We start from the raw sequence: 72,089 nt of genomic DNA on the forward strand, positions 1-72,089 counted from the left end.
TTAAAACATGCATGAAAACAAAGCCCAAGCAAATTGTAAAGGTATAAAGTGCACAGGGCCTTAAACTGTTTAAGTTTCAACTCCATGACCTTCTTAGAAAATAACTGTTACGACAGCGCAATACGACATTCCTAACTTTTGAGAGGTGCCCATTATCCTGCCACCCAGCAGACAACGGCACTTCTTTTCGGGTTGATTACGTTTCAATCAGGGAGGCTTAATTTAGGTATGAAATAAATGCAGCGCATCTCTGTCTCACCCAATGCGTGTCTGATAACTACTTGTACTTTGCGTTCGGCTTTCTAATAACTCTTTCTTAACCTAACGCCTAATCCTATCTGACGACGTGAGCCCAGATTTTGTGTCTCGAATATTTACGCGATGCTTCCAAGCAGATGCACAATTCACTTTGGACATTATAATTACTATTTTGGGAATGGCTGCCAAGATCATCTGGTCCTGAGATTCGCTTTTAGTGTTCACAAAACTTTTAACTATACTTCCAGTGATTCCTGATACCAGAACTATCGCCATTGCCGTCAGACCTGGAATAGAATTCACCCTTAATCTCACTGTGGTCACAGCATGCTCTGCCTCTCATCAGTGTTACTGGGAACTCGCTAATGTTTTCAGAATAACAGGCTCTCTATCAATGTTTTAGACCCCGAGACCATGAAAAGATAGCTCAACTCGATCCAACATTTCTAAACATTGATATTCCGGAAGTCCCGAGATTCCGGGGTTGCTGGAGTTGTGCTTAACCTGATTCCATTCTGAACATGCAAGTGTTCCATTGGAGTATTGTTAAGAACAAAGAACAATACAGCACAGGAACAGGCCCTTCGGCCCTCCAAGCCCGCGCCGCTCCCCGGTCCAGGATTGAATCCTGAATCCAGGATCCCCGCCCAATTTTCCAGCCTATCTACATACTTATATCCTATCCACCGAGCTGTCCCTCACAGCTACGATGCTTTGTTCATCACAACCTATTAACTCACCCCCACCCCCCCCCCCCCCCCATTCCAGACCATGTGATCTCCAGGGAGAGGCGAAAACCCAGAGTGAAAACCCCAGGGCCAATATGGGGAAAACAAATCTGGGAAATTCCTCTCCGACCCCCTGAGGCGATCGAAACGAGTCCAGGAGATCTCACTGGCCCTGATCGGAAAATGCTTCCCAACCCTATTCATTTCCACTTCCACGAACACCATCTGAATTCCCTGCCCCCGAGACAGGTTCCCAACTATCCGCAGTCTCGCTCTGTACTGGCACCAGCAAGATGATCATAGAATGAAGCCTTGAAACGAGAAACAAAGAACAATTAGCCCGCGCCGCTCCCTGGTCCAAACTAGACCACTCTTTTGTATCCCTCCATTCCCACTCCGTTCATATAGCTGTCTAGATAAGTCTTAAACGTTCCCAGTGTGTCCGCCTCCACCACCTTGCCCGTTCTTCCAAAACTTGTCAGAAATGCCACAGAGACTTTCCATGTTTAATAAAACTGATGTGGCGCCGTTTCTCCCAAATAATCCACAATACACGTCTGCGCTTTGTTTTTATATGCTGGTACTTTGTTCCACAAACCAACGCGAGTAATACTTCCAGCAATTCTAGTTATAGGTGTTTTGCTTTTTTATGGGCTGTTACGATCTTCGAGTGAGCAATTTAAGTGTCAATCATGGCACAGTTGACAGCAGTTCCGCCAGTGATTCAGAAGGTTTTTAGTTCCAGTCGCACTCCAAATATCAAGGCTGACACCACAGTGCACTTCTGAAGGAACGATTCACAGTTGTATCTGTCGCCTTTCGGACGCAACTTCATACTGCGGCCCCGCCTGCTGGAAGGCGCTCGGAAAGAATTCCCAAACATGATCTGATTCACCTCCCCTGCCCTAGGGAACGCAGCTGGCGGGAATGCCCGGAATGAAGTGACAAGTCGATCAAAAATGAAAGCAGGTAAGCATTTGGGCCTGCAGTTTACGCACCTCGTGGAAAGCATGACAAACGCTGCTCTCATCATTACGCAGCGGGCGAGGTACAACGTCCAGAGCACCACCCTCAGCAAGATCCGATTACTTGAGGAGAGTCGGTTCAAGGAAATTGGCGGTGGTGACGTAATTTGTCTATGGAAATGAAGAACTGTACGCAGCCGGGATCGACTTTTTGAATCTAACCTACCTTGGTTTCTTTATCTGAGTAAGGATGTCCTTGCCATAGCAGGAATGCATCTAAGGTTTACCAGGCTGATCCCTAGGATGGCAGGTCTTCATATGAGGAGAGATTAAGTTGGATAGGATTATATTGACTGAGATAAGAAGTGAGAGAAGGGAAGTTTCACAGGGAAGGGAAGGGAAGAGAAGTGAGAGACGTTTCTCAGGGAAACTTATACAATTCTAACAGGGTTAGGCAGGGTAGATTGAGAAGGAATGTTCCAAATGGTGGCGGAGTCCAGAACGAGGGGCCATAGTTTTAGGATGATGGTAAATCTTTTAGAACTGAGGTGAGAAGGAATTTCTTCACCCAGAGAGTAGCGAATGTGCGGAATTCACGAGCACAGAAGGTAGGCGAGGCCAAAACGTTCTCTGATTTCAAAAACAAATTTCAGACAGCTCTGGGGACGAAAGGAATCAAGGGATATGGGGGAAGGTGGGATCAGGATACTGAATTCTGAAGAAGTGATTTAATTATTCATTTATTCATTTAAGGATATTCCTTGTATATTTCGCGGGCTTTTTTCAGGGTTTTGAATTGAGGAAGTGAGGTCAGCTGAAGGGGATTCTGGGAGGTTGAGTCTTAGTATAAAAGGCAGTTACCTGGGGGTTCGACCTCTTTGTTTGACTGGAGTGAGACTGGGGGAGAGAGTCTTAGCAGGAGTGCTGAGAGTAAGCAAAGAAGTGATTTAATTATTCATTTATTCATTTAAGGGTATTCCTTGTATATTTCGCGGGCTTTTTTCAGGGTTTGAATTGAGGAAGTGAGGTCAGCTGAAGGGGATTCTGGGAGGTTGAGTCTTAGTATAAAAGGCAGTTACCTGGGGTGTTCGCCTGCAGCATAAAAAGCCGGCTGCACTATACAGCGGGCAGCGTCGGGAGCGGGCAGTGGAGTGAGTGGGAAGCAGAGTGTGAACTATAAGGGCTTTGGCTCACAGGGCTTAGGCTGAAAGGGCGAGGCAAGGCTAGTTATTTTTTATCCAACCCTATAAAGGACAAGGGCAGGTATGAGTGATCGGCCAGTTCAGTGCTTCCGATGTGGGATGTGGGAGTTCCTGCAAACACCTAGCTTCCCAGAGGTTCACATATGTGCCAGGTGCGTGGAACTGCAGCTCTTGAGGGACCGTGTCATGGAACTGGAGCTGCAGATCGCTGACCTTAGTCTAGTCAGGCAAAATGGGAGAACAATTGACAGGAGTTATAGGCAACTAGTTATACCGGGGCAAAGGGCGGAAGACACGTGGGTCACAGTTAGGAGGAGTAAAGGGCAGAAGGGTAAAGTACCAGGGAGTACTCCAGTGGTGGTCTCTCAAAATAGGAAGGGCTTGGTGACAGGTGTGAGAGGAGAGGGGAGTGAACAGTTAGAAGAGGGGTCACCTGTGGTTGTCCCACTCCAAAACAGGTATATTGTTTTGGATAGTGTGGAGGAGTGTGCCTCTCCAGTGGGAAGACACAGTGACCAGGTCACTGGCACACAGTCAGGCTCTGTGGCCCGGCAAGGGAAGAGAGGGGTTAGGAGAGCGATAGTGGTGGGGGATGCATCAGTTAGAGGCACAGACAGGCGATTCTGTGGGTGCGAACGGGACTCCAGGATGGTAGTCTGCCTACCTGGTGCTGGGGTCACGGATGTCTCCGAGCGGATAGGAGGCATATTAAAAGGGGAAGATAAAGAAACGGAGGTCATTATACACATTGGTGGAAATGACGTAGATAGGAAGAGTAGGGGGATCCTAAGAGAGCAATTCAGGGAGTTGGAAAATAGGTTAAAAAGTAGGGTCACTAGGGTGGCCATCTCTGGGCTGCTCCCAATGCCTCGTGCCAGTGAGGCTAAGAATAGGGAGTTGGTACAAATGAATGCCTGGCTAAAGGACTGGTCCAGGAGGGAGGGCTTCATTTTCCTAGATCAATGGGAAGTTTTCAGGAGTGGATGGCACCTGTACAAGAGGGAGGGGTCACAACTAAGTTGGAAGGGTACAAATATCCTGGCTGGGAGCTTTGCTAGTGCAGTTCAGGGGGGTTTAAACTAGCATGGCAGGGGGGTGGGGATCAAAATATTAGTTCTATAAGTGTGGAGGCTGGGGACGAGCTTGGGGCTGGGACAAGGCTGGCAAAGAAGAAGAGCACTCTGGGGGAGGACGACCTCACTGGGCCTGGAGGTCTGGAGTGCTTATACTTCAATGCAAGGAGCGTAGCAGGCTTCATTCTATGATCATCTTGCTGGTGCCAGTACAGAGCGAGACTGCGGATAGTTGGGAACCTGTCTCGGGGGCAGGGAATTCAGATGGTGTTCGTAAAGCAGAAGTGGAAATGAATAGGGTTGGGAAGCATTTTCTGATCAGGGCCAGTGTGATCTCCTGGACTCGTTTCGATTGCCACAGGGGGTCGGAGAGGAATTTCCCAGATTTTTTTCCCCCATATTGGCCCTGGGGTTTTCACTTTGGGTTTTCGCCTCTCCCTGGAGATCACATGGTCTGGAATGGGGGGGTGGGGGTGAGTTAATAGGTTGTGATGAAGAAAGCATCGTAGCTGTGAGGGACAGCTCGGTGGATAGGATATTAGGATGTAGATAGGCTGGAAAATTGGGCGGGGATCCTGGATTCAGGATTCAATCCTGGACCGGGGAGCGGCGCGGGCTTGGAGGGCCGAAGGGCCTGTTCCTGTGCTGTATTGTTCTTAAAAAAAAATTCGATGATCAGCCATGATCAAAATGAATGATGGGGTAGGCTCGAATGGCCTACTCCTGCTTCGAGTTTCTATGTTTCTATCTTATCAGTAAATTGACTGACCTTTCCAAGGGTGTCAATGGTTGTCTGTTAGCCCTTAAACCTCCCTGCATGGCAACAAGCAAGTAACTTCCACAGGTGTTTCCACCTCTCGCATAACCAACACTGACGAAGCCCCCAATATATTCTACTTCTTGCTTATTGCTGTTCCAAAATAAGATAAGTTTATCATCCTTCCTTGGTAAGCTTCAGCGGTTGCGCAGACCTACGGGCAGGGAACGTTTAATTGGTGAAGACGGTCAGTTGCAACATAAACTGTTTCTTCTCGCTGAAGATATCTGCTGAATGTGCGTTCTGAATCATCAAGTTTCCCGCCTCTCTGATCGCAAAGAGCCGTCTTGTTTGCACCCGTGCTCCATGCATTAACATCTACTCCTCTATGTCATTAATAGGCAGAGGGACAGATAGGACGTGCTTACAACGAATGACTACCGTTTCCCCGCTAGATGCCCCCAGAGCACATGGGTCCAGAAGCGTCTCAAGCTTCAAGGCTCAACCAGGCAATCATGAAGGAATCTATTACTGAAAAACTCAAGAGTTGCCTATGTATAGCGAAAATAAACTGCATCAAAGTTGACTAGCTAACCTTGAGATATATGGTGCACTCCACTGTTCCAGTGGCCATTGGCCCTACAGCGTAGAGATCACCATTGGTTTCACCAAAAACTAGGAGTTCCGGAAACAAGCAGAAGAGAAGCATCATGCAGTAGAGGTCCTACTTCAATGACAAGTCATCACTATCCAGGCACATTGCCGACACGTCCACCTACAGGACTCTCCATTGCAAGTTCGAAGAAATTTAAGAAAGTTGGCCGAATCAGAAAACAGGTGAACTTCCGTCACATTCCAAACACAAAGGCTGGAATATATTCTACGATGCTCTGAAGTCTGTCTGTCAACTCCCACTCTACGAGTACGTTCCCATTTATCAGTGTCATGATGTTAATATTGGTCACAGGGAATAACCGCACACATTCTAAAATGACGGGCAGAGAGATTTAGATACATCTTTCATGAACTTCCACCCCTTAACGAGAATAATGAACATGCTACTACTGGTGTCCATCAAATGTTCTGCTGAGGACGCGGACTTTCCCCACACCCCCGTCCAACAAAAGTTCCCCGCCGCACCGCCGCCACCACCCCCCCCCCCCCGCCACCACCGCCCTCTCCCCCCCCGCCGCCCCCCCCCCCCCCCCCCCCCACACACACACACACCCCCGTCACCTTTCGCCATGCAGTTAGAAATGATGCTGCTGACTAGCAGCCAAGCTCCGGGAGTTGATTACCTCTCAGCTGTGGTGCACAAGGCCAGGGGTAATTGGCTGGTCAAAACGCTCAATGAACTATTTCAGCCCAAATGCCAGTAAGGAATCATTCCACAAAAACAGAAATATGTTTCCATTATCGACAAATACAAACTGAAAGAAGCTCTGCAATCTTGTGGCAATGAAAGGTGAATCTCACTTCTCTGCATCATCAGAAAAGTATTCAGCAGACTCCTATCGAACTTTTAGTACGTCATCTTGATCAGAATGTGCAGCCAGAGAGATAATGTGGTTTCTGAAAAGGCTGATGGAGCTATGATACCGTGTCTGCAGATAGACCGCTCAAGGATGAATGTTAGGAAAATAACACGGACTTCGACACCACTTTTGTTAACCTGACCATTTCCTTCAACACATTCCGTCATGAGGGCATTTGAAAGGTACTGGAGAAGTTAGACTGCACTGGGAAATTCATCACAATGGTTCAGCAGTTTCACCACGGCATGCTCACGGATGTATTGGATGATGCTGAGTCATCTGATTCATTCCGTGTCACTAACGGAATAAAACAGGACTGCGTGCATGTTTTTGTTAATCCACAGGGCTCAGCAATGCCTTCAAAGATATCCATCCGATCATTGAAATCAGATATCATATGGGCGGGAAGCTGTCTGAACTGAGACGGCTCCAAAGACTACGGTCTCCAAGACCGTATTTGACGATTTCATGTTTGTCGATGACAGTGCACGAACTGTCGGATCCGATCTTGACATCCATCGTAGCATGCGCGTGTGTTCCACTGCATGTGCCAACGTTGGCCTTATGATCAGCACAAAGAAAACCGAAGCAACGTACCAGCTTGTTCCAGCGAAGCCCTATCTCAAGTTCGGTGGCCCATAGTGGTTCGCTTATGTTGACTGCCCTCTCTCTCGCTGTCCCCTCTCCCTTCTTTCTCGATCATTACATCCACAAAACGCCAGCAAGAATTGTAAAAGCACCTCTGTAACCATTAAAACACCACGAAGACGAACAGTCTGCCTACCAGACTGAAATTCTATGGAGCAATGATCCTCTCTATGCAGGCCACGGCGCTGGAAATTGTACCTCCGCCATGCCGAAAAGTTCGACGGCACGGTAGCACTGTGGTTAGCACTGCTGCTTCACAGCTCCAGGGTCCCGGGTTCGATTCCTGGCTCGGGTCACTGTCTGTGTGGAGTTTGCACATTCTCCTCGTGTCTGCGTGGGTTTCCCCCGGTTGCTCCGGTTTCCTCCCACAGTCCAAAGATGTGCGGGTTAGGTTGATTGCCCAGGTTAAAAATTGCCCCTTAGAGTCCTGGGATGCGTAGATTAGAGGGATTAACGGGTAAATATGTGGGGGTGGGGCCTGCGTGGGATTGTGGTCGGTGCAGACTCGATGGGCCGAATGGCCTCCTTCTGCGCTGTAGGGTTTCTATGATTGATTCTATGATTTGCTGTGGCTTTAACTTGAGTTATCCTTGGAAGCTTCTGAAGATTGGATGGTCGTACAAAATACAGACAGTGATGGGTTGACCCGAGCTTGTATGTCAAACATCCGCACAATAAAGAGAGGTCACAACTGAATTGAGTTGGTCTGATTGACAGAATGCCTGGCACTCGTTCACCAAAGTTAATCTTCTATGGAGATCTTGAGTAAAGGGACTCCCACAGTCAAAGGAACAGCTACGAGGACATTCTGAAGACTTTGCTTTGGCGTGTTAATATCGACCCTGATTCATAGGTGAAGTTCATCGAGGTTTGCGGCATCTGGTGCAATGGAACAAAAACAAATGGGCGTGGGATCGTTCAATTTTGAGAATCATTTACATTGGTTTAGTTATTGGCATTCGTGAAATAATCACTGTGTGCCAACCCAATGTGGTTTTATGCTGAATTATGGGACAGGAAGTCACCATATGACTTGGTCGTACCATCACACTCAAAATTAACAAGAGAAAAAGAATGTATGCCCTTAAGCTTGGCATGCAAGATGGCAAGGTTGACCAGTTAATGGTATGGAACCATCCACCTCCTTCACAATTAAAATTCTCAACTCCATTCCATTAATTCAAAGTACTATTATGCAAAGAAACACAACATTTAGCTTTGTGCTTTAAATTGAGACAGTTTAAAATGTGATATTTAAAGGAAGTCAATTTCAAATTCAAGACGTAACCAGCTTTGATTTTGCAAGTTTAGGATCAAGTTCTGTAATTCGCTTTTGTAACTCTACAGTTCTTTTAAATTTCAACATATATTTTCAAATCACTTTCGAGCATTGATTCTACATGTATTCTGTATAGCCTTTGCGTATTTTCTGTAGCTTTAAGTTTGGCAAAACTATTCTGCAATTTTACTTGACTTATACCAAGAACAGCAACAACAAAAACACACTATAACCAAGCAGTTGCCCAAACAAAACCACGTTGATGAGTGTCTGTTTTAATGAAGTTCTACATCCACTGGACATCTGGACAAATGAGTGCATTTTCCCAGGCATCTCATTCTGTCTTATCTCAAATAAAAGTAGAACTATTCTGACTCACATTCTTCGCGTGTGTGTGTGTGTGTGTGTGCTCCCACGTGCTTTATGTACTATGTCAGTTCTATGCAAATTGCTTTATTACTTTTAAGGTTATAAGCAAATTTATCAATCAATGTTTTGTTGCAAAAATAAATTAACTCATCCCAAAAAACCAAAGTAATATCGACCTTCTAATCACCTATGCAAAACAGAAAGTCGCTGATAGGAATCTGATTTGAACGCAAATAAATGAAATCTGAGACTATGAGCTCAAGATATCAATCGCGGGGGCATGACAATATATTTCCCCCATTCTGAACAACTAGGGAATGAAGATAGCGTGAAATATGATATTATCTTAACAAGAAGTAAGTAAATTAACAAACTAACTTTAGTGACTGGACTGGTCCCAGAAGTAACTGACATCTTCGAAGGCCATTCAGGGGACAGTAGTAAATATGAGCAGATATTTCCTTTCATAAGAGGACCAAAACTGTTCACAGTATTCCCGTTGTCGTCTGCCTGGTGCTTTGTATAGTTTTAGCAAGTCTTCCCTATTTCATGCACAATTCCATTTGAAATAAAGAGTAACAATCCATTTGCCTTCCCTATTACTTCCTGAACATTCAGGCTCGCTTTTTGTGATTTTTGCCCGAGGACACCCAAATCCCTCTGGGTTGCAGCTTCCTGCAGTCTTTCTCCATTTAAACAATATTCGGCTCCTTTATTCTTCCTATTGACGTGCATAAATTAACATCCTCCTACATTGCATTCCAAGTTTTTGCCCACTCACTTAAGCTATCTGTATCCTCTGTAGACTATTTGTGTCATCCTCATCACTTGCCTTTCCACCTATTTTGTGTTATTAGCAAATTTGGTAATAGTACAATTACTTTGCTTATCCACGTCACTGATATATATTGTAAATAATTGTGGCCCCAGCACTGATCCCTGTGACACTCCACCAGTTATAGGTTGCCATCCTGAAAATTTCCCTCTTATTCCAAATCACTATCTTCCTGTAGGTAGCCAATCCTCTATCCATGCTCATACACTTCCCCCGACACAATGGACTCCTATCATATGAAGTAGCCTTTTGTGTAGTATCTTATCGAATGCTTTTTGTAAATTCAAGTATACTACATCTCATGGTTCCTCTTTATTAATCCTGCTCATTATCACCTCAAAGAATTGTAATTAATTTTGCAGCAATATTTTCCCCTCATGAAGTCATAACTGACTCTGCTTTGTTATGTCATGCATCCCTAAACCCTCTGCTAAAACATATTTTATAATAGGCTCTAACATTGTCCCAATAACAAATATTAAGCTAACTATCTTATACTCACCTGATTTTCTCCCCCTTCCTTTTTGAATGGTGTTACATTGGCAGTTTTTCGATCCTCAGGGAATTTTCCAGAACGGAAGGATCTTGGAAACTTACAACCAATGCACTTACTGTCTCTGTCGCTACTTCCTTTAATATCCGAGGATGCAACCAATCAGGTCCAGAGACTTATCGGCCTTGAGCCGCATTAGTTTACCGAGTACTTTGTTCTCGAGTGCACCTTATTGTATTAATTCCTTCACCTCCTCCCCCACCCCAGCTCCCACCGTTTTTGCCCTTGATTATTTAGTATTTCTGAAGTGTTATTAATGTTTTCCATCGTGAAGACAGACTCAAAGTATTTATTTAACTCCTCCACCATTTTCTGGTTTCCCATTTTTACTCCCCCATGTTCAACTAAGGGGTTTATGGTCCCGTCAACCTCTCCTGTCCTTTTCATAATTTTAAAGAAACTCTTACTGTTGTTTTTACATTACCCTCTCGTTTAATTCATGGTTTATCTTCTCCCTCTTCATTATTTTGGTAATCTTTTGCTGAATTTTAAATCATTCGCAATCCTCTGGTTTATCATTAATCTGTGCCACATAGTGTGTTCAGTTCATTTAGTGTTATAAAATCTGTATATGTATTTAATAACCATGGTTGAATTATCCCCTTCCTAGAAATCATCATCCACACAAGGATATTTATTTGTCTGAGGATCACACTTTGGTCTGATCAGCCATCTCAGAGTTGAAAGAAGCCATCGTTGTTCCCTCGGGCCTGCCTTAGGGAACAAGAGGTATTTGCAAGAGAGCATTCTGGAACAGATTGCCTATGCCTGCGGCAGAACCTCACCCTGTGCCTTAGATGTTAGACATGATGATCTTACCTCGAAGGACGAGCAACACCACTTTCCTATCAATTCAAATTGCCCAAAACTATACCAATTATATGTTTCGTGGTACTCGGGTGTCAACAAACGATATAATGCACAAATGATCTGGAAACATTTCCATCGTCTGGATTGAAACGAATAGAGAACTGATTGCAGCGTTATTCTTATTTGTGGGGTTGCAATGCAGTTCATTTTTAAAGGAATGTGAACATGATAATGTGGCTATACGAACTTGTATACTTCCCTACGTTGAACAATCATAAACTTTTTCAAGAAGACAGAGTTGCAATATTAATTCTTCGGCCGTGACATATTTTAAAATGTTCATCGTGGAACCACGGAATTGTTATGGTACGAAAAGAGGCCATTTGGCCCATCGTATCTGCGTCAGCTCTGCAAATGACCATCATGCTTGAGTGCAATTCACCTGCATTTCCCCCCTCGCTCTGCATTTTTTTCTATTCAAATAATCACCTAATGCTCTTTCGAATGCCTCGGTTGAATCGACATCCACCTCACTTCCAGGCAGCGCATTCCAGACCAGAAGCATTCATTGTCTGTAGAGATATTTTCTCACATCACATTTGGTTCTTTTGAAAATTACTTTAAAACTGTGCTCTCTCGTTACTGGTCCTTTTACGAACGGAAACAGTTTGGCTCTATTTACACTGCACAGCCCTCTCATGATTTTGAACATCTCTATCAAATTTCCTCTGAGCCGCATTCTCTCCAAGGAGAACAATCGTAACCGCTCACATCTGTCCTCATAACTGAAGTTTCTCATCCCTTCATCCAATCTTGCAAACCTCTTCTGCACTCTCCAATGCGTTCACACTGTTCCCATAACGTGGCACCCAGAACTGTATATAATTTTCCAGCTGAGGTCCAATTAGTGTCAGTTTAACGTCCTTGCGTATGTACTCCAAGCACGTATTAATTGAGTTCAGAATACTATATGCTTTAGTAACCGTTCTCTCCACCTTTCCTTACGATCTATTCACATATGCACCCAGGTCGCTCTGCTCTTGCATCCCTTTAAGAATTTTACCCATTGTTTCATATTGTCTCTCCATGCTCGTCCAACAAAAATGCATCACCTCACATTTCTCCATATTTAATGTTATCTGCCACCTATCTTCCCATTCCAGCAACTTATCTGAAATTCTCCACTACTCTTTGATTTGATTTGATTTATTATTGTCACATCTATTAGCAGACGGTGAATAGTATTGTTTCTTGCGCGCTGTACAGACAGAGAATACCGTTTATCGAGAAGGAAGCGAAAGAGTGCAAAATGTCGTGTTACAGTCGTAGCTAGGGTGTAGAGAAAGATCAACTTAATGCAAGGTAGGTCCATTCAAAAGTCCGATGGCAGCAGGGAAGAAGCTGTTTTTGAGTCGGTTGGTACGTGACCTCAGACTTTTATATATTTTTCCCGACGGAAGAAGGTGGAAGAGAGAATGTCCAGAGTGCGTGGGGTCCTTAATTATGCTGGCTGCTTTACGGAGGCAGCGGGAAGCGTAGACAGGGTGTACTCATCACAGTTTACGATAATTATGGTTTTGTGTCATCCGCAAACTTTGAAATTGCCCCGTGCACACCAAGATCTGGATAATTAATATTTCTCAGAAAATGCAAGGGTCTCAATACCGATCCCTGGGGAACACCACTACAAATCTTTCTTCAGTCCAAAAAATATCTATCAACAATTATATTTTGCTTCCTATTATACAACCAATTTTGTACAGCCGCTATAACTTTCCCTTTTATTTCATGAGCTATAACTTTTCCCACAAGTATGTTGTATGGCACTGCATCACAAACCCGCCTTTACCACCCTCCGAGGCAGTGCATTCCAGGCCGTCACCACCCTCTGGGTAAAAAAGGGCTTTCCTCACATCCCCCCTAAATCTCCTGCCCCTCAACCTGAACGTATGTCCTCTTGTGACTGTCCCTTCAACTAACAGGAGCAGCTGCTCCCTACCCATTCTGTCCATGCCCTTCATTATCCTGTACACCTCAATCATGTCGCCCCTCAGTCATCTCTGCTCCAACGAAAACAATCCAAGCCTATCCAACCTCCCTTCATAACTTAAATGTTCCATTTCAGGCAGCATCCTGGTGAATCTCCTCTGCACCCTCTCGAGTGCAATCACAATCTTCCTATAATGTGGTGACAGAACTGCACACAATACTCCAGCTGTGGTCTCACCAAAATTCTATACAACTCCAACATTACTTTCCTGCTTTTGCAATCTATGCCTCGATTGATAAAGGCAAGTGTACCGTATGCATTTTTCACCACCACCTGCCCTTCCGACTCCAGAGATCTGTGGATAAAGACGCCAAGGTCCCTTCGTTCCACAGAACTTCCTAGCGTCGATCATTCATTGAATGCTTCCTTATCAAATTACTCTTTCGAACGTGTATCCCCTCACACTATTCAGGGTTAAATTCCATCTGCCACTGAGCTGCCTATTTGATAATTCCATTGTGGTGATATAAACAGGGCCAAGTTTTAAGGCTGATAAAATTGGATATCCTAAATTAAAGAATTGGCCATATTCAAATCAAACGCAGTCAAACCTCAGGCAGGCCAATTATACAAACACACAAACGTGTCTGGGCCTGACCCATCAACCACCCATCAAAGGTCGTTATACTCTACTTGAGACTTAGCAGGAGATCGTGGCACCTCATTGAAATGCATCGGCCTATTGTTAGAAGTGCAGATCGAACCAGACTTTCTGTCACCAAGAGTTCCTGTAGATACCTTATATGATAACAAGTGGAGATGGACATCTGGGGGGGCGGACCCTGGTGTCCTGTCAGGCAGACATCAAGAAACCCACTGGGTTTTGGAACCCTATCCTGGGACCTCATTGGCCGGAAGCCAGAGAAGTTTCTGGAAAGGCAAGCAGGCTGGGGGATAAAGGGACACATTTTCAGACACACTGCAGCGAAGACTCGACAGGGGAGACGGCCGTGACCATTCGGAAGACTGACCTGAGAAGGAAGGCAAGAAGAAGCGACCATCGAGACTCACCTTCGTGATGACGGACCAGAGGGACTTAGAGAATCGGACCAGCAGTTCAACCAAACCATCTTTACGGGTAGTATACTTGAATCTGCTGGGTTATCCTCTTGTTTTATGTGGGTAATTTAAGGATTAATAGTGTTATTATTGATAAACTTGTTGAACCTTTACTTGTGTTTGTCCTTTGTCCATCTTGCAAATAAGGGCACCGGGGTAAAACCTTGGAGTAAGTAAACTAGTTGAAAGTATCTGAGAATTAACAGGTACAACACCATCTATATCTTCTTATAGGTAGTTAGCCTTGCTGCTAACCACCTGGCAAATCTTTGTGTCATCTGCAAACTTATTAATGCTTCCCCACGAAGTCATCAATATCATTTCCATAAAGGACAGATAATATAGGACCCAACACGGATCCCTGTGGTATGCAAATCGACTATGGCTTCCAGTCACGAAAGCAGCCTTCTGCCATCTCTCTCTCGTACAATAGTACCAATTCTGAATCCACTTTATCAAATTGTCCTCTTCCCATGTGCATTTACCTTCTTTACAAGTCTCCTACTTGGAACATTATCAAAGGCTTTGCTGAAAACCATTTTAACTACGTCGACTGCACTACCCACGTACACACACCTGGTGACCGCCTCAAAAAATTCAATCAAATTTGTTCGGCATGATCCCCCCCTGATGAAGCAACAATGACTATCCAAGTGGGTATAGATTCTCTCCATCAGAATTTTCTCCAAAGGTTTCCCTGCCAATGACGTAAGACTCACTGACCTGTACTTCTTTGCTTTATCTCAGCAACCCTTCTTAAATAGTGGAACCGCATTGGCTGTTCTCCAGTCATCTGGCAACTCCCCCGTGGCCAGAAAGGAATTGAAAATTTGGGTCAGAACACCTGCAATCTCCTCCCTTGTTTCCCAGAGCAGCCTAGGGCAAATCCATCGGGACCTGGAGATTCATTCTCTTTTAAGGCTGACAACGCTTCCAATACCTTGTCCTTCCCTATGTCAATTTGCTCAAGAACCTCACAGTCCCTTTCCCTGAATCCCATACCATCGTCCTCATTGTCTTGGGTGAAAGAGGATTCATTCAATCTCTACCAATGTCCTCTGGTGCCACCTACGGATTGCCCTCTTGGTCCCTAATGGGCCCCACTATTTCCCTCGTTAACATCTTCCCATTGATATTATTAGAGAATATATTGCGATTTTCTCTTCTTTTTCCAGACTGAAATTTCCCATACCCCCCCCCCATGCTTTCCTATTCGCTTCCTTAAGCTCCAACCTGCACTTCCTGTACCTCACTAATGTTTCCACTGAATTGCTCCCCTTCCACTTTATAAGAAGGCTTTCTTTTCCTTCTCATTGTATTGTGAATATCTCTGGTCATCCATGGTTCTCTTGGCTTGTTATGCCTTCCTGTCACCCTGGAGGGAACATGCAGGACTTGCACCCTCCCCATTTCATGTTTGAATGCCCCCACCCACCCCCGCCCCCCGCCCCACCCCACTGCTCTTCTGAAGATTTGTCATTAGTAGCTGTTCCCAGTCTACCTTGGCCAGATCCTGAACTATTTTACTAAAATCCGCTCTCCCCAATCTAAAGTCTTTTTTTGCAGCTCGTCTATTTCCTTGTCCATAACAAGTTTGAATTGTACCATGTTGTGACCGCTATCACTAAAATGCTCCCCCACCATTTCCTCAACTTCTTGTTCGGCTTTATTCCACATAATTGGGTCTAGCATAGATCCTTCCCTTGTTGGACCTTCTACATATTGATCTGCAAAGTTCTCCTGCACATATTTCAAGTAATCTATTCCATCCAAGCCCTCACCTCTATGCATATTCCATTTATTGTTGGGAAAGTTAAAATCACCTAATATAATAACCATATTGATATTGTTTTTACACACATCTGCAACTTGAGCACATATTTTCTGCTCAATATCCCTCTGACTATCTGGGGGTCTATAATAAAGACCTAACAATGTGGCTGTCCCTGTTCTATTCTTAAGCTCTACCCATAAAGTTTCATCAGAACCCCTTTCCAAAATTGATTCCCTTCCAAAATTGATTCCTTCATTAATAATGCAATGCCTCCTCCTCTTTTATCTCCTCCCCTGTCCTGTCTGAAGATTCTATATCCCAGATGTTGAGTTGCCAATCGTGCCCTTCCTTCAACCATGTCCCTGTGATGGGCACGATATCACATTATGTATGTGCCACTCAACTCAACCGAATCAAACAATTCAAGAACATCTACTTTCCTGCTGCCATCAGACCTTTGAATGGGGCCTATCTCATATTGAGTTGATCACTAGCCATGACTGTAACACTACATTCTGTACCCTCTCCTTTCCTTCTCTATGTACGGTATGCTTTACTTGTATAGCATGCAACAAACAATACTTTTCACTGTATACTAATACATATGACAATAATAAATCAAATCAAAATTATCACTTTCAATTCATCCGTTTTACCTGCAATTCTCCTGGCGTTAAAGTAGAAGCCATCCAGCCTGGCGTTACTCCCTTGAAACTTGATACAGCTGCAATCCCTCTGACTTGATTGTTTTACTCTATGATTTGGTGCCCTTATTCTGTGCACCCGCCCCCCGCCCGGCCCCCCTCGCGCCCTTACCCCCACCACATTAATTTAAACTCCGCCCAACAGAACTAGCAAGAATGTTAGTTCCAGTCTGATTCAGATATAGAACGCCCGCTTGTACAGGTCCCACTTCCCCAGAAATTGTCCCAGTGATCCAGCAGTCTAAAACCCTCCTTCTGCACCAACTCTTAAGCCACGCATTAATCTGCAGCATCCTACTATTTCTGTGTTCGCTAGAACGTGGCATTCGGATTTCGACCCGAGAGGTCCTGCTTTTTAATCTAATGCCTAACTCCCTGAATACTTGATGCAAGACCTCACCCCTCTTTCTATCATTGGTACCAATATGTACCATGACCTCTGCCTAATCACCCTCCCCCTTCACGATACACGGCAGTCATTCAGTAACATCACGGACCCTCGCACTAGGGAGGCCACCTATCATCCTGGAGTCACGTTGATGGACACAGTAGCGCCTATCTCTCACCCGATTATAGAATCCCCTATTACCATTCCGCTGCTACTCTCCCCTCCCCCTCCTGTACAGATAGGCTGCTTGTGGTCCCGGAAGCTTGGCTCTGCCAACACCGCCTCGAGGAACCAGCGCCCTCATCAGGCTCCAAAATAGAATACCGATTTGCTAGTAAGACACCAGGGGACTCCTGAACAAACTGCCTACACCTTCCTTCCTCTAATTCCTTCAGCTGCGGTGCAACCACCTTCCTAAATGTGCTACCCACAATGTTCTAAGACTCGCGGGTGCTCCACGATGTCTCCAGCGCCCATTCCAGCTCCGAAACCCGAGCTTCAAGGAGCTGCAGCTGCCTCCTTTTCAGCACTCATGCTGGCCCCGGGCACTGTAATTGTGCCCGGCCTCCCAGATGAAGCAAGAAGATCCAACCACAGCTCCGAGCTCTATCAAATTGCAGAGATTGCTTTGGAAAAGTGCCCTTGCATTGGAAGAAATGAAATGCAACCCCATTATTCAAAGAGAGGTGGAAGAGAAAACTTTGAATAAAAAGCAAGTTAACCTGACCTCAGGAATAGGGCAAACCCAAAATCCATTGGAAAGGACATTCTAACAGAGCAAGTAGAAACTTAGGCAGAGCTCATTCAGATTTATGAAAGGAAAATGGTGTTTGACGAGTTCATCAGATAGTTGTAGGTTGTAACGAGTAAGACTAATGAGGGATAATTAATGGCTTTGGTACAGTTGAACATTCAAAAACAAAATAGCCCATATGCGCCAGATGATAAACCATCAAACTGTGCTACCTTAGAAGGGCGTACTGAATGAACGTGGCTGAAAGATATATCAGCAGAGAGGAAAGAAAACTGAGAAATATATTGCCCATTTTGGGTTGGCAGGCTATAACTAACACAACACCATAAGAATCAGCGCTTGCACTTGACGATTTGCAATATATGTGATCAACAGAGATGACTGGGTTCAACGCAATGATCCTTTTTCGGCGGTACAATGTTCCATGGCGCAGTAAACTGTGAGAAGGACGCAAAAAACATTGCAAAGGAATGTAAGCTGAAGTGAGTGCTGAAGAAAATTGCGGAATAGAAGCAATGTTTTGATATGTGAAGCTATCCACGTTGCAAGGAACAAAAAACGAAAAGGAGAATATGTTTCAAACGTGAGAGAATCAGAAACGCTCCAATTCCAAAGGACCTGGGCGTCATTTTGCCCCAATGACCGGATATTAACATTCGCTAGGGGAAAGCAAGAAATATGTTGATCGTTGTTGCGATTGGATTGTAGTATACGTGTAAAAGTCCTTTTGTTCCTACTATTTCGCAGCGTCCTGTTCAGACAACATCTTCTATTCCTGGAGTATTGTGTGCAATTTTGTTTTTCTCATCTCCATGAATATATCGTTAACTTCGAGGGACTGCAAAGTATGTGTACTGAATTTATTCATGTGACGATGGCATTGTTCTATGAGAGAAACAATAGTAGACTAGGTCTATGTTATACCTAACTTTGAAGAATAGGAGATTTCACATTGAAGTTTGTATAATTAGCAGTGCGACACAAGGGAAAACTCACCAAAGTTTGGAGTCATAACTACAACCAGGGAAGATGGATGTTTTTTTTTGGAAGCGAATGATCTCAACCACGCAACAACACTGCAGGACATAGTCATCGTAATATCCTAGACGCAATCATTTTCGGCTGCTTCGTCAGATACCTTCCGTCCATCATAGGGTCAGCAATGGGGATGTTCGCTGATAATTTGGGGGACTCTGGTATAGTAGAAGTGTCATTGGATTTGTAATCCAGAACCCTGGACCAATTCTCTGGAGACATGGGTTTTGATCCCTCCACAGTTGCTGGTGGAATTTGAATTCATAAATGAATCTGGAATTGTAAAACTAGCCTTAGTAATGCTGGAGATGGTCCTTACCTGACGCTCAAGTTGTGTTGTCAGTGATCAGTACAAACGATAACGTTGCCCAGCGCCTTATATTTCTGGAAACGGGTGTTTCATTAAATGAGGAGCTTTGAGGTAAATGTTCCGCCATCAATAGCGAACACCAAACAACTGATATATAATGGATGGAAGGTAATCGAAATTTCGGAAGATGGTTTCAGAACATTAACTTGTGGATCTCCTGCAGCGATCCCTGGCGTATGACGATTGAACTACAAAAATCATTGCCAACTTTCTTCCAGCTAGATATGATTCCATCCTGTTAAGAGTTTTCGTTCGTGTTCCAATCGACTTTAAAATTACCAGGGGTCTATGATGCCACATTCTGTCAAGTGCTGTCAAAGTCAGTCACTCTGGAATTCAGCGCTTTTGTCAAGTTTGGACAAAGTCTGCAATGAGACTGAGAGCCGGCTGCTCCCGGCAAGGAAGCCAAACTGGGCACCAGAACATTGATGAATAACTGTCGCTTAGCCGCACTGTTGATGACAGACTGCGTTACAGTTTCGATGATTTAGTGTAGAATGATAGGATGCAATTGGGCGGCTAGTATTACTCTCGCGAAGTCAGTTAACGGTTGTGGGAAAAAATGCCGACTGGAAAAAATGATGTGAATGTTTAATGATTTATAACCCAATGCTGCACAGGCAAGTTCCAAGGACCCTAAACAAAAGTCTGCAAACAAATAGAGCTGCAATTTTGTTGTGAGATGGTATCTTTGAAAATTGGAACGCATTCGTCCAAAGTTGCTCTCTTTCTTATTTTAGCCTTGCATGGAGCAATTTAAACGGACGGATAAATGCGTCCGTTTGAAGAGGTGACAAATTGAAAGTAATGCCCAAATTTCACTCACTTAATAACTTTTAAATTTAGGACATATTGCCGCAGATCACATTTAAGAATGGGCTTGATTTGAAACTTGGTACTGGCCTGTTTCTAATCATTTTATGTGGCAGCAATGAACTGAACATCAGATCAAATGTAAACCTAGCCATTTACGAAGTGAGAGTTATGGTTTAAACACTCACGACAGAGTCAATAAATAATTATCTGGGTACTGTTTCAATCAGCAGCGAAAGCAATTGAAAGCTCTCGTCCAAAGCCCCGTTTATAAAATCAAAGCTACATGTGTTCTCACCGGCATGGCTGAAAACACGCGTAATAACATCAATTCAAAGACAGTTGAAAAAAATTAGCAGCACGACAACACTGCGTTTAGAAAATTACTGTCTCCTCCCCACCGCCTATACTACTTTTAATTCTACTGCCCTGTTATCATCTGAAAAAATTAAACGTGGGCAAATAAATCGACCTATGGCAGAAGAAAATTAATGAATTTACATTCTTATCCTGAGCCCAGCTATGTTGACCTGCTCAATCGAAAAGACTACTGCCACCAATAGCTGTTTAGATGAGCACATGGAATTCCAAGGCCAGTCGTGCAAATATACAATTACATAAACGAAACAATTTCTAGAAATCAAAAGCAAGAACAGAAGGGTCAAAGTCATAATCAATTTTCTGAGTTGTTCGTGGTTACTCGCAATATACTTAAATATATTAGTATCTCTGCCGAGGTGAAAATTTTCCGGTATAAAACTTTACAGTTAAGAAGATCAATAACAAGTACCCAATGGAAAATACAGGTGAATATTATAAATTGCCAAACAACAATTATAATTGCAGTGAATAACACTAGACTACAATCTTGTCAAGTATATTAATTAACAGTTGAATTAAATACATTCTGGTTCGTAGGAAGATACACACATAGGGACATAGGACACAGGAATAGGCCATTCAATTCTTCGAGCCTGCCGCGCCATTTAATGAGATTATGGCTGATCGTCCGTCTCATGGTCATTTTTCGCACGATCCCCATATTCCTTAACACAAAGGCAAAATACTGCGGACGCTGGAATCTGGAACAAAAGCAGAAAATGCTGGGGTACCTCAGAAGGCCTGACGACATCTTTGGAGAGAGAATGGAGCTAAGATTTCGAGTCTGGATGACCCTTCGTCAGGGCTCAAATGTTGCTTCATACCTTCACTGTTTAGAAATCTATTGGTGTCTGTTTTGAGCAGCCTCACTGACCGAGTCCTCCGGGGTAGAGCATTCTCAAGATTTGTAACGCTCTGAGTGAAGAAATTACTCCTCATCTTAGTCCTAAAATGCCTATCCTTATTCTGAAGCAGCATATTCTGCTCCTATCGGCCGGCATCCACCGTCACGGATACTACCCACCCTCACAAGCGAAAATCATCATTAATATTAGTAATTAAGTAAAGAACAGACTGGCATATGGGTAGGATCTATATTTTTACTTATTTCCTTTTGCACGCAGTATTTCTGAAATTAGACCAAAATAATAAACATGCAGCCAAAGATTCCAGCAATTTCTACACATTTTCATGCAGAAGTGTAATGAGCAACTGATGAGTAGTGAACTTCCGTTGTGGATTTGCATATCAGCTGGACATCCCAGAGACATTAAAGCGAGTCGCCTGCGACGCAGAATATCTGGAACAATTACACTAATATTGTATACACGGAACAAAACTTTTGTAATCTTGCACATCCCGAACAGTTGCCGGAGTGTGGCGACCAGGGAATTTTCACAGTAACTTAATTGCCGTGTTCATGTAAGCCTACCTGTGACACTAAGAAATAAACTAAAAAAAATTCTTAATATATGAATGCCACTTAATTTAGATATAGTTTGATTCCTTGAGGGAAACTTCACACTTCCTCATGTTGTTTATATACTGCTCTGCTTTAATTGGTAAACGATTCATTATTGTTTAAAACTGGGTGGATTGGTACACGGAAATAACTAGGAATGGTATAGTTGATCCTTGCTCTGCCTTCCTCAACTCTATTCCACGATTGAGCATCTAAATTAAAGTTCTACCCACTTCATAACAGCTCATGAACCATTTGTGTCGTTTGCTTTGTGGCACCCACAATATCATACCTCAGTGGAAAGCACCAGCTTGAACAACCTCATGCCAATCTTATTGCGAGCCTAAGGTTGACTGACTGTTGAAATATAAAGCAAGTGTTTCAGTATTTGGTCCAAGCTGTGTTTTGTAAAAATACTGGCACAGTCAACTGATCCGACATGGTATTTACCACTGACAGGTTGAAAGTGGTAAATTCGATGGTGAGGAACGTTTCAGGAATTGACGTTATGTTTCGTGCTCTGAATGAATGTTCTACAGTTTTCCAATTTGCGAATATATCTGCAAACTAAACAAAAAGAAAGCAGAAGTTAGCGATTAACCTCTATCAAAATGACAGGTTACAAAATAATTCAGTGGTAGAAATGAATGTGTAAAGATAAAGATGGGCGGTCTAGAAATGTATTACTCAAAGCCAACTAGCGTAATGTTCTACTGCTTTTATTGGAACGATGTTTCTGATATTTTGATTTGAATGTTGCAAAATCGGGAAGAGAGCTTGCACAATAAGATGTTGCATTGATCCCATTCATCCTATTGTGGTGATGCGGCAATGTCTCAGAATGTGATTAAATCGGTTGTGCCGCGGAGATATATGTGTTTACAATCCTTTCGCTTTAGAGTTCTGGTCAGGAAGCCTCAGTTCTCTTCGTGCCATTGTTAATATTAAGTCATCCGGTAAAACTCGCTGCCAAACAGCCGTATACCATAAACCGTGTACTGGTTATGAAGAAATAAGCCGTAAATCCAATGGTATCAGTCGCAAAAAACAAGAAGCGAATTGGCAGTTGTATGTCCTGGTGCGAGAATGGGCTTTCGCAAGAGAAGCGTGCTCGCGGTCTTGCCATTGAAGTTGTGCCACGAACAGAACACTAACCTGTTGTTGTCTGAACGAAGAATTGCAAAAACTGTGGTTGTGTCATGTTTGTGCGACTAGCCTCAATCCAACGAACGTTGCTGGAGATCTGAAGTGGAGAATTTGAAATCAGACTTAAAAATACAACTGGCAGCATGATTTGGAAAAGTATGTTTCAGGCAAACTGTTGGTTTTTTTATTGTTTGGATGTGGGTGTCGCTGGCTAAGCCTTTGCTAATTACTCTTGAACTGCATGGCATGCTAGGTCATTTCTGAGGGCTGTTTAGAGTCAACCATATTGTTGTGGACTTCAGGTCACATGTCGCGAAACCGGGTAAAAGCGGCAGATTTCCTTCCCTAAATGCCATTCGTGATCCAGAAGAGTTTTACAACAACTAACAATGAATAGTTTCATGGCTGGCATTAGAACATTAATTCCAGATTTTCTTTAATCATTTAATTCAAATTGACTTCATCGGCTGCGCTCCAATTCGAACCCTGGTCCTCGGCACATTATCCTGGGTCTCTGGAATACGAGTGGCAATACCACAGCCCCAATGTGCTATTCCTGCTTCCCCTATAGTCGAAGCGTTTTGCTAATCATCTTTCCGTTAGAGAAACATACATGGCCTCTGGACTACATATGACTCCAGTCCTAAACTATTATTGTGTACTCTAATCTGTTCCCTGAAAAGGGGAAGTAACGCAGTGAGTTGTAACGAAACGTCAAGGAGAACAGCACGTACCTCAAGACAAAATACTCCTAACATTGTACGAATTCCACCAAATTAGTCAAAAATCACCTGCCCTTTATGAACCCATGCTGCGTCTTACCAATGGGACAATTTATATACCGATGTCTCGCTATTTCTTCCTTGATGATAGATTCAAGCATTTTCCCTACTACAGAAGTTAAGCTAAGTTAACCGGCCTATAGTTAGGGAATTCCACAGATTCACAACCCCTTATGTGAAGAAGTTCCTCCTCAACTCAGTCCTAAATCTGCTTCCCCTTATTTTGAGGCTATGCCCCCTGGCTCTAGTTTCACCCGCCAGTGGAAACAACTTCCCTGCTTCTATCTTATCTAGTCCCTTCATAATCTTATATGTTTCTATATGATCGCCCCTCATTCTTCTGAATTCCAATGAGTATAGCCCCAGTCGAGTCAGTCTTTCCTCGTAAGCCAACCCTCTCAACTCCGGAATCAACCTAGTGAATCTCCTCTGCACCCCCTCCAGTGCCAGCATATCCTTTCTCAAGTAAGGAGACCAAAACTGTACACAGCACTCCAGGTGTGGCCTCACCAGCACCTTATACAGCTGCAACATAATCTCGCTGTTTTGAAACTCCATCCCTCTAACAAATTCCATTTGGCTTCTTAATTGCCTGCTGCACCTGAAAACCAACTCCTTGAGATTCCTGCACAAGGACACGCAGGTCCCTCTGCACAGCAGCATGTTGCAAGTTTTTACCATTTAAATAATAATCCATTTTGCTGTTATTCCTACCAAACTGGATGACCTCACATTTATCAACATTGTACTCCATCTGCCAGTCCCCCGCCTACTCACTTAGATTATTTATATCCCTTTGCAGATTTTCAGCGTCCTCTGCACACTTTGTTCTTCCACCCATCTTAGTGTCATCTGCGAATTTTGACATACTACACTTGGTCCCCAAGTCCAAATCATCTATGTAAATCGTAAACAATTGCGGTCCCAACACTGATCCCCGGGGCACACCACTAGTCACTGATCGCCAACCAGAAAAACACCCATTTACCCCCACCCTTTGCTTCCTGTTAGTGAACCAATCCTCTATCCATGCTAATACATTACTCGTAACACTGAGCACCTTTATCATATGTAACTGTCTTTGGTGCGGCACCTTGTCAAATGCCTTCTGGCAATCCAGATACACCACATCCACAGGCTTCCCATTGTCCACTGCACATGTAATGTTCTCAAAGAATTCCACCAAATTAGTCAAACATCACCTGCCCTTTATGAACCCATGCTGCGTCTTACCAATGGGACAATTTATATCCAGATGTCTCGCTATTTCTTCCTTGATGATAGATTCAAGCATTTTCCCTACTACAGAAGATAAGCTAACCGGCCTATAGTTACCTGCCTTTTGTCTACCTCCTTTTTTAAACAGTGGCGTCACATTTGCCGTTTTGCAATCTGCGGGAACCACCCCAGAGTCCAGCAAATTTTGGTAAATTACTACTAGTGCATTTGCTATTTCTCCCACCATTTCTTTTAGTACCCTGGGATGCATTCCATCAGGACCAGGAGACTTGTCTACCTTGAGCCCCATTAACTTGCCCAACACTACCTCCTTCATGATGATGACAGTTTCTCGGTTCTCACCTGCCATAGCCTTCCTGTCATCAATGTTTGGCATCTTACTTGCATCTTTCACTGTAAAATCTGACACAAAATACCTGTTCAATGCCTCAGCCTTTTTCTCATTTCCAGTTATTACATCCCCCTTCTCGTCCTGTAAAGGACCAATGTGTACTTGAGCCACTCTTTTTCGTTTCATATATTTGTGGAAACTTTTGGATCTGTTTTTATATTCTGAGCTAGTTTACTCTCATAATCCATCTTACCTTTCTTTATAGCTTTTTTCGTGGCTTTCTGCTGATCCCAATCCTCTAGGTTCCCACTCATCTTTGCCACTTTGTATGCATTTTCTTTCAATTTGATACCCTCCTTTATTTCCTTCGATATCCATGGAGACAAGAGGTTTAAAGGAACAGCACAAGATCAGAGATATCTGACGTTTGGAGTGGAAATGCGCTACAGCTCAACCCTATCCACCGATTAATAAAGGTTAGTCCAGCTGACATGTTGCGAGAAGCACGACTCATAATATCATGCTAGCTTTTTGATTCAGATCTACTAAATCGACACAAAGCAGGAACCTACCACAGGCTGAATGTCTGGTCCTTACTTCGTTAAAGTTTCATATCTCTTTGCAATCATCTGAATGTGTCGTTTTCCTTCGCTTCTGCTCGCAGCTCCATGCGCAGCTATCACTAAACATTTTCATGAACATTCTTCGCTGCTGGACTGAAGCACGTGGATTTGGGCCAAATTTTCAGCTCTGGTTGAATGAAGCTAAAATTTGCCTCAGCAATTCTGGTCTAGAGAAAGACAGATGAGCGGGATGATTAATCCGAATTGCTATTCCTGAGATTTTTGCGAGAATTCTGGATGCGCGGAGGCTGGTGGAGATCTGGATGGCACTTCGCTCAGAGCGCCCAAGGCTATTTATTTGCTCACTTACACTGCCTATCCTCTTGCACGAAGACAAACCCCTTAGATGAGATGCTGCAGAATTGCCCACTCCTGCGGTCTGAATCGACATTTTGAGGAATGATCAACGGTAGATGTTGACGAAGAAGATTATTAGAACATAGTGATACAGGAGCGGATGAAAAAGCATTGCTTTTCGCATGGAAACTTCGAACGCTTAGGAGGAGACCTCCGACTTCCCGGACTCTCACCATTACCGATCACAATACACAACTTTAGCCATGTGATATCTCGTGTCATGGTCACACATTCCGTTTCTTTGTACATGCAATCAATTTCTTTACCAAATCATTCAAGGCATCGTTGTTATTTGCTGCGAGTGGCAAACGTTTATTCTTCATTTTACAGTATGTCGCTGAGAACTGCAGTTCAGTGTATGGTTCTTCTGTGGATGGTCTGGACAGGTACTGTTGCTTGTTATATGTTGCCATTCAGAATACCTTAATTTCTATTTTAGAATATTCGCAAAGGTTCTACGTTAAAAATTAGATGCGTTACAGCTCCAATTCGATCGTTGGTGCTTCTTAATTGTTCTTGTACTTTACTTATCTTAGTTTTTGTTTTCTTTGACGCATACAGTTCATCGCCGTTCTTTTTTTATAGGTGCGAAAGTAACATGGAGCAACGTGGATCAGTTCCCTAAACATTTGACGGTTGCCAGGGCTGACAATGTTTCCATGTTCTGCACATTTCCCATATTTGAAGACGCTCCTGAAGGTTCTTGGTGGAAACGGGGCGAGGAATCTGTTCTGGAACCAGACAGCAGAAAGAAAATTTATCTAAAGAAGGGCAGTAGTTCATTTGAAGTTCTGAATGCGAGTGTTGCAGACTCCGGAATGTATCACTGTTCAGTAAAACATCAACAGAATAAGATTGGGGATGGAAGTGGCTCCCAGCTCACCGTGTGTGGTAAGTATCACTGTACCGCGGAAAGGATGCTTTTCAGCTGTGTGTGATTTATGTAATTTGAACATATCACGAGATGAAAATCTGGATTCGTTTTTCGCTGCTGGTATTTCATTTCTGTTGACCTGCAGGTTCAACGGCCGTCAATTGCCTGTCTCCTGATTCGCACCACTGCCCAAGATCAACTTCACCCACTCCCTGTCTATCCTCGTGACGTTATAAAGTGTTTTTCATCCAACGAGTGCAGTTGGTTCAGTTATCACTGTTACTGAAAGTGATACTGACATAAAAAGATCGCATCAACTCTGAGATTGAGATTAATCAATTGGATGAGTTGCTCGATTTTCTTGTCATCGAAACATCAGTGCCTAAGTGCAAACATTGAACAATTTTAACACGGCCTCTGTCGAATCTTTTGTAAACGATTAATTCATGTCAATAGGTCCCAGAATTTACCTTTGTTAAAAGCTCAATAGTGTTAATCTCTTCTCATTGAATGGGCGGCACGGTAGCACAGTGGTTAGCACTGCTGCTTCACAGCTCCAGGGACCTGGGTTCGATTCCCGGCTTGGGTCACTGTCGGTGTGGAGTTTGCACATTCTCCTCGTGTCTGCGTGGGTTTCCTCCGGGTGCTCCGGTTTCCTCCCACAGTCCAAAGATGTGCGGGTTAGGTTGATTGGCCATGCTTAAAAATTGCCCCTTAGAGTCCTGAGATGCGTAGGTTAGAGGGCTTAGCGGGTAAATGTGTAGGGATATGGGAGTAGGGCCTGGGTGGGATTGTGGTCGGTGCAGACTCGATGGGCCGAATGGCCTCCTTCTGCACTGTAGGGTTTCTGTGATTTCTTTCTGGGTTTCTGTGATTGCTTTCAATATTTCACGCACCAGTTAACTTTTGAACTCATGCTTTATATTGCCAAGCTATTATTTTTTAAACTGAATTGTCCAAATTTTGATTTGAGAAAGATTCTTATACATGCGTATGAAGAGGATGGAGTTAAGTCTGACACATCGAGTTGAGGTCTATCCACCATAATGTAACTGAATATCAAAGTAACCGAGCAAGATGGAAAGGCCTACTCCTGTTCCTATCTTGGTACTCAATGCTGCACGCTTGTGTCAGTTGATAACATTGTTTGAGATGCCAAACTTTCACTGAATATTCCTGCAATGCATATCAGAGGGCATGCGGTGATCTTAACCTGAATGTTGCTTTTCAACCGAAGTCCTGGGATATACAGGACAGTGAAGATATCAATTGCCTGCTTTGAGACCCTTTGGCGTCAGCCAGTTGGATTCCTCAAAACCAATAATTCCAGACAGACTATCACCGAACGTTCCTGTGTATTCCTGCTGTTTAAATCAGGATTTCTATTTAAATTCCCCAAACCTGACACGGAAGTTACAAGACAGCAGAAAACAATATCCTCATTCGCTTGCACGGATAATCTATAGCATTGCCTATTACAGCTAAAAAAGAATCTATGGTTTTAAAAAATGCAGGCATTCTGAATCACTTGGAGTAAAGGTTAACATTATTAACTCTTTAAACTGTCACCGCTCTGTGTTCCTGCTTTTTAAACTGTCACCGCTCTGTGTTCCTGCTTTTTAAACTGTCACCGCTCTGTGTTCCTGCTGTTTAATCTGTCGCCGCTCTGTGTTCCTGCTTTTTAAACTGTCACCGCTCTGTGTTCCCACTCTTTAAACTGTCACCGCTCTGTGTTCCTGCTTTTTAAACTTCTTTCCCAGTGCACTCTGAGGAAGGGGAAAAAGGGTTCAGTGTTCCATTGGAGCAATTCTTTTTCTTTGTAGCAGTAAGTTATATGGAGGGGATGGAAGTGAAGGCAGTGCAATGTGCCTCCTGCAGAATGTTTGAGGTGAGGGACACCGTCAGTGTGTTTGCTGATTACACCTGTGGGAGATGCACCCACCTGCAGCTCCTCCAAGACCGCGTTAGGGAGCTGGAGCTGGAGTTGGATGAGCTTAGGGTCATCAGGGAGGCAGAGAGGGCCATAGACACAAGCTTCAGGGATATGGTTGCTCCAGGGAATGAAAATAGATGGGTGACAGTGAGAGGGGCTGGGAGGAAGCAGTCGGTGCGGGGTCCCCTGTGGTCGTTCCCCTTAGCAACAAGTATTCCACTTTGGATACAGGTGAGGGGGGCGACCTACCAGTGGTAAGCCGCAGTGACCAGATCGCCAGCGATGAGTCCGTCCCTGTGGCTCAGAAGGGAAAGGGGGAGAGCGCTAGAGCTATAGTTATTGGGGACTCGTTTGTTAGAGGGATAGATAGGAGGTTCTGTGGCAACAAGAGAGACTCACGGATGGTATGTTGCCTCCCGGATGCCAGGGTCCGTGACATCTCCGTCTGTGTCTTCAGGATTCTAAAGGGGGAGGGGGAACAGTCACTAGTCGTGGTGCACGTCGGCACGAAAGACATCGGTAAGAGAGGGGACGGGGATTTAAAACAGCTATTCAGGGAGCTAGGGTGGAAGCTGAGAGCCAGGACAAAACAGGTTGTCATCTCTGGTATGTTGCCGGTGCCACGAGATAGCGAGTTGAGGAACAGGGACAGAGTGCAGTTAAACACATGGATGTAGGGATGGTGTAGGAGGGAGGGTTTCAGCTATGTGGATAATTGGAACACTTTCTGGGGAAGGTGGGACCTGTACCAACAGGACGGGTGCACCTGAACCAGAGGGGCACCAATATCCTGGGAGGGAAATTTGCTCCAGCTCTTCGGGGGGGTTTAAACTAATTTGTCAGAGGGATGGGAAAAGGAGTTGTAGTCCGGAGGTCAGTGAGTGTAGTGAGGTACTGGGAAGGGTATCATGGTCAAAGGTGGGTACCAGCAGACAAGAAGGTGGGTTGAAGTGTGTCTACTTCAATGCAAGGAGCATCCGATATAAGGTAGGTGAACTTGGGGCATGGATTGGCACTTGGGACTACGATGTTGTGGCCATTACGGAGACATGGGTAGAACAAGGACAGGAATGGTTGTTGGAAGTTCCGGGGTATAGATGTTTCAGTAAGTGTAGGGTAGCTGGTAAAAGAGGTGGGGGAGTGGCACTGTTAATCAAGGAGAGTGTAACGGCTGCAGAAAGGCATTTCGAAGGGGATCTGCCTACAGAGGTAATATGGGCTGAGGTTAGGAATAGGAAAGGAGCGATCACGTTGTTAGGAGTTTACTATAGGCCCCCAAATAGTAATAGAGATGTGGAGCAAGAAATTGCGAAGCAGATTATGGATAGGTGTGGAGGTCACAGGGTAGTTGTCATGGGGGACTGTAACTTTCCAAATATTGATTGGAGCCTTTATAGGTCGAATAGTTCGGATGGGGAAGTTTTTGTGCAGTGTGTGCAGGAGGGATTCCTGACACAATATGTGGATAAGCCGACAAGAGGTGGGGCCACATTGGATTTGGTAATGGGAAATGAACCGGGCCAAGTGTTGGATTTGGTTGTGGGAGAGGACTTTGGAGATAGTGACCACAATTCGGTGTCTTTTGTTATTGCAATGGAGAGGGAGAGGGCCATGCGGCAGGGCATAGTTTACAATTGGGGGAGAGGTAATTATGATGCAATCAGGCGGGAATTAGGAAGCATAGGATGGGAACAAAAATTGTCAGGGAAAGGCACGAATGAAAAGTGGAACTTTTTCAAGGAACAAATACTGCGTGACCTTGATAGGTATGTCCCTGCCAGGCAGAGAGGAAATAGCCGAGTGAGGGAACCATGGTTCACAAAAGAGGTGGAATGTCTTGTCAAGAGGAAGAAGGAAGCGTATGTAACGTTGAGAAAACAAGGTTCAGTTGGCTCGATGGAGGGTTACAAGTGAGCAAAAAATGAGCTGAAAAAGGGGCTTAGGAGACCTAGGAGGGGGCATGAGAAGTCCTTGGCGGGTCGGCTCAAGAAAAACCCCAAGGCTTTATACTCTTATGTGAGGAATAAAAGAATGACCAGGGTGAGGTTGCGGCCGGTCAAGGATGGCAGTGGGAATTTGTGCATGGAGTCAGAAGAGATAGGACAGGTGATGAATGAATACTTTTCTTCGGTGTTCACCAAGGAGAGGGGCCATGTTTTTGAGGAAGAGAGGGTGTCACAGGCTGATAGGCTGGAGGAAGTAGATGTTCGGAGGGAAGATGTACTAGCAATTTTGAATAAACTGAAAGTTGATAAGTCCCCTAGGCCTGATGAAATATATCCTAGGAGTCTTTGGGAGGCAAGGGATGAGATAGCAGAGCCTTTGGCATTGATCTTTGCGTCCTCACTGTCCACGGGGATGGTGCCAGAGGACTGGAGAGTGGCGAATGTGGTTCCTCTGTTTAAGAAAGGGAATAGAAAAGACCCTGGTAATTATAGGCCGGTTAGTCTTACTTCCGTTATCGGTAAGTTGATGGAAAAGGTCCTCAGGGATAGGATTTATGACTATTTAGAAAGATGCAGCTTAATCCGGGATAGTCAGCACGGATTTGTGAAGGGCAAGTCTTGCCTCACAAATTTGATAGAATTTTTTGAGGAGGTAACTAAGTATGTAGATGAAGGTAGTGCAGTTGATGTCATATACATGGATTTTAGTAAGGCGTTTGATAAAGCCCCCCATGGTCGTCTTATGAAGAAAGTAAGGATGTGTGGGATAGAGGGAAGTTTGGCCGATTGGATAGGTAACTGGCTATCTAACAGAAGACAGAGGGGGGTGGTGGATGGAAAATTGTCGGACTGGAAACCGGTAACCAGCGGAGTGCCACAGGGATCAGTGCTTGGTCCTCTGCTATTTGTCATTCTTATAAATGACTTGGAGGAGGGGGCTGGAGGGTGGATCAGTAAATTTGCTGATGACACCAAGATTGGTGGAGTAGTGGATGAGGTGGAGGGCTGTTGTAGGCTGCAAAGAGATGTAGATAGGATGCAGAGCTGGGCTGAAAAATGGCAAATGGAGTTTAACACTGACAAATGCGGGTGATTCATTTTGGTAGGACAAATGTAAATGTGGATTACAGGGTCAAAGGAAGGGTTCTGAAGAATGTGGAGGAACAGAGAGATCTTGGGGTTCATATCCATAGATCTCTGAAGGTTGCCACTCAAGTGGATAGAGCCGTGAAGAAGGCCTACAGTGTGTTGGCGTTCATTAACAGGGGGTTTGAGTTTAAGAGCCGTGGGATTATGCTGCAACTGTACAGGACCTTGGTGAGACCAAATTTGGAATATTGTGTGCAGTTCTGGTCACCTCACTACAAGAAGGATGTGGAGACACTGAAAAGAGTGCAAAGGAGATTTACCAGGATGCTGCCTGGTTTGGAGGGTAGGTCTTATGAGGAAAGGTTGAGGGAACTTGGGCTTTTCTCTTTGGAGCGGAGGAGGTTGAGAGGAGACTTGATAGAGGTTTGTAAGATGATGAGGGGGATAGATAGAGTGAACGTTCAAAGACTATTTCCTCGGGTGAATGGAGTGGTAACTAGGGGGCATAACTATAGGGTTCATGGTGGGAGATATAGGAAGGATGTCCGAGGTAGGTTTTTTACTCAGAGAGTGGTTGGGGAGAGGAATGGACTTCCTGCAGGGATAGTGGAGTCAGAAACTTTAGGAACATTTAAGAAGCTATTGGATAGGCACATGGAGAACTTCGGGATGATCGGGAGGAAATGGCTTGATTTGAGTTTCAGACAAAGCTCGGCACAACATCGTGGGCCGAAGGGCCTGTTCTGTGCTGTACTGTTCTATGTTCTATGTTCTATTATCTTGAAGTTAAAAATTACCCGTTTAACAATAGGATAAATAACGAAACATTTTCGTAATAAAGTCAGATAAGTTGTGACAGTCGATCTAGCTGACACAATTAGTATGAACTTTATATTCATTTACGGGTTTTATTCATTTACTTGCTGGGCCAGCATTCACTGCCCATCCCCACTCCAGAGGGAATTTGAGATCAATCACAGGCCAGGTAAGAATGGCAGATTTCCTTCCCCAAAGGAAAACATGGAACCAGATGGGTCGTTACGCCAATCGACATTGGTTTCATGGTATTTCCAGATTTTTATTCGATTCAAATTTCACTATCCAACTGTGGGCTTTGAAACCAGGTCCCCAGATCTGGCTCTGGGTCTCTCCAGTGACAACAGCACTACACCACTGCTGTTCCGTAAACAACTGTAATGCAGATTTTAATCCATACATTTATAATCAACATTTATAATGCCTTTATTGACATTAGAGACATTTCGGCGATTCACGGTCTTCATAGTCAGAGGATAATGTGCGTGGTAATAAATGAAATATTCGAACATCAACGAATTTTAAAGTAGGCACGCAAAACAACATACGGCAAGTACATTATGCGAAAAACGAAAGAGGACTCCACTGCTCCGTTCTGACTGCGTGGCCCAGGCATCTGTATACACATAGAGATGAATTGCATTCGGGCCATCGCTGCTAACCCCAATAGTTTGCCAGGACCTGATGTTTCCTTTCAATGTCGCGTACCTCCATGTATGCGAACAATACCGCGAGATTCAGTCCCGCTGTTTACGATACACCCGCATACTTTGCAGTGCGCCGTTAAATTATTTCTAAAATGAATACAAACACGATGTTTAAGAAATCACAGAGCGAATAACTATTTCCACTGTTAAGAGTGTAACATAATTGTTGCGGCATACAAACGCCAATGTGTTCTTTACATTAAAAATTACCTTCTATTTCCCTGTTAAAGTTCCCCCAACCCCCCTGAAACTCGTTCAGGTTGAAGGGATTTCTGCAACTTCTCTGAGATTCGAGTGTAAAACGGCTGCCTTTTACCCGGAGGATTTCAAAATCTCCTGGCGCAGAGATGGTGTGGGAATTCTGGCCGGAATAGAAACTGTGAGACACAAGACAGTGGATGGTCTCCGAGAGGTCTCCAGCTCTTTGGAAGAGGCACAGCCTGCTTCGAGCCGAATAGTTTATACGTGCCTGGCATCTCATATCTCCCTTAAGGTGCCCGCCAGTGTCAGCTATATCGACATTCAAGGTAAGATTGGGCACATTTGCAGCAGCAAGTGCATTTGCAGCGTCCAACCTATAGTTATTTATTAAACATTTAGCAGGGCAGCTGTTCAAACACAAAGTTGCAGGGTTCTTTATTCTCAATGTCACATCAATGTAAATGAATTAAAATACCATGGTTTGTAACTGCAGGAGAGGGAATATTTCCCTGAAAAGATCTGAAACGGGAGGGCGATGTGCGAAGTACTCAAAACTGAAAGCTCATTTGTTATCAAATTCTTGCCAAATGAAATGAACGTACACATGAAATGGATCAGTTTTAGCAGTATCACTTTAATTGGACAATTCCTGTGTGGAACTTTAGCCAAGGATATCGTTCAAGGACATTTCCTCCATGATCCAGATCCTTTTGACCATTATTGAACTGTTTCTCTTTGATCCAAACACTAAACTTCGGGGGAAAAAAATGTTCCGCCTGGAGTTACATCATTCATTGAATTCCTTATTTCATTATTTTAACTCTCAAACTGCGAAGGCATAAAAATTGCTTCCAACGCTCCTCTGGTTGCAATTTCGGTTGTGGACCCTTTACTCCAATAAACAATACCCTATTACAGTTATTAGCACTGTGGGTGTAAACTTTAAAAATGAGGAAACTACAGTGCAAGTACAGAGCATTTGGCGCTTGATCCGTGTTCTGGTGCGAGTGCATCTGCCATGAGGGAAACGACCCAAGCTACCAAACTGAATATCAGAATCCGAAAGCATAACTTTCGGCCTGATGAAGTTAACCGTGCGGGAAGATCATAACCTGATCATCAGCGAGCTAAATTTTGATCGCTGAGGGCGGTGTTGTGTGACCGAGTGGTACTGTCCCACATTATTATTATAGGGTCCAGAGGAACATTTCTGTTTTTTCCTGCACAGCCAAAAATAATTTTTAATTCATTTGTTTGGGATTTCTTTACCTATTTTGCTGTTACATCTGGTAGAAAGAACAAGCACACATATTATATCCTAAAATGGACATCAGTGTCCTATTTGAAGAGAAGCCAATTGCCGACAAAATGGCGCTGGCACCAAACAACAGGCTGTCTTGGAAGATGGAGTGGATTGTGTTAAAATGTTCACATGGTGCTCAATTTGCAGAGCGTCTTTTGAGGGTATTTTCCATTCGCTCGACTTTGGAAATTTAATATCGGTTACAAAGTTTAGAGTAGCAATTGTATGGAGCTCTTTCATGTCCAGAAGCCAGCACTATTTGGTTTCATTCAATAATTCATATGTACAGACAATTTATGTGTATATTTTAATCCTGCACTGCAGATAACAGTTTCCGGAACATGATGATTTTACGGCTTGTTCTGGGTTGTTTGATAATTCTTGGATTGCTGGGCATAATTGTGGATGGACCATGTAGCATCTTTCAAATGAAGGTAAGGGGACGCCGTTTTAATTCAGCAAACCACGTTCAAAGTATATACACAGTTAACACTGGTGGGCTGGAAATGGGAAATGTGCTTTTGTCCGTCGTTTCTCCGGTAATTTAAGGCTCACGGGTAGTGATATTAAATTTTGCTATGAAGTAACTCACAACATAGAAGGCCACCACTTTTACCACGACAATGCTCATATTTAGTGCTGCTGAAAAATGACAGAGATGAAACGTTAAATCTGTTTCCCTTCCAAATTGTGCCGCCTGATCTGCCGAGCTTTTGCCACGTTTTCTGCTTTTATTTTATATTATATTAGTTTTCGTATTAAATTCAGTTTCGGGCATGATATGCCAAGTAATAAACACCGAATGTCAGTTTTGAACGCTGGTTTAGTTTTATCTCCTTTCGTGAAAATGATTTTGGTTTCAACTTCTCACTTGAGATATTTGAGCACAAACTTCCGGCTAGCATTGCAGCGCAGCACTGCTGGCGGTTTGGTCTTTTTTCAACGACGAAAAACGAGATCCTCTGCTTTATATGTTGGCCGTAAAAGCCCAATTGGTCATTTCGTAACTGAGCATCGTGGAGCTCACTCGTGTCCTGATCAGAAATTAGTTTTCAATCTACTTCGCTGAAACCGATTCATTTTTCATTCATTTCAGTAATCTATGTGGTTAGGAACGTCCCGTGTTGTTTTTTTAAGAACACGTTGCACTTTCAGCTGCTGTGAAAGACTGCATGCCAATATTGATCCGTTCTTCTGCTTTGCACGATTTTTATGTATGGTTGGAAAATTTATAATACAAACGCCACTTTCTGAGCACTGTTTTCCATTTTGCGTTAAACTCTGCTAAAATTATGCTGTTAGGAATCTGGCAGAGGTACTTTATTTCGGAAATATGCCTCTCATGATGAAATTTTCAGCACGTTTACATGTATAATTTTATCTATTTTGCTTCCCTTCTCAAGGCACTGTGTCTAGCTGCGATGCCCACAATCTTCTCGCCCCACCAAATCGTTTCGTATTACTGTTAAGGCGTGAGCGTCACGTTGTTGAACTCAGAGTCGTCATTTTTAGATTAGCAATTTAAATCGAGGCCCTGGGATAAGCATCTGGAGTAGAATGTAATGCTAATTTCCCCCAGCTATCCCTGAAAACCCAGACAGCTTCATATTTTCAATTGTTGCAGAACAGTGCATATAGTATACGACATAGAGGACACCTAACCTGCCATCTTACGATGAGTACGTCTCGGTGCGACAGCGAAGGGTTGCATACGTATTCATTCAGTGCTACATGGAATTTTTTTTCACATGTGCAAGAGATCACGGGATACCAAGCGACAGCTTGAAAATTTCAATTCAAATATATAACAAGAGCCTTTTTTTAACTTAAATGTCATTCTACATTGAATGAGTGGAAATCCGTCAATTCCGGATAGGTAATGAGGAGTTAACGTTTACCTTTTATATAAAAGGGATGTAACACATGATTACTCACACGCACAATAATCAAAGTTTTCGCCAAATGAAACTGAAAACGCAAATTCAACTTTAGCAAGCTGATATTTTGTAATCCCATTTTCCAGCTTTTGGTCCATAGACCTCTATGCTATGGCATTTCAAATGATCGTCTAAATACTTCTTAAATGTTGTGCGGGTTCCCGCCTCTACCACCCTTTCAGTCAGTGAGTTCCAGATGATCATTACCCTCTGGGTGAAATGATTTCCTCTCACATCTCCTGTAAACCTCCTACCCCTTAACTTCAGTCTATGCCCCCTGATTATTGACCCCTCTACTAAGAGGAAATGTTCCTTCCGAGCCACCATACTTATGCCCCTCATAATTTAATTCATCTCAATCAGGTCCCCCACCCCCACAGCCTTCAGTGATCCACGGAAACCAACCCCAGCCTATTCAGTCTCTCTTGTTAACTTAAATGCACCAGGCCCAGCTGAATCTCCTCTGCACTTTCACTCGTGCAATCAATTCTTCCCTATCGTTTGGCGACCAGAACTGCATACACTACTCCAGCTATTGCCTAACTAGAGTTCATACAGCTCCATCATAAACACCCTGCTCTAATATTAAATGCCTCAGCTGATGAAGACAAATATCACATATGTTTTCTTAACCGCTTATCTACCTGTCCTGCTATCATCAGAGATCTATGGAGATGCACACCAAGTCCCTCTGATTCTTTGTACTCCCGAGGATCTGATCATTGGTTGTACATTCCCTTACCTCTTAGTGCTCTAAAATATATTACTTCACACTTTTCGAGGTTGAATTTCATTTGCCACCGTTCTGCCCATCGAACCAACCCGTCCATATTCTAAGCCTTTGCTCCTCGCAGTTTGCCACACCACCAATTTTTATGTCCTCTGCGAACCAACTTATCATACCACCTATATCCACGTCCAGAATATTATTGTATACTACGAAAAACAAATGGCCCAGTACCAATCCTGTGGAAGACGACTGGACACAGGCTTTCAGTCACAAAAACAATCTACCAACATCACGCTCTCCCTCCTGCCGCTAAACCAATTTGGCATCCAGTTTGTTAAATTGTCCTGGATCCCATGGCAATCCCATCTTTATCAGCCTCCCATATGGGACCTTGTCAAAAGCTTTACTGACGTCTATGTAGAATACACCAACTGCACTACCCTCACCGACACACCGAATCACCTCCTCGAAAACGTCAGTCACATTTGTAAGGGATGATCTCCCTTTGACAACACTGTGCTGATTATCCTTGATTAATTCTTGTGTCCCCAAGTGCAGATTAATTATGTCCCTCAGAACTTTTTCCAATAGTTTCCTATCACAGAAGTTAGTCTCACTGGCTTGTAATTTCCTGTTCTTTTCCTACTTCCCTTTTTGAAAAACGGTACCACATCAGCTATCATCCAGTCCTCTCGTGCCTCTGCTGTTGGACTTTAACCTGGTGTTGTGAGACTTCTTACTGGGTTACCCCAGTCCAACGCCGTCATCTCCACATTATGGCTCTGCTTTGGCCGGGGAAGATTAGAAAATTATCGCCAGAACCGCTGCAACCTATTCCCTTGCCTACCACAGCAGCGTAGGATGCAGCTCATCTGGGCCTGGGAATTTATCAACATAAGCCCCGTTAAAACCTCCTCTCTCTTAATGTTTATCAACATCAGGCCCGTTAAAACCTCCTCTCTCTTAATGTTAAGTTCTAACGTTGGAAATGGTGGCATATTCATTAAAATTAAATTTGCCTCGGTCTTGGTTGTATTTAGTGTAAGGATATTTTAATAATTACAGTCGAATAACAACGAAGGGATGTAATTGGAGACAGTTCCATTAAGTTAGTAATAGTTTGATGTGATACAGATGAGCGTGCATCTATGAGTCCAGAAATATAGATGCAGTGCTGAATTTACTTGCGGATCTTGGGAAATTAATGCTGACGCAATTAAGTGGGAACTGTTTGTGAATATAAAATTGAAACTGTAATTAAAAGATAGTGCATCGTTTGGAAAACAAATTTCAATTTTATTTTTGATCGGTTAAGATCGATTGATAATCTCCGCCTCTGTTGATATCGACACGAGAGCAATACCTTAAAATTGGTTAAGAAGAACACGTGTTCCGGTACAGGCGGAAGAAGAAACACACGAAGCAAGGAACAAGGTGAAGGAGCCACAATCGAGACGAATCAGGGGCGCATCCAGCATTCGCTCACAACCATTTTCAGCTGTATTTAGACACACTTTTTTCCTACAGCATTAGAATATAAAAATACAGTTGTTAGTTGGCGCCCGTGCATAAAATGAGTCAGTGCATTCCTTGTAAGTGCTGTAACAAGAATGGAGAGTTAGAACATAGAACAGAGAACATTACAGCGCAGAACAGGCCCTTCGGCCCACGATGTTGCACCGACCAGTTAAAAAAAAAAACTGTGACCCTCCAACCTAAACCAATTTCTTTTCGTCCATGAACCTATCTACGGATCTCTTAAACGCCCCCAAACTAGGCGCATTTACTACTGATGCTGGCAGGGCATTCCAATCCCTCACCACCCTCTGGGTAAAGAACCTACCCCTGACATCGGTTCTATAACTACCCCCCCTCAATTTAAAGCCATGCCCCCTCGTGCTGGATTTCTCCATCAGAGGAAAAAGGCTATCACTATCCACCCTATCTAAACCTCTAATCATCTTATATGTTTCAATAAGATCCCCTCTTAGCCGCCGCCGTTCCAGCGAAAACAATCCCAAATCCCTCAGCCTCTCCTCATAGGATCTCCCCTCCATACCAGGCAACATCCTGGTAAACCTCCTCTGCACCCTCTCCAAAGCCTCCACATCCTTCCTGTAATGTGGGGACCAGAACTGCACACAGTACTCCAAGTGCGGCCTCACCAGAGTTGTGTACAGTTGCAACATAACGCTACGACTCCTAAATTCAATCCCCCTACCAATAAACGCCAAGACACCATATGCCTTCTTAACAACCTTATCTACTTGATTCCCAACTTTCAGGGATCTATGCACACATACACCTAGATCCCTCTGCTCCTCCACACTATTCAAAGTCCTCCCGTTAGCCCTATACTCAACACATCTGTTATTCCTACCAAAGTGAATTACCTCACACTTCTCCGCATTAAACTCCATCCGCCACCTCTCGGCCCAACTTTGCAACCTGTCTAAGTCTTCCTGCAAACTACGACACCCTTCCTCACTGTCTACCACACCACCGACTTTGGTGTCATCAGCAAATTTGCTAATCCACCCAACTATACCCTCATCCAGATCATTAATAAATATTACAAACAGCAGTGGCCCCAAAACAGATCCCTGAGGTACACCACTTGTAACCGCACTCCATGATGAATATTTACTATCAACCACCACCCTCTGTTTCCTATCCGCTAGCCAATTCCTGATCCAATTTCCTAGATCACCCCCAATCCCATACATCTGCATTTTCTGCAGAAGCCTACCATGGTGAACCTTATCAAACGCCTTACTAAAATCCATATATACCACGTCCACTGCCTTGCCCCCATCCACCTCCTTGGTCACTTTCTCAAAAAACTCAATAAGGTTAGTAAGGCACGACCTACCTGCCACAAAACCATGCTGACTATCACCTATCAATTGGCCGTGGATCAATCCTCATGTTGAAATTTTAGGAGGGCTGGCACCTATCTTGATGTATGAATCTCGTCAATTGAAAGTATTTTAAAATTAAATTTAACTCTTGATTTTTAGACGTATCACATTACTTTAAGTAAATAAACATTTCATGTGTCTTTTTACCGTCGACTTTGGAAATGACTGAGCGAGCCTTTCCTGTTCATAGAATTTAAATCTGAGTTGCATTCCGGTATCTTCAACACCAGTCCATGCTGGTTGTATACCTGTCTCTGTAAATATTCCATGAACGAAATAAAAAAAACGAAGAAACGATACATTGTCCACTTTCTTCACTTCCGGAGAAAATCTTAAACCGGTACTCTGTTTCCCTCTTCTGGGCATCAGTAGACTGCACAACATCTATTATTTCAGCGAAGGACAAGGAGATCTTCCGGTCAGCTGTTTCTCAATACTCAGCTCTTAAATTCGAGTATATCTTTGAGAAACCTCCCAACGTTATTTTGTGTTTAGGGTCTAAAACAGCACCTGTTTACTCAGTTACAACTAATAACTTTAACATTAATTATTGGTTTTGTGAAATGCTATAGGATGACTGTGTAGGCTTTACGGCGCCACGTCAATGGAAACTCACTACTTTCCTTTACAATTGTAAGCGTATAGTCGGGGAAACTTTCACATTATAAAGTGAATGTATTCAGTTCCCACATTTGTACAAACAAATGTCTGAATTTGAATTGAGAATTCTTAGATATCCATTAAGGTTAAATATTCCATATTTCAATTAATTTTAAAAGCATGTAATCGTTGAGAATATGAGACGCAAATCAATGAGTGAGAGATAATTGAATATAAATATGACTCAAGCAGGGAGTGATCTCATCAGCTCGCAGAGAGATACCGTCCAGTCAAACGAGTTGTTTCCCGCACTGAAACTGGATTAGTTTGAGATGAACCCTGTCGTTAATGCGAAGTGTGTCCGAAATAAAATAACTGCAATTCGCACCAGGAAAGCAAATAACACACGCAATGGTCGTTTTTCTTCAACTTGATTATCTCTAATGTGGAATCTTGCATAATTTCTGCAGCCTTGACCTGTCGATTAGCATGCGTAACATGCGTGTATTTGCATGTTTTAATCTGAGCTTTATATGTTGGGGAGATATCCAAGTGAAATATTTCATCTTCACATGATATATGCAGGTGGAAATCATTGCCGAGCGAACAGGAGTGGAGGCTCCAACAAATGAACACATCTGGTCCACCAGTGTATTTTAAGATCGGCAGATTGCCCTCCGGATATGGCCTGGGCCATATGTGACACTAATCGCACAGCAATGTGCTTAATTTCAACTGCTTTCCGAAATGCCTTGCAAGCTACTTAGTTGTATCAAAAAGCTGCAGCGAAGATGAAAAATATTAAAAACGTTGAGCGCTGCCGCGTGGAATTTGAAAAGTCTTGCTGACCAATACCTATGTATTATATACAAAATTGGCAGAACCAAGAGAGCCTGACTTAATCAAACGCACTGCAACTCATCTTACAAGCAATATCCGGGCGTACACACTGTCCCACCAGCAGAAAATGCTCATCAGTCGTGGCATCTTTGTAGTTTACAGTCAGCAGGGTATGACCATAGACGTCCTCAGCATTGGCACTCTGCTGCTCGAAGTCCAATGATACCTGATCAATTGCAGCCAAGCAAAACCTCTGCCTGCTTATAGCATGCTGACCCCTCTCAGGTGAAGAACCAGAGTTCTTTCCTGTTGAACACTACTTGAAAGGACACTAAAAATAGAGGAAACAGAATGTATTCTGCATCGAAGATGTCAATATGTTTCACCAAGAATGGCTCGATAAATGCCCACTTTTTCCATGTTAATTTTCATAGAATCCTGCAATGCAGAAGAAGGCCATTTGGCCCATTGAGTCTGCACCGACCAAAATCCCACCCAGGCCCTATCACCATAACCCCATGCATTTACACTCGCTAGTCCCCATGACACTAAGGGGCAATTTAGCATGGCAATCCACCTAACCCGCACATCTTTGGATTGAGGGAGGAAACAGGAGCACCCGGGGGAAACCTACGCAGATACGGGGAGAACGTACAAACTCCACACAGACAGTGACCCAAGTCAGGAATCGAACCCCGGTCCCAATTTCTGTGAGGCAGCAATGCTAACCACTGTGCCACTGTGCCGCATAAGTCCTCACCCTTTGGCAGGTGAAGCCCTCGTGAATATTCAAAACTTGGGGCCCAATGGTGTAATTTAAGCCACGATGTTATTTTGACCCTGAGCCATGTGAAATGCTCACAGTGCTAACCCTGCCCAGGGACTCTGCTGAAACAGGGGTCCTGGACCTGCAAAGAGCCCAGGTGAGTAAAAACATTTCATGATTTGAAAGTTTTCTTGTGGGCCTGGGGGAGTTGAAGTGCTCCTCCGGTCCTCATAAGGAACCCCAGGGCGTCTGCTGACCAGGATTTCCTTTCTCCTCATGTGATTGCCACCCGCTCAGATCTCTGCCATCATTTACCAGTTTCCACTTGTCGCTGGTGACGATCTCTGGCCACATGATTTCCCACTTCCCAATATTGGCTGTTTCTGTAAATTGTATGTATGGGTTCGTCATCATTCGCCCTCCAATGGTCTTACTCAATTGCAAGTCACATGCTTGATTTCTCCTTCTAAATCCATGACCAAACCCAAGTGCGCACTCTTTCACTGAAATTGGAATGTAGACATCCTTGAATGATTGAATTTAAGCTGGTGAAATGAGACTATAAAAGATTCAGATGTTGACAGTGTCGTTTTCTCTGTCAATGAATGTGAGCAGAGCCCCGCCTCAGAGGCTTATAACATAATGTCCCGTGTCTGCAGCATTGCTGTACACTGGGCGCCTGAGCACCGTATTATCATTATAAACTATGCTTCAAGCTGGCTCACTATCCATCTCATTTTATAAGTGCAAATTGGAAGTGCCTTTGGTATTCGCAGACTGTGCATTGTTGTGTTTAAGATGCTGACCAAAGTGCCAATGTAAACAGATTCCCTAATGTGTTCAGATTGATGATTTAAGCATTTGAAGATCGCTTCAAATGCTGTGTACCCACTTAATGGGAGGTGAAGTCTTCAATTTGGCCCAGAAGTGCACCCCAGCCGTCCAGGCCTAGTTGGGCTTGCGTTTGGTGGACCTGGCCCGGAACAAGATCTGCTCGCACATTCACTGTGGCCCCACACATTGGAAGAAACCTGCACCATGAATCAGACGGGACGCGATGGCACAGTGGTTCTGCATCACAGCGCCAGGGATCCGGGTTGAATTCCAAGGTTGGATGTCTCTCTGTGTGGAGTTTGCACGTTATCCCCATGTCTGCGTGGGTTTCCTCCTGGTGCTCCAGTTTCTTCCCACATTCCAAAGATGTGCAGGTTACGTGGATTGCCATGCTAAATTGCCTTATGAACAGTTGAGTTCCCATCACTGATCCCTATGACACAACACTCGTTACATCTTGCCACCCTGAAAAGGATCCTTTCATGCCATTCTCTGCTTCCTGTTACCCAGCCAATATTCCATCCATGCTAATATTTACCCCTCTATAACATGCACAATTATTTTCCACAATTATCTTTAATATGGCACTTAATCAAATGCCTTCTGGGAATTTAAGCACAGTACAGCAGCAGGTTGTCCTTCATCCATAGCACGGGCTACTTCCACAAACGTCTCCAATAAGTTGATTGAACATTATTTCCCTTTCATGAAACCATGTTGACACTGTCCAAAAACATTGAGCTGATACAGGCGCCCTGCTGTAACTTCTTTAATAATAACTTCTAAAATTTTCCCTAGGACCGTTGTCTGGTCGGTAATTTCTCAACTTCTGCCTGTTTCCCTTTTTAAGTAATGGAGTTACATTTGCTACCTTTAAATCTAATACGACCTTCCCCAAACTTAGGGAGTTTTGGAAAATTAAATCCAATGCATCAACTGTCTCGCTACACATTTCGTTAAACACCCAGAACGAACTCCATTAGGGTCTCTACTCACGTCAGCCCGCAGCTCCAACGTGTTTGCTCGGTATGAATTATCTGGTGACTGTAAATATTTTCAATTTCTCCCTTCCTTCCATTTTGTAGTTTAAAACTGATGTTGGTATGTTACTTCCATTCTCTATAGTGAGGACTTTTCAATTCATCTTCCATCTACTTATTTTCCATTATCAATTCCAGAGGCTCACTTTCTATGGTAACACTTTTCACTTTGTTAACACTTCACTTCTTTCAATATTTACGAAAGCTCATTCCATCTGTTTGTATATTTTGGCTAATTTGCATTAGGTTCCCCCTTCTTAATCTTTTAGTCGTCCCTTACTGTTTCTGATGTTTCTACGAATCTTCTGATCTGCCACCTATCTTTGCACAATTATATGGTTTCATTTAAAGTTTGATACCATCTTTAACCTTTCCAGTTAATCATGGATGGTGGGCTCGTCCCTTGGATTTTTCACACTCATTGGAATATCCCTATTCTGTGCATTCTGAAATATTCCCTTAAACAATTGCCACTGCATCTCTGATGCCCTATCACTTGACCTATTTTGCCAATCCGCTTTAGCCAGCATAGCGTCCATGCCCTCACAGCTGTCCTTAGTTTAAAACAACCTTTATCCTTCAAACTGAATGGAAAATTCACTCATTGAATCCATACAGTGCAGAAGGAGGCCATTCTTCCCACTGAGCCTGCACCGCCATTCTGACAGTGTATTTTGCCCAGGCCCTCACCCCGCCCTATCCCCGTAACGCTACGTGATTTACCATGGCTAATCCATCTAACCTACATATCTTGGGACACTAAGAGGCAATTTAGCATGGCCAATGCACCTAAGCTGCAAAACCTTGGACTGTGCGAGGAAACTAGAGTACCCGCAGGAAACCCCCACAGACACAAAGAGAATGCGCAAACGTCACACAGGCAGTCACGCATGGCGAGAATTGAATCCGGGTCCTTGCCGCTGTGAAGCAGCAGTGCTAACCATTGTGCCATCATGCTGCCCATATCATATCATGGTTGCTGATACCTCAGGGTGCCTTCGCAATGAGAGCATTAATTGCTCCAATCTCGTTGCACAATACCAGGCCTAGCATAGCCTTGTCTCTGGTTGGCTGCGGAACATATTATTCTAAGCAACTTTCCAAAAGGTATTAAATGAACACCTCAATCAGGCTACCTTTGTCCTTCTGACTTTTCTCGCCCATATGTAAACTAAAATCTTCCACGATTACCATCGTACCTCTATGAGAAGCTCCAATTATTTTCCCTTTATACTCCACCCGACCATGTGGTTACTGTTCGAGGGCCTGTACACAACTCCCACAAGTGACTTCTTACATTTACCATTTCTCAACTCGAGCCAAATCGTTTCAACGTCCTGGTTTTCTGAATTGAGGTAATCTGTTCTATTGTGTTCATACAACCTTTAACTAATAGAACCACCCCTTTACATTTTCCAGGCTTCCTGTCGTCTCGAAATATCCTTTGCCTTTCATTAGTCAGTTTTCAAATCATGTCCTGCTGCGGTCATGCCCCTGTAGATCCTCCAAATTCGGTGGCAAGAATGGTGATCCAACCACAGCATCATCTCCCAAGGTACATATTGAACGTCGAGGCACTAATCACTCCAAATTTGTTCCGCCCGACGGCACATAACCGTTCTTCTGGGAAATCGATCTCTGCAGGAATCTCCCAGAATAGATCCCGAGGAGGAGAGCAGACGCATTTTTTGGATGTTCCGAAAGATTCGCAGATGGGTCAAATATGCCGACTGACTCATGTGTGAACCTGGCTTTTGAGTAACGAAAATTCAGAAGATTCTTTGGTAATGAACCAAGAACATCGGGCGCATTCATCGCCATGTGCACAGTCGCATTTGAGGCCGCGCAGAAAGCGCTGTAACCTCCAGGCAACTTATCTAATCAATCCCTCAGGATCATCCTCTCCACATGTGTCTGAGTCTGCAGATCACATCTTGGGCTTATCAACCATCTGAGAACCTATCGACCTGCAGTAGGAACAAGTCGCCCTTGATCCCGAAAGACTATCTAAGGGAAACAGAAAAAGAACATTGCGGGAGCAGCTGACCTTCAATATGATCTGCATTTCCATCATTCACCAGAACTCGACCAAGCATCCCAGATGTTGTACATGATAATCTAACTGTAGAATCTCTACATTGCAGAAGGAGGTTATTCGGCCCACTGAGTCTGCACCGTCTCTCAGAAACAGGATCATACACAGGCCTCCCCGCTGCCCGATACCCGCAAATTCATCAAATCTGATCTTGGATGACAAACAGCAAAACCATTTTAACCAATTTGAATTTCAGTAATCTAATTTCAATCTGCTACATTGTAGCTGGGTGTCAATAAACAATTGATTCAGACATGATTTTTGAAGCATGTGTGCGTCTTCTGGATTGAAAATAACTCTGGTCTGATTGCCTCATATTCTCATTCGTACAGTTTGAATACGTAGTTGGTTTTAAGAACTAAACCATAATAAACCTGAAGGAATAACCTTTCTGTCGGTGTTTACTGATAATAGGCTTTTCCAACAAGGATCAAATTTGCAACACTAATTGTTCTGCCGTGACACTTTTTAAAAAGTGAACAAGTTGTTCAGCGATTGCTTGCATTTAATTATATTTTATATTCGATTTACTTTTCTAATGATCACAGACAGAATAATGTTATTCGGCCTGAAGTGCCTGTGCGTGTTTAATCGATTTCCGCACTCCAATTTTATCCCAATAACCCGTCAAATTAGTCTTCCTCAGGTGCATGTCCAACTGCCTTTAGAAATTCCCTCTGAAATCCAATTCCACTCTTCTTTCAGGTAACGCATTCCAAAACTTAAATCTTTGTTTGAACCGAAATCTCTTAATTTCCTTTCAGGTCACCTTTCGAACTATTTTGGCATATTTCTGTGGCCTCTGGTTACTGACCCAATCGTTTCAAACTGGAGGTGTATAATTCGGGTCTGAATTGTTTTGATCTGGTGGCGTATTGCAACATATTTCAGGCAGTCAGCATGTTCGAATTATCACGTATTCTATTTGACTGTCGCGGTGCAGAGAAGATTTTGACCGTTTGGTTTATGCAGCTCTCAAATTTATTTGTAACAGCGGGACAGGTGCGCGACGCTCCCCTGCAAATAACAAGTTGTGGTCTATTACTTCATTTCTCCATAGCAACAGTACAATTTTAAATATAGCTCATTGCAACATTGTGCGATACCGCCACATATATATCAACAAGAGTCACGATCACAATCAACCACCTGCATTTTATTTCTTTGCATCCATACATAAATTCTTCTATCCTGAAGACGGAATATCGGAGCCTTTCTTATATTTTTCGAAATTATGCAAATAAAACATTAATCGCAGCCGTTTTTGCTATCCCTCTACGACAGAGACGTTACATAACTTCCACGCGGTTTCTCCATAGATTACAACACTCTTCCGCTTATCATATCGGACCCAGAAATGTTTTTGTTGGCCAGTAAGGTAGAATTAGCATACAACTGAATTTCCCGCAATTGTAAGTGCTTTGGCTGGAATGCACCTGCTTAAGGTTGCTCATTTTACTGTACTTTAGACTATATTTCACTCCGCTCTGCTGCAGCAGACGGGATGCTCATGGGCCTGAGTCGCAATGTATTGAATCACTGTATCTTACCGTCGAGAATCCACACGTGAAGGCGTTCAGGTAGCAGGAAAGGCTGTACCACTTTCAACTGTCATTGTAGCTGCTGCCCTCAAGACAGGTAGACATTGAATGAAGTGTCTTTGGTGGTCACTGACTAATTAGACGTTGATTGAACGAATGCCTTTTACTGATTAGGGTCACTGAATGGTGCATGAGGTCTTGACGGCCACTTATGTGTGGCATGTTCTATACAGCCTATTTCATCGATGGCCCTGAGTACAATTAACGTCTCCGCCTGGTGCCCTGGAGGGTTTACACATAATCGCTGACCCTCTTGAGAATAGCATTGGTCACTCCTTGATGCTACGGAGAATTGTAGCCTGTGAGATCCGCATCTTCCCAGTAATTTCATGAAAGGTACGGACCCATGGACATTGTGAGGAATTGTGCTCTTCTGAGACACTGCAATTCGAGTCGCCCAAACCCAATTGGTCCAGCTCGAATTGAGGGAGAGTGAATAAACTAATGATGACCTCTATGGATAGCCTCTATAGATCAATCCCAAGCCATGTGGTTTTCCCATTCCCTTGGAACATGGGGACATACAATATAAGAGCAGGAATAAGCAGTTCAGCCCCTCGAGCCTGTTGCACCACTGAGTAAATCATGGCTGATCTCATCTCGGCCTCATTTCCAGCTTCCCGAATTAAAAGCCCATTTTTCTCCTCCTGAAATTTGTTTAGTGTTGCGTCATCCATTGCAATCTGCGCGACGCTTTGAGTGAAGTAATTCCTCCTCATTCTTGTTTTAAATCTGCCACGCCTTAACCTACAACTATGGCCTGACCTTCCAGAATGCGCAACATTTTGGCACTATCCCTTGCACTATCTTTACAGTCCACCTCAGCCAAAACCTTCCTCTTGAAATTATTTTAGGAGAAAGTATAACCCCCTCCCCACCACGCCATGTTCACCTACCCCTCCACCAACTCCCTCCCCCACCAGCCTCCCCCACCCCCAGTACCACCACCATTCAGCAGCATTTGCGTTGCTGGCGCTGTTACTCGGTTGCAACGAATCGGACACTTGGGGAATAACTACTGGTTATGGTGCATTTGGATTTAAAATAAATAGTTTATGAGGCTCTATTTGTTAAACTATTAAAACTGGAGATCGGGGGATGGTCATTTTATAAAAGCGTCGCTTAAAGATTTATCAATGGACAGTAAAAAGATGTTATGAATATATTGGCTTTTTTGGGTTGGTAGGCTATAAGGTACATTGCACCACAAAGACCAGCACATGATCTTAACCATTTATAAAGCATGTTAGCGACACAGAGGATGGGACTGAATGTAAAAGATCCAAGTTTACAGGCGATACCGAGTTACATGACAAAGCAAGTTGTGAAGAGGATGCTAAATTGCTGTAAAGGAATATAAACTGAAATGCGTGATAAATAAGAATGGCAGATGGCATATAAGGTGAGGGAATGTAAAGCTATCCACTTTGGATTTAAAAATATGAAAAGCAGAAAATTGTATTAACAGCGAGACAATGATAAATGTATGTATTCAAGAGACTTGGGTGTCCTTGATCATGAATCACAGAAAGTTAAGATGCAAGTCCCTAATTGCAGGAAACAATGCTCGCCCTTTTGCAACAGGTTTCCTACTATTCTCAGTGTCCTTTTGACACAAATCTACCATTCCTGGAGGACTGTGTGTAATTTCCATCTTCCCATCTACGCTAAGCTTAGATGGGCTGGAATCGAGTTCATGAACTGATTCCTGTGATGAGGGTGTTGTCCTATGAGAGAGAAAATAATAGACTCGGCCTTCATTCTCCATAAATGAGAAGAGTAAGTGGATTGCACATTGAAATTTACAAATTATTAAGGAGATCCTCAGGCTAGGTACCTGAAAGATGCTTCCCCTTACTGCGGAATACAAAACTAAGAGTTACAGACTCAGGATAAATGACCAGTCATTTAGGGCTGAGTTGACAGGAAGTATCGTTACTCCAAGGTTGCGTCAATTTATGCTTCAAGAATAGGGGAACCATTTCCTGTACAAACGCAGTATCAGTCTAAGTGTGTGCTGTTATACTAAATAAACAAGTTTGCTTGCCACAGGCTAAAAATACTGTGCAGTTCTTAATAAAGAGCAAGTTCTTGAATCCATTTTTATGTATCAACTATTGACGCTGGGCAACATGCTTTTGGCGAGTCAGTGAATGATGAATGTATAGAATCAGGCTATTTCGGTAAATGAAGCTCCCAACTCCTTTGATCTCTGAAGCTGCGAATAATTGATTGCAATTTTCTTTGTTAAACACCAAGAAATATTTTCTGAACCATGTGCTGAAGAAATTTCTTACCCCATGCATCTGTCAGAACAATGTGTCTGGGATTAAGGGAATTTATTCCCTCAGAGCATTGCGAATCTTTGGAACATTCTACCCCCGAGAACAGTGGAGGCTAAGTCATTGAATTACTGAATTGGACAAATTTCGAACTTTCGGGAAGACAACGGTCGTGAAACAATGTCAGGAAAGTGGAGTTGAGGTCAAGGTCCATGATCTTATTGCATGAAGCAGCAACAGAATTTCACATAGCTGCAGTCTATAACCTGATGTATTGGCATATTCCCCACTCTAACATTGCGATCAAGCCGCAGTACCAACCCTGATTCAATGAAGAGTACAATAAGGCATCCCTGTTGGGATTAACTAAGTGGAACATTGTGCCATACAAACATTGGACTTAGGTGCAGGAGAAAGCCATGCTGCTGGTCTAGCCTGCTCCACCGTTCAATAAAATCAAACTGGTCTGGTTATGGCCTCAACTGCACGTTGCTATCTGTCCCAAATAAATCTTAACTTGGTCTTGAATAATTTCAGTGATACAGCCTCTGCTGCCCTTTGGGAAGACAATTCCACGAACTAACGTCACTCTAGCAGAAATTAAAAAAAAACCTTATCCTCTTTAAAATGGAGACCACCCACAGTTCTCGTGTGCACCACAACTGACAACAGCCTCTTGGTGTCTAACAAGTCAAGCACCCCCAGGGTCTTATGAATTTCTATAAGATAAGCTTTCATCTTCTGATCGCCAATGGGTATAAGCCGAATTTGTTTCACCTTTCTTCATAGGATAAGCGCTTCATCACAAGAATGAATCGAGTGAACGCTCTCGCTACTGCGTCTGACACAATTATATATGCTTTTTAAAAATGAGATCAAAACTATACACCGTATTTCCGATGTGGTCTCACTAATGTTTCGGATGATGAATGGGGTGCTCGTCAAACTTACGAGTTTGATATGAATGAAATTCTGATTTTTGAGCGTGGTTCGACCTGAACTCATCCAGGAATATAGTGCCTGCGCCATTACACGTTTGGCATGTGCTTCTTAGATGGGAGACAGGCTATCTTGCAGCCAGGGTGTGAGAAACGCCCCGCGGAATTCATAGCTTCTGGCTTGTTTTTTGAGTTTCACCATTTACTTGGTTGTTGCCGTTAGGTCTCTGATCAATGCTGAGCCCCAGCAGGTTGACGATTTGAGATTCAGCGACGGTAATGCCGCTAAGTGCCAAGAGCACATCGTTAAGATTACTTTTGTTGGACTTGGTCCTTGCTTGACACTCATGTGGTTCGATGTGAAATGTCACTCATCAGCCGAAGGGTGTATGCTGCCAAGGTCATTCTGCAAATGGATACGGACTGCTTCGTTATCTGAGGAGATGTAAATGGACGTAAATACTTTGCAATCATCAGCGAATATCCCATTGCTGACAAATGGGTACATCTACACTACATGTACTGCAGAGGTTGAAGAAGGCTGCTCACGAGCAGGCGCAATTACGAGTTGTCACCAGACAGCGACGTCCACATCCCTTGAAAGAATGAAAAAAAAATGACGCAAGCAGGGAAATTAATGAAGCTACGGAGATGGTTTTGCCTTGAACTCTGCTCCGCGGAGCTCATGCAGCGAGGGCTGGGGGTGATGATTGAGCAGCAACCACTCTCGTCTTTCTTCCATCCAGTTGTGAGCAACCCCTCTTATTCCCATTGGCTTCAATTGTACCTTGATGTCACACTCGGTCAAGTGCTGTCAAAGTGCTGTCAAAGTCGGTAACTTTCACGTCTCTTCTGGATTCCAGTGTTTTTGTCCAAGTTTGGACAAAGACTGCAATGAGGTCGAGAGCCGAGTGCTCCTGACTGACTGATCATCATTGAGCAGGGTATTGCTGAGTAACTGTGGCTTGATAGCACTGCCGATGACAGATTCCAATATACTGTTGTTTATTAATTATTAGAATGGTGTAGCGCAATTGGCTGGATCGCATTGCACCTGGTGAATTCTTATAGGGAGAAGCAGACGGAAAATTCTGCTGTGAATCCTTAACGATTCCTAACCCAATGTTGCACTTGACAATTTCAAGGACCCGAGACGAGAGTCTGCAAATAAACAATTGGTTTGTTGTGAGATAGCACCTTTGTAACTTGAAACGCCTTCGTCCAAAATTCCTATCTTTCCTATTTTAGCACTTGCACGAAGCAATTCAAGCAGACAAATGCATCCGGTTAAATAGGAAAGATGCACATTGCAGGCAATGCCAAAATTGCTCACACAGTGTATCAGCAGGGCGGATTTCCACGAAGAACGTTTAAGAATGGGGTTGATTAAACCTTCGGACTGGCCTATTTCTAATAGTTTTATGTGATGGTAATGAACTGAGCATCAAATGAAATTATAAACCTGGCCATATAGAAAGTGAGAGCTATGGTTAACCAACCACTTCAGGAACATCTGAATAATTCCCTGGATACTAATCAATGATCAGTGAAGGCAAATGAAGTAACTCTTGTTGCAAACCCCCGTTTTTAAATTCAAAACTTTATTGATTCTTGCCTACATGGCTGCATCACTTAACTCAGATCAAACATAATTGTACAAAATAGATAACACATTAACAGTGAATTCTCAAAATTGCTGTGAGGCCAAACATGTCTCCTTCGCGCCGCCGATATTATTTTTAATTCTGCTGCCATTTATTGTCTGGAAAGATGATTAGGAGGTTCAAAAAATTCGACACATGACAGAAGCAAATTACGAAATTTACATTAATTTTATGATTCTTTAATAGGTAGCACACTTGAGTTATTCCCGTGAGGAAAAATAATGAATTTCAACCATGTTGACCCCACAATCGAAAGCCTACCGTCGCAAAAGCAGCATTTTGAGCCCATAGACGTTCAAGACCAGATGTGCAGCTTTATAATAACATAAAAGAAGCACCTTTGGAAAAGCAGGGTGAGCACAGAAAATATAAAAGTCAGAATCAAATATTAGACAACGACAAGCAACACATTTAAATATGCTACTCTCTTTGAAGGATTGAAATTATTTCGACATAAAACTTTACTGTCTGGCAGACCTTCATCAAGTACCCACAGGAAAATGTGTTTTGCCAACAACAAGTATAATTGCAGTAAATGTTGCCATTATGTAATCATGTAATATCAGACGGCATCTGAATTAATTCCTTCCGGTCCATAGAGACTTGGAAAGATAGGGACGTAGGAAATAGGAGCATGAGTAGGCCATACGGTCCTTCAATGCTTCTCCTGCATATAATTACATCTTTGTTCATCGGCTACCTCACCGTCTTTTTCCAGCAATAACCCCACATCCCTAGATGACTTTAACAAGTAGAAATCAATCGATGCCTGTTTTGAACATTCTCAATGACTGCGCATCAATAGCTCTCTGGGCCAGAAAATTCTTAAGATTTACCATCCTCTGTGTGAAGACATTCTTGCTCATCTCATTCTACAATGACTCCGTATTCTGAGTCTGTTTTATTTTATTGTTAATATTGTTAGTGGTAGTGCTTAAATTTTTTTTAAAAACATGTGCATTTGCGTTGAAACCATATTTTATTTCATAGTGCATACAACATATTTGAGAATTACGGCAGCAGCCTGCGACGCAGCGAATCTGGAGCAATTAAACAAATATTGTATGCACTTTATTACTGTCACCTTGCATATAAGTTTCCATGCTATTTTATTCTTTCAGTTAAGCTTCACCCTCACTCAAGTTGTTTAGGTACTGCTCTGGTTAAACCGTTAAAATTACTAATTATTGGCTAAATCTGATGGATTGGTACAGAGAAAGAATTGTACAGTTGATCTTTACTATTCTTTCTCATAACTCTTTAGTTCACGGTTGAGCGTCCACGTTAAGGCTCATCTCTACCTCATGACAGCTCATATGCCATCTTGTATCGTTTGCTTTGTCGCACCTCGATACCGGACCTTCATTGCAGATGCCTCAGTGGCTTAAATTATTTCATATTAAATTTGCGTAATCTTAAAATGGAATAACTGTTGAAAAATGAAGGAAGAATTTTAATATTTAGCCCAACTTGGGGAAAAATTTGTACAAATTCTGACACAATCAACTAATTAAAGATGCCATATGCCACTTACATATTGGACTGGATTCAATGATGAGAAATATCTCAGATCTTCACTTTAACTTTGGTGCAAGGAATGAATTCTAAATGGCTTTTCCCGATGGACGATGGTGGAAGATGGTCCGGGGTGCGTGGGGTCCTTGATTATGCCGGCTGCTTTTCCGAGGCAGCGGGAAGTGTTGACAGAGGAAGGTCAGAGGGCAAGAATCCTGCAGCGAGTAACTCGCCTCCTGACAATCCAAAGCGTGTTCATCATCACAAGGTCCAAGTCAGGAGTGTGATGCGATAATCACCACTTGCCAAATGTCTGCATCATGTCAATGGATAGGAGGCTGGTTTGAGTGATGGACTGGGCTTCATTCACGACCCTTTGTAGTTTGTTGTGGTCTTGGACAGAGCAGGAGCCATACCAAGCTGTGATACAACCAAAAAGAATGCTTTGTATGGCGCATCTGTCGAAATGGGTGAGAGTTGTAGCGAACATGCCAACTTGTACAATAAACGGTTACATTTCTCTCATTGAGCCTGTTTCAGTGATAGCGCAATGTTTTCCAATGCGATTAAAACGACTGCGCTGGGTAAATTAAATATTAAATAATGTTTACAGCCCTTTCTGCTTACATTTCTGGTCAGGAAGATTCGGCTGCGTTAGAACAAGCGTTAATACTAAGTAATTCGGTAACATTCACTGCCAAAATATGCCGTGTACCATAAACCATGACCGAGCCATGGATAAATGTGCCGTACGTCAAGTGATATTAGTCACAAAAACAGTGACACACAGTGGTCTGCTTTGGTACGAGGAAGCATCTTCGTAAGAGAAAACGTACTCATGGTCTCGCCACTCCGATTGTGCAATAGACAAGGCGCAAACCTATTGTTTTCTGAACGAAGAATAGCTTTAAATGCAGGTGGGTATCGTTCTTGTCGCCAGACTCACAGTAACTTCATTGCAGGGTTAATATAAGTCTACTTGTGAAACGAATAAATAAATTTTAAAAACTCAATGCAACGAATGCCACACGGCATCGCAGGAGGGAAATCTAATAAACTGAAATCAATTTAAAACTTAAAACGCCATTAACAAGAAACACTATTTACTAACAAATTACTTTGTGGATGTGATAAATGTGAAAACTGTCGTAAACCCTCCCATGACGCTTTGAGTTGCAGTAAAAATCCACTCTTGTTGTCGTCGACGCACTGGAATGAGGAATGGGGAGATGATCAGGAGTTTTAGCCAGAATTGTTATTCCAGTAATGTCGCTACACGTTGTTTGAGGTCTCGATCACACTCGGCCCTAAGTACTCAGGACGAAAGGTTTGCACATTTTGTGCTCCGACAGGAAGTAGAATGTCTTTGATGAAGTGCGGCAGGGCCGCCTGCGGCCTGCATCGTTATTTCCAAGATTGAATGAAGGGTCGATGGACTTGAGGTGACAATGATAATTACTGGAACGAAGTTTCCAGAAAGTGGCTGAAAAACATTACTCTTCAAGAGACAGCTTTTCGGCTGGCATTAAGGTCAGCTTCTACTTCGCAGACACACACAGAGAAATGTAAACGCATCCAATACGCTGTTTTAGTCATGTGATCTCTCATGTCGTGGTCACATGTTTCATATATTTAACCTTAAGACCTATTTCTTACGCAAACTATTGTGGATACCATTCTCATTTGCAGCAAATGGACAAGTAACGCATTATTTGCAACATGTCGATACAAGTTACAGTTCACTACATGGCTCTTCTGGGCGTGTTTTGGCCAGGTACATTTAGTTATTAGATGCTGCCGGTTTCACAACAGCAAATCTTAATTTAAAAGACTCGACAGCTGTTACCCACTGTACAATTGGATACTGTGCTTCTCTAATTCGATTGCTTGTTTTTATAATTTACTTCTCTCAGTTGTTTTTCTTTATCTGTTACCTCACCACCTTTGTTACTTTCCTGACAGCCGCCGGAGTAACTTGGAACGAAGTGGTTCAGATCCCTAAATACTTGAAGGTGAGCAGAGGCGCGAATGCTTCCATGTTCTGCACATTTCCCATATTTCAAGATGTGCCCGATGTTCGTTGGTGGAGACGCGGAGAGCAATCCTTTCTCCAACCAGACAGCAGAAAGCGATTTGATGCGAATAAGGGAAGTAGTTCGCTTGAATTCCTGAATGTGACTTTTGCAGATTCCGGAGTGTATTATTGTAAAGTAAAATATCCAGAAAAATCTAATGAAACTGGAACTGGCACCCAGCTTACTGTATACGGTAGGTGTTATTGTAAACGGGTGGGTTTCAGCTCAGCGCCATATATGCAATTTGATCCTTTTTTATCACTGGAGGAAAAGTAAGAGCGAATTCCTTTTACAGAACACTGGACTGTCCTCCATTGACCTTGATGCACAGTGGATATATTAGTACGAATAAAAGCAAATGGTGGCGGATGCTGGAATTTGAAGCAAAAGCAGAAAATGCTGGAGAACCTCAGCAGGTCTGATAGCCTGTGTAGATAGAGAACAGAACTAAAGTTTTAAATCTGGATGACCTGCTCTGACGAACGGTCGTCAAGTCTCGAAACATTAGCTCCGTTCTCTCTCCACAGATGAAGACAGAGCTGTTGAGATTTTCCAACAGTTTCTGTGTTTGTTATTTTAGATTCGAAATCATGTCATGGAAAAATGCGAAATAAAGAGACAACATTTTGAAAAAAGTCAGCAGGCCAAGGAGCTTATGTGGGGAGAAAAAACGCTTTCATTGTCGATTATGAAAATCGATCTGAAACGTTAGCTCGGTTTCTCGACACAGATGTTCCCTTACCGGCTGAACATTCTCCGTATTTTCAGTTTGTATTTGAGATTTCCTGCCTCTGCAGTGTTTTGTGTTGATGGTTGAATGGGATTTTAGTGTCTCGTTCCTTCATGTCACAATGACGGTGCCACAACTCAACAATGGAATCAACTTTAACACCTCACAGGACAAACCTTTTGCAAATTTTGAAGATCAGTTTATTAATCTGAACAAGGAAGGAATATTCACTGCGTGCTCGGTGACACCCGCAGTTAGAACTGCGAAGAGTAACAAACCAAAACGAGCCCAAAATGGAGGTGACTGCAAAGAGAAATAAGTTTTCGATGGAAGTCAGCCCAGTCATTCACGGTATATCATTTTGTTGCAGGTTCCCGTTTCCAAATCGTCTCTGTGCCAAGTTCGTTGAGCTAAATCAGGAGGCGAAAATCAATTGGGATTCTTACTCCTAACTGCTCCCGGTTTAAGTTGAACAATTTGGTAATATTTACAAGGGACTAGACTGTAGCTAAATTCCACCCAAAGGTCAGAAGCGTTGCGTTATTTTGCCAGTCACCTTAAATCGGTCTTCTGGTTATCGACTCTTGTATCACTGAAAACACTTTCTCTTTATTGACTTTATCAAAACTGATCAGAACTTTCAAAGTCGCTATCCAGCCTCCTCTAAACATTATCACGTCTAAGTAGAACAACCGTAGCTTATTCCGTCTCTGCATATAATCCAAGTCCTCTCACCCTGGTAAAGATCCAACATTCTCAGTGCCTTCATAATAAACTCAGGTGAAAACTCCCCAAGCACAGCGACGAATTTTCCTCAAACCAGATCTTTTTTTCCTCTAACTGCTCGAAACTGCCGATGTAACACTTTCTATACCCCTGTGACCGAAATTTGTGATGGACAAAGTTTTGCTATGTTTCGGTGTCAACCCTATGTCCGCAGTTTAGACTTGGTACATGTGTCCATTTATATGTTTCACATTCCAAACTTTTCACAAACCGGATTCTGCAACCCAGTGAAAGGAAGGATCTTGCCCTCAATGCTGGATTCCACTCCGGGTTCGAGACTTTGCAGGGCAGTAAAGGTGCCCGATGCTTTTGTTTGAACCTCTTGGATACGCCATCTGAATTTCCTATGATATTGTCAGAACTGATAAAGCGGAGGCTGGATATCACCGAACATTCATATAAACATCTGGGATCCCTTATTGTAATTCATGATTCCCATGTACACTTCCCATGCCCAGACGAAAGTTGTGGTAGGAGATCAAGGGAACACTGGCTTCTTTCTACCCAGCAGGTTAAAACAAGCCCATATGAAAATAATTGAAGAATTCTGAGGCTTTACTGGAATAACAGCCAACGTAATATTTAATGTTAATAATGCATGTAAATTACTAATTTTCTACTACTACAATGTCGCAAAAGTGGCCTCGTAAGTAAAATATATTAAACAGATTGATTATAATAAATAAATCTATGTAAACCTAACAAGGAACTTTACAAGGTGATTGTGGATAGAGTGGGCGGACTGATAGAGCGTTTCGCATCAGAAAATGGTAAATTTGGACTGCTCGAAGAAAAATCTTCTCCAGACAAAATGCGTTCAGCTGACCGAATGACGCTACAGAAGAGCACACGCCTGGAATTTACGGCTCAAAAAACAAAATACTGCGGATGCTGGAAATCTGAAATGAAAACTTAGTCAGACCTGATGTGTTTACCCAGCATTTTTTGTTTTCATCCCTGGAATTAACCCCTGGGTTATTTTTCATATTCGGTTTCAGTCATCCGTATGGGTATTATGATCTATATAGATATATGTAATTATCAAAATATAATCTTTCCTGGTTTACAAAATAATCGAACCTTCGCCCCTCCTCGAGAAAGATCCTTTCATGAATGATGCAAGAATTGAAACCTTCAGCATAGACACTGAAATGTTATATAATCAACAGTATCTTGTTTGGAGTCGATTTAGATATCGGAGATATTTTGATTTCACACACATTTTGATTTTACACATTAACCGAAAAAATCTGTTTTGAAACTAACTAAATATTCGAAGCGGCCATTTTTTCAAATCATCACACTTTAGTACGTCAATGATTCTTGCAGAAAAAAAACCTTAGTAGAACCCAATGTTCGTGCAGCCTGTTTGGTGCTCCCTTTCTGATATATTCAGGCCGAAATCTCACTCGAGGTCACTGCTGCCACACACAATTTCGCGCTAGGATCTGCTGCTTTATTTCCGAACTGTGATACTTTCTTCGCTGGTTGTTATCAAGTCTGGGAGATTGTTCATCTTTGTGTATCGCTTGCTAGACATCCGGCATTTTTGCTGAGCATCGGATAACATTGTATGCAATAAATGCACGTCTGAAGTTTCAAAAGCACGATAACTGTTATTGCCGTACGAGTGTAAAAGCGTATCGAGGTTAAGCCACTGAGAATATTCTCCTTTCAATTCAATTTTTTTTCATCCTGTTAAAAGTTCCCCCAACACCACTGAAAATCGTTCCGATTGAAGAGAATTCAGCGACTTCTCTAAGATTCGAGTGCAAAACGGCTGCATTTTACCCGGAGGATTTAAAAATCTCCTGGCAAAGAGATGGTGTGGAAATTCTGGCCGGAATAGAAACTGTGAGAAACGAGACAGTGGATGGTCTTTTTGAGGTCTGCAGTTCTTTGGAAGAAGCGCAGCCTCTTCAGAACGGAGTCGTTTATACATGTCTGGCATCTCATATCTCCCTTCAGGTGCCCGCCAGTGTCAGCCACACGGTCATGCAAGGTAAGGTTGGAAACATTTACTGCAGCGAGTGGGGGGAAATGCTCCAAACTGTAGTTATTTATTAGATAGGAAGGGGCAATTGTTTAAACTTGAATATACGGGGTGAATGTGGACTTAATCGCGATGTCACATCAATGAAAATGAATTAAAATAATCAAGATGGTCGTTGGAGAAGGGAGAATATGTCCCTGAAAAGATCTGAAAAGGGAAGTTGATGTGCGAACAGTTCGAAAGTGAAAGCTTATTTCTCACCAAATTCTTACCAAATGAACTGGATCGGCTTTAGTATAGTCATTTTTAATTGGGACCGTTCCTGTGTGCAACTTTAGCCAACATCGTTTGAGGGCATTTCCTCCACAATCCAGATACTTTTGACCATTATTAACCTATTTCTCTTTTACCCAAACATAAACTTCGGAAACACCTTCTTTCATCTGGTTTTACTTCATTCACTGAATTCCCTCGTTCTTTAAATTTTTGGAAATGCTGAAGCAGGAAGAATTGTTTCTCATGCTCCTCTGGTGACAATTTCGGTTTTGGACCCTTTACTCCAATAAACAGTTGTTCATTACACTGTGGGTGGAAACTTTATAAATAAAGGAATAACAGTGCAAGTACAGAGCATTTGGTACATGTTGCCTGTATTGGTGACAGCGTGTCTGCCATGCCAGGAGCCGACCCAACCTACCAGGGCGAATATCAGAAAACCTAAACTATGTGTCGTCCTGATTAAGTTAGCCGATCACAGACTGATCACCAGCGAGCTTTATTTTCATCGATGAGGACGGTGTTCGGTGCCCAACTTGTAGTGTCCCACGTTATTATTATAGAGGTGCACTTTTGTGATTTTTCTACCCAGCCAAAAATATGTTGGATTTTTTTTAAATTGTTTATTGGCATTGCTCATAACCGACCGGAGAGAACAGAGCAAACACATTCTGACTGAAAATGGACATCATTGTCCTCTGAGATTTGAAGAAAAGTCAATAGCCAAAAGAATGGCGCTGGCACCGAGCAACAGGCTCTCTCGCAAGGTGGAATGTACTATGTGAACACGTTCACTTGATTCTCAGTTTGGGGATTGTATTTTGAGGTTATTATCGTACGTTAATTGAATTTAATATCGGGTCCCAAGTTTAGAGTAGCAATTGTATGGATCCCTTTCAGTTATAGAAGCCAGTGCTATTTGCTTCCATTCGACAATGCTGATATAAACAATTAAATGTACATATTTTAATATTGCATTGTAGAGTACAGTTTCCGCAATGTGATGATTTCACGGCATGTTCTCGGCTTTTTGATAATTCTTGGACTGCTGGGCATAATTGTGAACCATGCAACAGATTTCAATTGAAGGTAAGAGAACGCCATCTTAATTCCGTAAACCACGTTGAAAGTACATACAGAGATAACATTGGTGGGTTCGAAATGGGCAAGTCAAGTAATAAATTCCGAACGTCAATTTTGAGTTTTGGCTTAGTTTTAGCTGCTTTTATTAAAAAAGGGTTTGGTTTCAACCTCTCACTTGAGAAAAATGAGCACGAAATATTTCAGAGCAGCACTACTGGAAGTTTGGTCTTTCAATCGATTAAATAGGGCACCCTCTGCTCTGTCCGGTCGCCGCAATGACCTCATGGGACATTTTCGTAACTGGGTATCGTCGTGCTCGCTGATCTCCTGATCAGTATTTCGCCTTTAATCTTCTTCGCTGAACCCGACGCCCGGAATAACGATCTGGAGAAGAATGTAATGTTGATTTCCATCCAGCTCTCTCCGAAAACACAGATAGTTTCATCTTTTCCAGAGGACATCCAAACAAACATCTTCTAATGTGTTTGTCTCCGTGCGATTCCCAAGCGTTGCACACGTCTTTATTAGGAGTCAAAGGGTAATTATTTACGTATGCAAGCTATGGCTGGATACCAAAGCCTTTTGGCTAACATTAAGGCGTCGCATCAAGCCCATGATTGGGTGCAATGCCTTATCTTGTCAGTTTGGACTTTCGTTGTCTCTCTTGTGGGGACCATGAATTGGAAGCAATTGAAATTTGAATTTAGTTTTTGGAGCAAGAAAAGAAAGAATTCTGGTTTTCCGGATCCACTCTGCGCATTGGTTTTCTAACTTTATGGAGTAAAAAATTAAAAAAATAAATCGCTGCATACCAAGTGAATGCAGACAGTTTCAATATGTCAGCTCAGATATATAACCGAGAGCTGTATTTGTATTTAAATGGTATTCTATATCTAATGAGAGAAAATCCGTCTTTGGTAATCAGGAGTTCACATTTATCTTTTCTATAAAAGAGATGTAACACATTATTACACACAACACACACACACACACATACACAGAAGAATCCAACTATCGCCAAATGAAATTGAAAGCATAAACGCAAGTTTAGGAAGCTGATGGTTTTGTAATATTGGAAATGGTTACATATTTTTCTGAATTGTGCTTGCCTAGGCCCTGGTTGTATTTATGGTATGGATATTTTAATAATTATCATTGAATCACAATGAGAGGATATCTTTGGAGACAGTTCCTTTAAGTTTGATATTGATCCAGTTGAATGCGCATCTGTGAGTCTAGAAATATAAATGCCGTGCTGAATGTACTTGCGGATCTTTGGACATTAACGCTGACGGGATGAAATAGGGAACTGTGTGTGGGTATAAAGTAGAAAAGAGTAACAAAAATAAAGTGCATTGTTTCGAAAACACTTTTCAATTTTGTTTTTAATAATCAGGTAAAGATCGGCTGATAATTTCCGCCTCTGTCCATAATTGCACAAGAGCAATACCTTGACCTTTGGGAATAAAGAACCCACGTGTTCAGATACAAGTGGAAGAAGAAATACACGAAATAAGAAAGAAGATGAAGAAGCCACAATCAAGACGGATGAGGGGCGAGTGCAGCATTCGCTTACAGTCATTTTAATTTGCATTTCACTACACTATCTTTCTGTAAGATTAGAATATGAAAATACAATTGTAGTTGGCCCTGTGCAAAAAATCAGTTTAGTGCATTCCATGTAATGCAGCAACAGCAATGGCCTTGTTTGAATGCTCATGTTTTTGTATTTTTCGGTGGGGGGGGGGGGGGGGGGGCGCGGCGCTGGCACATATCTTGATGTATGAATCTCGTTAATGGAAATTATTGTTTTCAATCAATTTAATTTTGAATACAAATACGCATCACAATACTTCCAGTAAGTAAAACTTTCATATGTCTTTTTATCGAAGCCATTGGAAATGTTTGCGAGAAACCGCCCTGTTCATGTAATTTAAATCTGAGATGTAATGCGGGACCATCAACAACAGTCCATGTTGGTTGTATTTCTGTCTCTGTCAACAGTCAGTAGGTGAAAACTGTAGTGGTTCGAGAAGGCAGCACAACACCATCTTCTCAGGGATAATTAAGGATGAGCAATGAATGCTGGCCTCGACAGCGACGCCAAGCCCATGAAGGGATTTTTAAAAAGGAAGGATTGCTTTCAAAAAATGAAGCCACTTTCGTCCCAGATGACTGCTTGTCTTTTTCAGGCGGGGGGTGGGGGGACGGGGCGGGGCGGGGGGGGGGGGGGGGGGGTGGGGGGAGCTAACTGGTGGTGCTTTAAAATGAGGAACATCGCGTCTCATGCGAACGACAAGGCTCAGGAGCCGGACCTTCATAAAAACCTCAGCAGATATGAGAACTGAACCTGTGCGTTTGGTATCAGGAACTAGCCATCCTACGACCTGATCTAACCATCTCCAAGCAGTAGCCATGATCTCCTGGACGTTCAACTGACTGCAAAATATCTTGCTCTTATTTCAACTATGAACAAGACGATCTTCCGGTCAGCTGGTCCCAATCAGACAGACCTTAAAGTCAAGTAAACAATCGAGACATGTTTCAGCATAAATTTCTGTTGTTACGACCTTCTGCCCTAATTTAGTATTTGATTGCCAAGTTATGAACTTCACTTCAAATTTGGACACGTTTAATGTGGAATGCGATCGGACGAACCGTGGACGTGATTTTGGCACCACATCAATGCAAATCCGTCAATTTACTTCACCATTGCAAGCGCACAGTCGGACAAACTTTCACAAAAAACAATCTATTCAGTTAGACACATCTGTACAATCAAATATCAAATTTTAAGTTGAGAAGTTTTCCATATTAATTACAATTGAATATGAATTATTTCAATTAATTTTAAAAGCATGTAATCGTTGACACTGAATCAATCAGTGAGAGATCGGTATTAATGTCCACGGCACCCAAGAGGAAATGATCTCACCGGATCGCTAACAGATACCACCTAGTCAAACGCGTTGTTTCCCGTACTGAAACTGCAAACTGGCTTAGTTTTGACATAAACGTTCTTGTTAAACTGTACCTAAAAATAACTAATTCGCATCAGGAAAAGCAACAAAAGTAATCAATTGTCCTATTCCCTCAAAGTGATTTTCTCTCATGTGGAAGATTTCACGATTTCTGCAGCCCTGCCATGCCAATTGACATGTATATTTTGCATGCGTTTGCATGTGTGTGTTTTGTGTGCCTGTGCACATGTCGGGTGATATCACAGTAAGATGTGTAACAACACCAGGTTAATGTCCAACAGGTTTATTTGGTAGCAAATGCCACTAGCTTTCGGAGCGCTGCCCATTCGTCAGGTGGAGTGGACAGGATGTCCTTCATCCTTGCATGACCCATGCAGGTGGAAGTCACCGGCGAGTGAACAGCGAATAAACCCGCCTGGTCGACCAACACATTGAGGAAAGCAAGTCCGCCATCCTTACACAGTCCGTTCTACATGTGATTTCAACCCCACGACAATGTAGGTGACTCGTAACTGCTCTCTGAAATGCTTTGCAAGCTGCAAATAGTTGCAGAAAAGGCGAGAATTAAAAACAGGCATCCCTTGCCCAGTGGAAACTGCCAAGTCCTCCTCATTAACATCTATGGATAAACACCAAAATTGGCAGAGGTAAAATAGGCTGATGCGTTCAAACACGTCTCCTCTTCCACCAGAGGCGCAAACATCCTAAACCACTGCTAAACAAACAACAAAGATGCCCACCGCTCTATCAATCACCCATACTTTGGCAAATCAGACCACAGGGCTGTGCTCCAGCTCCCGGCTTACAAGCAAAAGCTGAAGCGGGAGAATCCATCAAAGAAAGTCTTGCAAAGCTGGTCTGAGGAATCGGATGATCGTCTCCCCGGGGCTGCTTGGAGTCAGTGGACTGGTCACTATTTAGAAACTCTGCGACCAGTCTGAACGAGTACGCCACTAAAGTAACTGGCTTCATTCGGAAGTGTGTAGAAGACTGGGTGCCAAAGAGGCAAATCCGTGTGTTCCTAACAGGAAACCATGGGTGAACAGGGATATCCACTGCTTGCTGAATTCCAGGTCCGAGGTGTTCAAGTCAGACGACACTGACCTATACAGGTTGCATGTGTATTTGAGGAAGGGAAAGGGTTAATGTTTTTTTTTGTAGCCAATGTATTTTGTGCCTAAAAGGTTGAACTTTGTATCTGGAATGCATCATAGCATAACCCTTCCTTATGGCTAGTCTCCCCTTTGTTTATATTGCTCCTGGTAGTAGTATAAGCCATTTGTTCATGTCATTCATCTTTAACTTTTAGTAGCACAAGCCATTTGTTCTTGGTTTCATCTTTAACTTTAAGTAGTATAAGCCATTTGTTCATGGTTCCCTTGCTTGTTTATATCATTCTGATAAAACAGACAGTTAAATGTAGATGTAGGGTTGTAAGTCTTACTTTTTCCATAGGCTTGTGTACGATTTAAACAAAGGAAGCAGCTATCAAATGGTAGAGTGCGAGAATGGCCGTTTGAAGGAGGACTCCCACTGGGACAGCTGCAATCACACACAGTCACTTCAAAGGAAAAGCTGCGGGAAGAGCAGGGGACCAGAGGTGGCACCTTGACAACAACGACCAGGAGAATTGTGCTTTATGACCCAAGGATACCAGATAGTCTCTAACCATGATCCAGAGACTATCAGAAGCTGTTAAAGGAACTATAATTTATGATCAAGGACTGTTAACTGGACTTTGCTTCATGACTTGTATTGGGAACCCTGATGTATAAAGGTCCACACTTCTTGTGTTCAGGGAGAACTTTGGTTTCCGCTTTCAAGGGGTCAAGTTCTCCCATAAGCTTGTGAGAATGAAGCCTACTCTATTTTGACTCATACCAGCCTCAAGAGGTATATTTACCGACTTCAGTATTCGACATTGTATTCTACAAAGATGCATGTGTCTTTATATGCCCTGTTTGTGAACAGAACTCCCACTTACCTGACGAAGGAGCTGCGCTCCGAAAGCTAGTGGCTTTTGCTACCAAATACACCTGTTGGACTTTAACCTGGTTTTGTGAGACTTCTTACTGTCTGTCCAAAAAGCCAGATACGATCTAAGGAGATCAATCAAAGATGCCAAAAGACAGTATCGAACCAAACTAGAGTCCCAGGCTAGCCACACCAACCCCCGCGGACTATGGCAAAGACTGCAAGACATAACGGCCTACAAGATGAAGGCGTGTAAAATCGGCGGCTCCAACGCACCCCTCCCTGATGAGCTCAATGCATTCCAAGCCGGTTTTGAGCAAGAGCTCAGCGAGAGCATGCCCTCCACCCTGGAAGCCCTGGATGAACCTGTATCTGTGGTCACCATTGCAGATGTCAGAGCAGCTTTCTCGAAGGTAAACCCATGGAAAGCGACTGGCCCGGATGGGGTGCCGGGACGAGCACTCAAATCCTGTGCAGATCAGCTAGTGGGAGTATTCGCAGACACCTTCAACCTCTCTTTACAACAATCTGAAGGCCATATCGGCTTCAAGAAGGCAACCATCATTCCGTTACCTAAGAAAAACCATGCAGCGTGTCTTGATGACTATCGGCAGGTGGCTCTGACATCCATCATTATGAAGTGCTTCCAAAGGCTCGTCATGGCACGAATCAATTCCAGCCTCCCGGACTACTTGGACCCACTACAGTCTGGCTATTATAGCAACAGATCCACAGCAGACGCATTCTCCCTGGTCCTGCACTCAACCCTGGAACACCTAGATAACAAGGACACCTATGTCAGCCTCCTATTTATTGACTACCGTTCAGCCTTCAACACCATTATTCCCACAAAACGCATCTCCAATTTCCTAGCCTGGCCCTCAGCGCCTCCCTCTGCAACTGGATTCTGGACTTCCTAACTCACAAACCACAATCAGTAATGAATGGCAACAACACCTCCTCCACGATCGTCCTCAACACCAGTTCCCCACAAGGTCGTGTTCTCAGCCCCCTACGATACTCCTTATACACCTATAGCTGTGGGCCAAATTCCCCTCCAATTCGATTTTCAAGTTTGCTGACGACACCACCGTAGTGGGTCAGATCTCAAACACTGACGAGACAGAGTACAGGAATGAGATAGAGAATCTGCTGACCTGGTGCGGCAACAAAAATATCTCCCTCAATCTCAACAAAACAAAGGAGATTGTCATCGACTTCTAGAAGTTTAAAGGAGAAGATGCTCTTGTCCACATCAATGGGGATGAAGTAGAAAGGGTCGAGAGCTTCAGGTTTTTAGGTGTCCAGATCACCAACAACCTGTCCTGGTCCCCGCATGCCGACACTATAGTTAAGCCCACCAGCACCTCTACTTTCTCAAAAGACGAAGGAAATTTGGCATGTCTGCTGCGACTCACACCAACTGTTACAGATGCACCATAGAAAACATTCTTTCTGATTGTATCACAGCTTGGTATGACTCCTGCTCTGCCCAAGATCGCAAGGAACTACAGAAGTCGTGAATGTAGCCCAATCCATCAGCCTTCCATCCATTGATTCTGTCTACACTTCCCTCTGCCTCGGCAAAGCAGCCAGCATAATTAAGGACCCCACGCACCCCGGGCATTCTCTCTTCTACCTTCTTCTGTCGGGAAAAAGATACAAACGTCTGAGGTCACCTACCAACCGACTCAAGAACAGCTTCTTCCCTGCTCCTGTCAGACTTTTGAATGGACTTACCTTGCATTAAGTTGATCTTTCTCCACACCCTAGCTATGACTGGAACACGACATTCTGCACTTTCTCGTTTTCTTCTCTATGAACGGTATGCTTTGTCTGCATAGCGCAATAAACAATACTTTTCACTGTATGTTAATTCATGTGACAATAATAAATCCAATCTAATCAAATAAATTAAATGCTCCGTTTCTTTCACGAAAACTGACCAATACGAAACTGAAATACCATAACATATGGCGCTGAAGAATAATACGATCTAAACATCATAACTAAAATTAACATCAGGAAATTTACCTCAGACCATTCAACGCGTTCGCTTTCGCAATGTGGGGATTCCTCTCGCAGAAGATTCGAAAACTTTGACGGCACTGGCATGTCACCTAATCATGAAAATATATGTGAGCGTGTGTTCATATGTTTACATCTGTAAGTGTGTGCCGAGGTTATACAGTTGCATAACTGTCATCCTGAACTGAGACATAAAGGTGACGTCATTGTCGAAAAACTAAAGTAAACAATTTAATATTTCCCCAGCCAGGGAAACATTATGCAATAATAATTTCGCAGCCCAATAATCCGACATGGGACATGTCATTGACTCGTTGTACTAAATCCGGTAGGAGAAATGTGTCAGATCTTGGCTCCATCTTTGGTCCTGGGAATTATTTTTCTAATTTGGCAATAAATCTGCAAAATAAAATAAATAAATTCAGAAGTAGCTTCTTCGAAAAATCACAGATCGTAACAAAAATATTTCGACTAGGTAATCTTTCACTTTTATGGTTAGGTTAATGTTTCCGATATTTTAATCTGAATGTTGTAATATTAGCAAAATAACTCACGATCAAATATTCCCATTTATCTCATTCATCTTGTTGCAGAGAGAGAGCAACACTTTCGGAAGGTGATTAAAATATCGCGAGGACAGCTGTGCTTACGGTGCTTTCTGTTTAAATTTCTGGTCAGGAAGCCTCGGCTGCTTTCGTGCAAGTTTTAATCTTCGATCATCCAATATAATTCACTGCCAAAAATAAAATAAACCATGTGGTGGTTATGAATAACTGTTGCCGGAAGTCAAGTGAAAGCACTCGCAACAGAATTTGGTGAATTGGCTGTTGTCTTTTCTGGTCCCAGGAGGCACTTTTGCAAGAGAAAACGTACTCGTGGTCTCACTAATGAGAAGTGCCGTTGGCAGAAACGAAACCGCTTTTCTGAACGAAGAATTGCAACATTTGATGTTGTCTAATTTTTATGTTATTGGACGTAAACCAACAAGTGTGAGGTGAAATCTCAATATACCAATTTGAAATCTGTTTGGAAAATAAGAAAGCCATGAAACAAAATGATTATTTGCTTTAAAAAATGTTTCACTGCGACTCATTTTATGGATGTGACTAAAGCTTAAAATAGGAGTTATCAGAAAAGCTGAGCAAGACACTGTTGGGCTGCTGGAAGTTCACATTGTTCTCTTAGCCGAATAGTTTCCTTCGGTATGCACGTGCAGTCCGTAATGCAAAAGGCAAATGCGATGTTGGCATTTATCGGGAATATAAAAGTAGAGAAGTGTTGTTGCAATTTTATAGGACGTTAGTGAGACCACATCTGGAGTGTTGTACCCTGTTTTGCTCTCCTTATTTTAAGAAGGGTGTGTTGGCGTTGGAGGCAGTTTAGAGGAATTTCACCAGATATATTCCCAGGATGAAGTGGTTGACGTTTAAGGGGTGATAGAACAGTTTGGGCTTGTACTCACTGGAGTTTGGAAGGATAACAAGGGATCTGATCGAGGTATATAAAATTTTAAAAGAGATTGATAAAGTAAATGCAGAGCAAATGTTTCCTATTGACGGGCAATCGAGAGCAAGAGATCACGGGTATAGGTTGCAAGCCAGTAGATTTAAAACTGAGATGAGGAGGAACTATTCTCGCAGAGAGTGGTGATTTTGTGGAATTCGCTGTCCTATAGCGCAGTGGAGTCTGAATCGCTGAATGATTTTAAGAAAGGGATAGACATATCTCCAACAAAAGAAGAACGGAGGGATATAGGGAAGAGGTGGGAAGGTGGATTTGAGATCAGGGAGAGATCAGACATAATCTGATTGAATGGCGGAGCAGGCTCAAAGAGCTAAATTTGTCGACTTCATTCCTCATTCCTATGTTCCTATTAACGGACTAACGATGGATTTGGGAAAACCTGGACTGAGTCCCAAACTAGTATGGTTGGCTCTGACCTGTCCTCTGAATAGGTCGATCAACGCATTCGGTTGCAACGAAACTTGAAAGAGAAATCCCGGCGTACCACTTGGTCTTGGCAAAGGGCTGAGCCCAAAACCAGGAGCAAAATGAAGATGAAATCATGCATTCGGAGCGCCGCTAATGGCGTGCGTTTCAATTAGTTTGCTTGCTTTCAAAGATGAATAAGCCGGTTTAAAACAATGTTGCTGATTTTTCGCCCGCTCCACTTCTGCTCTTGAAAGTGAATCAGTTGTGCATTCTACAATGAACACAACGTGAGCGAACTGATCATTCTTCAAGCGTGATTCCCAATGGTGATAGAACGCGGCACTGGACCCAGAACTGACCCATAGAGAACGGTCAAATATGTTTATGACTTGGACCAGGGAGGCCGACTGCAAAGTTGAGACAGGTGAGGAAATGAATTTCAGTCCTGCGCCCTGGAAGCCCTTACCGTTCCCGAACAGAGCATCCAAATGGTCCTGAAATTGTTCAATTGATTTTTCTTTTGCTGCACTCTTCTAACTGCTACGAATTTAAATCGTAAAAAAATGGAGGTAACTACCCTTAGCAGGGATGGTGGTTAGAATTTAACATCTGGACGTTCTCTGCCAGAAAAGGTTGTTGAATCGCAGTGCGCTTTATATGGAGTGATATGTGGAGCTGCACGATTTACTTCTGTGGTGCAATATTTTGGATGTCTACAATGTTTGCTAATACCACATTCTTAGTATTCTATAATTCGTATTCAAGAAGGGAAGTAGGGGGAAAAAACAAGTACCTACAGGCCTGTGAGTCGAAACTCAGTGGTGGGGAAATTTTTAGAAAACTTTCTGAGGGGCAGAATTAATCTGCATTTCGTGAGACAAGGATTAATCAAGAGCAGTCAGCGTGGCTTTGTCAGGGGCGATCTTGTCAAACAAATTTGATTAATTTTTCGAGGAGGTGATTGCGTGTGCAGATTAGTGCAGTGCAGTCCATGTACTCTGCATGGACTTCCATAAGGATTCTGACAAGGTCAAATGGGAGACTGATCAAGAAGATTAGAATCCATAGGATCCACGGCAATTTGGCTAATTGAATGTAAAATTGACTTAGTGGCAGGAGGCAGAGTGTTATGGTCGAACTTTGTTTTATGACTGGGGGCCAGGGCCCAGTAGTGTGCCCAAGGATCTGTGCTGGGTCACCTGCTGTTTGCATTGCACATTAATGATCCAAACGTGAATGTGGAAGCTGTGTTCAGGAAGTTTGCAAATGGCACGAAAAGTTGTGGTGTGGTATACAGGAGGAAAGCTTCGAATACGGAG

Source organism: Mustelus asterias, chromosome 4 (genome assembly GCF_964213995.1).
Source record: "Mustelus asterias chromosome 4, sMusAst1.hap1.1, whole genome shotgun sequence".
Taxonomy (NCBI): Eukaryota; Metazoa; Chordata; class Chondrichthyes; order Carcharhiniformes; family Triakidae; genus Mustelus; species Mustelus asterias.